This window comes from Medicago sativa, chromosome 4 (assembly GCF_051527215.1).
Source record: "Medicago sativa cultivar Bolivia chromosome 4, Bolivia_mono, whole genome shotgun sequence".
In the NCBI taxonomy this organism is placed as follows: domain Eukaryota; kingdom Viridiplantae; phylum Streptophyta; class Magnoliopsida; order Fabales; family Fabaceae; genus Medicago; species Medicago sativa.
The window spans coordinates 67,649,988-67,720,634 of record NC_140752.1 but is presented as its reverse complement, the minus strand read 5'-3'; the positions used below and the strand labels follow the sequence as shown (position 1 = coordinate 67,720,634).

General features: G+C 34.6%; 8 protein-coding genes and 1 non-coding gene across 14 annotated transcripts; 4 read left to right on the top strand and 5 right to left on the bottom strand.

The window, feature by feature from the left end:
- Positions 1-6,786: 6,786 nt before the first annotated feature.
- On the bottom strand, positions 6,787-7,835 carry LOC146931036 (uncharacterized). Its single transcript, XM_085702531.1, has 2 exons — positions 7,688-7,835; positions 6,787-7,441 (listed from the first exon to the last, which is right to left on the bottom strand). Exons 1-2 carry the CDS (start codon positions 7,799-7,801, stop codon positions 6,986-6,988), a joined length of 570 nt encoding a protein of 189 aa, XP_085558657.1. The 5' UTR covers positions 7,802-7,835; the 3' UTR covers positions 6,787-6,985.
- An 8,241-nt stretch (positions 7,836-16,076) lies between these two features.
- LOC146931035 (glycine-rich RNA-binding protein GRP1A-like) lies at positions 16,077-17,156 on the bottom strand. Its single transcript, XM_085702530.1, has 2 exons — positions 16,972-17,156; positions 16,077-16,639 (listed from the first exon to the last, which is right to left on the bottom strand). The coding sequence occupies exons 1-2, from the start codon at positions 17,077-17,079 to the stop codon at positions 16,256-16,258; spliced, it is 492 nt and encodes a 163-aa protein (XP_085558656.1). The 5' UTR covers positions 17,080-17,156; the 3' UTR covers positions 16,077-16,255.
- A 2,621-nt stretch (positions 17,157-19,777) lies between these two features.
- Positions 19,778-20,419, top strand: LOC146931034 (uncharacterized). The gene has a single exon (XM_085707630.1). The coding sequence runs from the start codon at positions 19,778-19,780 to the stop codon at positions 20,417-20,419; it is 642 nt and encodes a 213-aa protein (XP_085563756.1).
- A 7,434-nt stretch (positions 20,420-27,853) lies between these two features.
- TRNAQ-CUG (transfer RNA glutamine (anticodon CUG)) lies at positions 27,854-27,925 on the bottom strand. The gene has a single exon. It is a non-coding gene; the product is annotated as a tRNA-Gln (tRNA).
- Positions 27,926-28,063: 138 nt separating this feature from the next.
- EMB2219 (Mitochondrial transcription termination factor family protein) lies at positions 28,064-32,389 on the top strand. Of its 2 annotated transcripts, XR_015006584.1 has the most exons (7): positions 28,064-28,718; positions 29,418-29,826; positions 29,954-30,169; positions 30,357-30,464; positions 30,622-30,896; positions 31,011-31,598; positions 31,969-32,389. XR_015006584.1 is itself a non-coding variant. In XM_085702528.1 (6 exons), exons 1-6 carry the CDS (start codon positions 28,084-28,086, stop codon positions 31,219-31,221), a joined length of 1,854 nt encoding a protein of 617 aa, XP_085558654.1. In that variant the 5' UTR covers positions 28,064-28,083; the 3' UTR covers positions 31,222-31,942. The 2 variants fall into 2 exon arrangements, 1 of the variants encoding a protein (XP_085558654.1); XM_085702528.1 differs by lacking the exon at positions 31,969-32,389 and having other exon boundaries at positions 31,011-31,942.
- Positions 32,390-33,975: 1,586 nt separating this feature from the next.
- On the bottom strand, positions 33,976-41,935 carry LOC146931031 (phenylalanyl-tRNA synthetase, putative / phenylalanine-tRNA ligase). The gene is made up of 18 exons (XM_085702521.1): positions 41,657-41,935; positions 41,434-41,556; positions 40,523-40,615; positions 40,260-40,316; positions 39,313-39,368; positions 39,106-39,198; positions 38,920-39,010; positions 38,250-38,287; positions 38,109-38,147; positions 36,419-36,495; positions 36,257-36,341; positions 36,044-36,140; positions 35,653-35,749; positions 35,141-35,212; positions 34,935-35,001; positions 34,717-34,842; positions 34,478-34,532; positions 33,976-34,313 (listed from the first exon to the last, which is right to left on the bottom strand). The coding sequence occupies exons 1-18, from the start codon at positions 41,801-41,803 to the stop codon at positions 34,260-34,262; spliced, it is 1,467 nt and encodes a 488-aa protein (XP_085558647.1). The 5' UTR covers positions 41,804-41,935; the 3' UTR covers positions 33,976-34,259.
- A 538-nt stretch (positions 41,936-42,473) lies between these two features.
- On the top strand, positions 42,474-44,953 carry LOC146931030 (envelope glycoprotein). 2 transcript variants are annotated; one of them, XM_085702527.1, is made up of 3 exons: positions 42,474-42,673; positions 42,751-42,869; positions 44,703-44,953. In XM_085702527.1, the coding sequence occupies exons 1-3, from the start codon at positions 42,546-42,548 to the stop codon at positions 44,720-44,722; spliced, it is 267 nt and encodes an 88-aa protein (XP_085558653.1). In that variant the 5' UTR covers positions 42,474-42,545; the 3' UTR covers positions 44,723-44,953. The 2 variants fall into 2 exon arrangements, with proteins under 2 accessions (XP_085558653.1, XP_085558652.1); XM_085702526.1 differs by lacking the exon at positions 44,703-44,953 and adding an exon at positions 44,271-44,635 and having other exon boundaries at positions 42,475-42,673.
- A 2,327-nt stretch (positions 44,954-47,280) lies between these two features.
- LOC146931029 (uncharacterized protein At1g01500-like) lies at positions 47,281-50,370 on the top strand. Of its 4 annotated transcripts, none has more exons than XM_085702523.1 (3): positions 47,281-47,598; positions 48,367-49,134; positions 49,841-50,370. In XM_085702523.1, exons 2-3 carry the CDS (start codon positions 48,430-48,432, stop codon positions 50,066-50,068), a joined length of 933 nt encoding a protein of 310 aa, XP_085558649.1. In that variant the 5' UTR covers positions 47,281-47,598; positions 48,367-48,429; the 3' UTR covers positions 50,069-50,370. The 4 variants fall into 4 exon arrangements, with proteins under 4 accessions (XP_085558649.1, XP_085558648.1, XP_085558650.1 ...); XM_085702522.1 differs by having other exon boundaries at positions 47,281-47,696; XM_085702524.1 differs by lacking the exon at positions 47,281-47,598 and adding an exon at positions 47,737-47,991.
- Positions 50,371-52,896: 2,526 nt separating this feature from the next.
- On the bottom strand, positions 52,897-56,793 carry LOC146931028 (BTB/POZ domain-containing protein At1g63850-like). Its single transcript, XM_085702519.1, has 2 exons — positions 55,476-56,793; positions 52,897-53,447 (listed from the first exon to the last, which is right to left on the bottom strand). The coding sequence occupies exons 1-2, from the start codon at positions 56,673-56,675 to the stop codon at positions 53,163-53,165; spliced, it is 1,485 nt and encodes a 494-aa protein (XP_085558645.1). The 5' UTR covers positions 56,676-56,793; the 3' UTR covers positions 52,897-53,162.
- Positions 56,794-70,647: the final 13,854 nt, after the last annotated feature.

Sequence of the window (70,647 nt, the reverse complement as noted above, 5' to 3'; positions counted from 1 at the left end):
TTTGTAGGCACGGAAAAAACAATGGAGCAACATAACGACGCCCAGAATGAAGACATGTTGTGTGTGACAGTTAAAAAATGTGAATAATATGTTCATATGTGCCTAGAAGTCTAGTCTGGATTAAGATGCTACGATATAGTTTATCAAGATGTGATTATGTGATTATATATTTATGAGTCGTGAATGGGTGACCCTTGAAATGTGTTATACTATTTGCGAAGTGACTATGAATCTTGAGTACTCCCTCCACCCATTTTTATAAAGGAAAATGATAACATGTGCCCCAAGGGCATATGATAAGAAATTTAAAATAGAAACAATTGTCTTAAAAGTTGTGCATTCAACTTTTAAAAATCAAAATTTTGTTGTGCCCTAAGGGCACAAGATAACGAGACCCTTTTATAAAGAGTGCTGTTAATTTAACAACCAAAAACCAACAACTTTCTACACACCGTATATTTTTCAAACATACATATTTTTCAAACAAATTTATTATTCTAATAATTTTTTTAATACCCGTAATAATTGTAAAATGAGTTGAGATCCTCTTCATTTATAAATGATTTTATAGAAGGGAAATGATAAATGAACAACCTTATAAGTTGTCCACACCATATTTTACTACGGTTAAGGGTACAACATCAAATTTTTTAATCATTCTTAATAAACTTGAAATGTGTGTCAGCTTTAGTTGCTCAATGAAAAAGATATTGTGCGTAGAAAGTTGTTGGTTTTTGGTTGTTTAAAATAGGGTTAAATATGTTTTTAATCCTTACATTTTGTGCCCCTTTGAAGAATAGTCCCTACATTTCGCTAAATGTTTTTAAAATCCTCACATTTTATCTCCGTTATCAAAATTAGTCCATGCTGTTAATTATCTAACGGAATGCTGATGTGGCAGTTAGTGAGTCCCAATTAATTTAAGGTTAAATATGTTTTTGGTCCTTACATTTTGCGTGACTTTGAAAAATAGTCCTTGCATTTCAATAAATGTTTTTAAAATCTCTAAAATAATAAGGACTATTCTTCAATTGTTAAGAGAGAGTGAAAAAATGGTTGCTGGTAAACAAACAAGTGCTAGTTAAATATAGCATTCATAAATATCAAGAGGAAAGTTTATGTGATGTTGTACCAATGAAAACCGGCTACCTTTTACTTGGTAGACCATGGCAATTTGATAGGGAAGTCCACCATGATGGCTTCACTAACAAATTCAATTTTGTTCACAACACACAAAATTGTTCTTTCCCCTCTTAGTTTACAAGAAGTGTGCAAGAATCAAAAAGCTCTTAAACTTAAAAGTGGGCTAAAAAAAATGAGAAATGAGTAAAAAAAATTAAAAAGAGTGGAAGTGAAGAATTTCCCAAAGCTGGCGGAAAGCTAAACGAGGGAAAACAAAAGCCAATAGTCGTGAGAATAGGGGAGAGCTTGTTCTTAAGAAAAAACGTGGTCAAGAACTTTACTTGCTAGACAATTAATGTGTTCACCTTATTATAAATTTTCTTTGACTACTAATCCTATTGTTTTGTCTAGTTCTATTGATTGTTTCTTCTAGTAATTTGTGGATGTTGTTTCCTTCAACAAAAAATTTAGGGAAAATGGAGCATATTGTTTGGAATTGAATAATTTTGATCGCAAGGGTCAAGGAAGCCCTCATGGCATTCCATGCCTATAAAGACACTCCTTTTGGCTTCGTTCTTGTTTAAAATGCTCTATCTTCTATCTTGCAAACTATTTTCTCCACTTTGTTGGTTTTATGATTTCATTTGTTGAGAGGCTTAGCTTGTAATATTCTCATCGGTTACTTTTAAAATAGGGAAGTCCTTATTGATTTTAGTCATAAACAACTTATTTTGATGGATATTATCACGGAAGCATGCAAAGTTGTTAAGGACTCTAAAATGTTTGTAAAACCCGAGAAATTCTTGGAAATACTTACTCTGCTTATCGTTGTCGCAATTCTATTGTTGTTCATTCAAATTTATATTTTTTGGACTTTACGAAATTCATCTATTTGAAAGAGTGTTTTTTTTTTTAAAGAATGATAAATTAGTGGTGTGTATGATTGATATTTTTCTATTTTAACAATATAGATTAAATTTGAAAAAATCAGTTAAACCTTCTAAAACCTCTCAAAACCCTTCTCCAATACAATTATTTGAGTTTTTCAAATAAGGAGAGTTTTATATTACGAAGAAAAATGAACCCTCCAAATACCTCATTTTTCAATGTTATTTTTTTTTTATCCACTTGCTCCTTTTTTTTTCTTCCAAAACACTCCCCTCTCTTTCCCTCCGAACTCGTAAACAAACTTACTACATAGTGGAAACGTGTTTCAAGCTAATGGTATGTGTGATTTGTCATGTTTTACCTAACGGTATGATTTTAAACCTTTTCTTTTTCTACTTTTAGAGGCATTATTGACTCACTTAACACATGTATTGACCAAATTATTCATATGGCTTATTTCTCTAAATTCTCATTTGGTCCTGGTGTAAGTGACTTGACTTTATTTGATATTGGTGAAGATGAGTTTAAACAGGACGAGTTCTTCTAAAGAGGCGGGGAGTGGTGATTACTCCAAGCTCAAATACGGAAAATATTTGGGTAACTTTGAGATTTGGTGACTTTAGTGTATTTTAGATGAGAGTGATAGATGAATGATTAAAATAAATTATTTTGATGAGAAAGAATTATTGATTAGGAGAGAAGATAAAGACAAAGTTACCAAACACAAAGTCACATAAATGTAACTCCTTAAATACACGATTAGAGGATGTGATAATAAAAATTGTAGACTTTTATATTTTTTTAGTTGAATATTTTTGTAGTTTGGATAATTTTAGTTTTTTTAAGAAGTCCTATGTGTAATATGAGCTCATAGGTTAATTTAAGTAATATAGGAGGTGTGTTTAGCATTCAGCTTGCACACATAAATATATTTTTTAGACGGTCTTGTAGTTAGTTTTTTATGATAAAATTTTTACAAGTTTGATGTTTGCATGTGAGGTAGAGAATATCCTTCCTAAGATTCGTGGTCGAATCATGTGATTTTTTTAAAAATAAATTCAAATTAGTTCATTGAAATTGGTATTGAAGAAAATCAAACATAATATCGTAAGTGAACTACGTGAATTTTTTTAATGGGCCACTTGTGGCGATTTTGTTTTTTATCTTATCTTCCTCATGAAAGTAGCGATTATTCATCTCTATTTAATCTTCTAATATGATTCACTAAGTTTCAATTTCTCCTTTGTTTCTTGATTTGTGTTTTTAGGTTAGTTCTTGAAATATAAAAGTTTGAAAAGTTGAATTGAATCGAATCATGGAAAAGATTTTAATTCTTGAACCTTCATCCAGGGCCGTCTTCGACAATTCGGAGGCCCCGTTGTAATCTTGACGATTTTAATTTAAAAAGTATTGAAAAAAATTCAGCACCACTTAGAGTGACACACATGACTTTTACCTACAGACAATGTATAATTAACAGTAAAATAGTTGAATTCTAGGCTTTTACCTACGGAAAAATGACAATTAGTGACGGATTTTGTCCGTAGGTACAAGTTTTTTTTTCCTTTTTTTCCAAATTTTGAGGCCCCTTTAAGTTTGAGGCCCTATGCCACGGGCCTTGATGCTCTTGCACAGAGCCGGCCCTGCCTTCATCCTGGGTTCACATCATATAAGAGAGTATATTCAAGTCCTAGTTGTTACAACTCAATGATTTATAAGAGAGTATATTCACGTCCTAGTTGTTACAACTCAATGATTTGATTGTGAATTTGAATTTGGATCGCTACATGTTCCACCATGTATTAATTTACCATAAAAAAAAAAAAAACGAATGTGTTTAGTAGAGTATGTATTAGCCACTAACCCAACAATATAAACAATTATACAAATATCTCCAAAAAGGACATTGATTGGGAACCCGAATCTTATTCCCTGATGAAATAGTTCTGGGAATATTTCACTTGGATGCTTGATTTTTATTTCTAAGACAAAAAAAAATAAAAATAAATAAGGTCAACCATGACCTAATTTTGCTCAAGTTTGACGTAAATTAAAATATAATCGAGTTAATAATCACTTTGATCCCTGAATATGTAACAAATATCTATAAATAGTTTTTCATTTATCAAAATTCTAAAATAATATTTGATTGTACACTTCGTTAGTCAAAATAGTCTCTGACACTAAAATAGACCCTCAACACTGACATTAACTCTATTCACTCTATTCATACAGAGATTGGTATGACAGTAATTAAGTGTTAATGAGGATTAATTTGGACAATAAATATGATAATGTTAACGAAACATTTTAACATAAATGACTATTTTGACTAACATTGTACACAATCAAAGACTATTTAAAAATTTCAATACATCCGACTTCTTACATATTCAAATATTAAAATGACATTTTTTTTTGAAGGAAAATATTAAAATGACTATTACTCCCATATAATCCCACGTTGGACGGTCATCACACTTCAGCAGTTGAGCAACAATTTGTTATTGATCAATTTGTTATGTTTTTTTATAAAATCTTTTATTTTTTTGTACTCTATCAATTAATTTGAATATAAAAGGTTGTCATTTTCATCATTATCATTCTTTTTTCTCAAGATTTATCATTATCTTGGTCAAAGAAAATATTTATCATTATCCTTGGACATGTCATCTCATATCATCGTATTCTATCAAAAAAAAATATCATATGATAGTATATTTTTTTTGGTAGTGGTCGGGATTTGAACCCCAACCTTTACATATTTTATGCTTTTATTTTTAAATTTTTTTTTTTTGGTACAAAAGAGGGCCAAAGGCCCAAAAGAAAACTAAGAAGCTATCCGAACATTCCTAGGCATAGAAGCGCCAGAGATGTCATCAAAAAGAAGTCTACGAAGCTCACTGGATGGATTCTCCATTATGATACAATTAAAAGAGTCTAGAGAAAAGCTAAAGTTAGTCAACCAATCAGCACATCGATTACCCTCCCTCCAGGTATGACGAAATCAGACGCCAATCCAAAGCCAGGAGTTTTCGAATGTGTTGCACCAATATGGGAACTGAGCCACTAAACTTGCAGTTTTCTGTAACCATGTCAATCAAGATTTTAGAATCACTTTCAACAATGAGTTGCGGAATTTGCTCTCGCCAAGCCATCTCCAAACCAAGATACATGCCCCACATTTCAGCATGAAGTGCATCACAAACTCCAATCTTTCGAATGTAGCCTTTTAGCCATCTCCCTTCAGTGTCGCGAAAGAGGCCACCACAGCCTGAATATTCTCCAATTCCTTTGCAAGCACCATCACTATTGAGTTTAATCCAACCTTCAGGGGGTTTCTTCCAACCTATGTAGATTGTCTCCTTCATTGGAAAATTGCGATGAAGTTGTTGATTTGAACACAAATCTATCTTTTGAACGAAATTTTGGATCACCAAGACAGGGTTATTCGGTTGTTGAAAATTCTCTTCAAAAATAGCTTTGTTTCTCCATGTCCACATGAACCAACAAGTGGTCATGAAAGTTGTCTTCCAATTTGTACTATGACCACCAATACCCTGCTTACTGATGTTATCAAAAATCCAATTCCTGCAATCAAAAGTAAAGAAATCAGTCATAAAGTTAGACGGAACCAAACGGAGCCATACCTGAGTAGCGTAGACACAGTCACGAAGCACATAAATGGTAGTCTCATCATCTCTCCCACATCTAGTACAAATTGGAGATATACCCACTCCCCACTTGCTTCTCCGAAAGTTGGTAAGGATGCGCTCCTGAGCTGCCAACCAGATGAAAGTTTGTATACGGTATGGTCCTTTCCAATCCCATAAAGATTTCCAATTGCCCTCTGGAGCATGGATATCCCCATGTTGCAACCTATAAGCACTTTGGATAGTAAACCGGTGAGTATTAGTTCCCCACCCCCCCCCCCCCCCCCACCACCCCCCCTCCTATGGAATCAGGCCCGTCTGCATCGTTTGGGGCAGGTAAAGCAAGGACCTGATTCACAATAGTGTTTGGCAAATTATCCTGCAAAAAAATTAAATCCCAATTTCCTTCAGGAGTCACCGCATCCCTCACAGAAAAAGTGGTATCAATAAGGTTTTGGGAAGCTGGGGTTAGGAGCACGCCACCCTTAGGAACCCATTTATCCATCCATAAATTTGTCCGTCTACCATTTCCTATTTGCCAAAACACATGGCGTTGGAAATCATTCCAGATTCCCGCCAAAGCTTTCCACAAAGGAGAATGATAAGGCTGAGAGCTACAAGAAATCATGAGATCATTACTTCTGCCATACTTGCTAATAAGGACTTTACACCACAACTCATCTGGTTGCGAGGTCTAAATATAAATATTAAGTATGAATCGTAGTTCTAATACTTTAGAATAAATTTCTGACGGGGTAAAGTCATCTTTATCAAGATAAGAAAGATGATGTAGCCTTTTTATGTTCATTGTCTCAACCAACTAAGCTCACAAGAACATATGATAGTATATTAGAACCATATATAAATACACCACAAAAAATTATGAAATCTAACCATATACTAATAAAATATCTGGCCTCTTTTGTCTTTTGTAAAAAGAAAGCCAGCCTTTGGATATAACATTAGAATTATCATATTTTTGCATTATTTTTTTTTGTTTTTGTTGCCGAGAAGCAATTGCATATCAATTAAAATTCAACACAAAATTATTTTCATACCAATTTACCAATTTTTTTTAGAGGTCCAATTAAAAGTAAAACCATAACTAAACGAGGAAATAGAATTTGTTGAATCCAATTTTTCATTATCCTTTTCAATCAATCGTTTATACAAAACCAGATTCAGGACAAAAAAGACACTGCAAAACTAAACATAACAGAACAATACGATAGCCAAATCACTAAACTTCAACCAACTAAATCAAACTAAATCAACATGAGAACATTCATAATAATAAACCACCAAACTGAAGACCTAACTTTCTAATCCCTCCAGTTTCCACCGCTATCAGCACCACCACCGCGAGAGTAGCGATCACCGCCACCACCATAACCACGGTCACCACCTCCACCACCATATCCACGGTCCCTACCACCTCCACCATAACCACCACCACCTCCACCATATCCACGATCACCTCCTCCACCATATCCTCCACCACCACCACTTCTGCTGTATCCACCATCACGACGACCACCACCTCCTCCATATCCACCACCGCCACCTCCATAACCACCGCCTCCACCATATCCTCCACCACCGCCGCCGCCTCTACCTCCTCCACCACTGCCACGTGACTGAGCTTCATTCACAGTAATATTCCTGCCGTCAATATCCTGACCGTTCATCTCTTCAATTGCATCTCTCATCGATTTCTCATCAGCAAATGTCACAAATCCAAAACCTCTTGATCTTCCAGTTTCACGATCATTGATAACCTGAACAAAAATAACCTCAGATCTAAGAAAATTCACATGAAAAATAATTTCATAATTCCAAAACCGAATAGAAACCGATCGATCTTCTTCTTTTGGTAAAAAGATGAAGATGAACGTACCTATTGGTGTGAGTAACAAAAGAATCAAATGATATAGTAACAGAATCAGTAACAAACAGATCAAGTAACAGAGTAACAGAACAGATCACAGATCAGAATCGAAATCCGAATCAGAATCCGCACGGACCTTGGAATCAGTGATTTCACCAAACTTAGAGAAGGCTTGCTCCAGAGCTTGGCTATCGGTGGCCCAAGCAAGACCACCGACGAAGCACCGGTACTCAACATCAGAAGAACCCATCGAACTATTAGGGGAAAAAAAGATGAAGGAAGATATTTTGAGCAGTGAACTCAGAGGGGTGTTTATATAGGAGAAGAATTGTTAACCAGGGTTATGGATTGGGTTAAAACTAGGGCTACGTGGAATACTATACTGATTGAGTCTGATGTGTGGAGTCCACCGACATTGTTTTTTGTGCGCCGTTGGCCCATGCTAGGAATATTCCTTTAGATATTTTTTCTCAATAATTTTTTATTTTTTGACAAGTAGATACTCCCACCGTTTCAAAATGAGTGTCGCTTTAGCCAATTGCACACAGATTAAAGAATGAAATAAAGTAGTCAAATGTCATAGCAATTTTACCAAATTATCCTAATCAACTATTGGTTTGTTTTTCATTAAAGAAAAAATAATAGTACTTTGGAAGTAATGTAACATAATATTAATTGAAGGGTACAATTGAAAAGAAAAAGTTATTATTGCATTGGAAAGTGAAAGCGACATTCATTTTGAAACAAATTTTTTTTGACTAAAACGACACTTATTTTGAAACAGAGGTAGTATTATTTTCCTCTAACAATAAAAAGTAGATATCATTCTCAATCAATTTATACCAATTTCTTTAAAAGCAAATGTTCTTTTATTAATAATAAGAATTAATTCATTCTTCTATTAATAATAAGAATTTTGATACAATTGGTATGAATAAACGAAAATTAGCTAATAATATGACCGTCTTAATTAAGTGTGGACAACTCATTAGCAAAATGTGAGCTATGGATTCTAGCGCCGTCAAAATAGGTTAACTGGATTATTCGGGCCAATCCATGTCGGGTTCGGGCCTTTTCTAGTTGGATAAAAAGGTCCGAAGATAAACGGGTTTAAAAATGTTTATCCAAGTCCGACCCTTTGAGGGATATGAGTTTTTCGAGTAGACCTAGTTAATTAAAACTTTTATTTGTTTTAAAAAAATGCACTTAAAATTATGCATATTATAAATAATTTGGCGAGGCAAAAATTCAAATATACAAAAAAAAAATATTAGTATACTAAAATTAACGTAGATATAAATCTGAGTAAACTAAAGCAAAATTCAGAATATGAAATTTTTTTAAAGTAATAAAAAGTGGAAGAAAGCATCTATAATAAAACCCAGACAATTTGATTCAAGTAGCTTAAGCTCCACCAAAAGATGAATTGTTCAAGAGAACTTGAGTTTGATTCATGAGTGAAACAATTCTTGACCAAGCTTTATTTACCTCCCGATTGAATTTCTAATTATCAAGGGTATTTTTCCCTTAGAACCGGAGGGTTAAAATAATAAAAAAAAAAAAGGCTAAATTGAATAAAAATGATAGTTTAAAAGTTGTATTGGGAGTTGTAATGGATATGATGTTATCAATTTGAATAAATGAATATCATTCTTTTAAAAAAATGGTGTTTAAAAATGAAATGATAATTTGTTTTTTATGTCAAATCCAAAGCAACCCGACTCGACTATGAGTGAATTGGCATGAGTTGGATCAACGAGTTTGTGAAAAATATTTTTAAAAAGAATTTCAAAAAACAAATATAATTAAGTATTATAAGTTAGGAAATGTGGGGAGGTTTGTGATAAAAGAAGAATTTAAGTTGATTAGAGGCAGTCTAAAATCCTGGCATCAAAATCATACTCAAAATTTGAAAAGCATAATTCTTTATGTTAAAGACAACATTTCATCTCTAGATTTAAAAGATGAAGTAGAGGAGCTTCATTGTTTATTTGCAAATTTACACTCTTTGGCAAGAATCAATTATAGCATGTATTGACATAAAAAGAGAATGTGTTGGTTGAGAGAGGGATATGCTAATGACAAATTCTTTTATGGAGTTTTATTTCTAGACGTCGATCTAATGCTATTCACTCTATAAATGATAATGGTCATAAAGTGGAAAGGGTTCTAATGTCCGAGAAGCGGTGTTCAATCTTTCTGCATCTCGTTTTCAGTCAGGAAATCTTGATTGTCCAGGGGTAGAAAATATTAATATCAATTTTTTTAGTTTGGCTCAAGGAATTGATCTTATAAAACCTTTTAGTCTTAAGGAGGTGAAACAAGCCATTTCGCAATGCGACAATTACAAAACTTCAGGCCCTAATAGTGTTAATTTTGGTTTTATCAAGGAGTTTAGGGAAGGTTTTAAAAATTTATTTTATGCGCTTCATTTTAGAGTTTCATTGAAATGGTAAGTTGGTGAAATGTATCAACAACAATTTCATCTCCCTTATTCCCAAGGTTGATAGCCCTCGAAGACTATCACCTTTATCTCCCTTATGGATCCTTGTATAATGTGTTGGTTAAAGGGTTAGCTAGTCGATTACGAACAGTACTAGGACTTGTAATTTATGAGGAGCAATCAACCTTTGTTCGTTGTTGCAAAATTCTCGATGGTATGATAACGGGTAATGAGTTGGTGGATGACGCCCATAAGTTGAAAAAGGAATTAATTCTATTCAAAGTTGACTTTGAAAAGGCTTTCGACTCGGTGGATTGTAATTATTTGGATGTTGTTTTGTCAAAAATGAATTTCCCCATATTATGGAGGAAGTGGATAAAAGAAGTGTTCTAGTACAGCTACTGCACCAGTTCTTATAAATGACAGTTCGACTGCAAAATTCTCTTTTAAAAGATGGCTCCGCCAACGGGTCCTCTTTCCCCTTTTCTTTTTCTTATTGCGGCAAAAGGCCCCAATGTCATGATGCAAGTTACCGTAGTTGCAAAGCTTTTCGCTATTTACAAGGTGGGCATTGCTAATGGTGTTCTTATATCTCATCTTAAATCTATTGATGACACACTATTTACTGGCAAACAAAGTTGGGCAAATACAAGGTCTTTCAAAGCAATCCTTATTATTTTTGAGGAGATCTCAAACCTTAAAGTGTACTTCAATTAGAGTCAGTTAGTGGGTTAATGTTTCTACTTTTGTGTTAGATGAGGCTTCATCGGGCCTTAATTGCAAAATAAGAACATTCCCTTTCACTTATTTGGGTTTACCAATTGGTGGTGATTCTCACAGGATAAGATTTTGGCATCCCTTGGCGGGCAACATTAAGTCTATACTATCGGAACCGAAGAGCATAAATTTATATATGGGGGGTCGCTTGGATCTCCTGAAGTCTGTCATGTACACTCTACCTGTCTATTTTCTTTCCTTCTTCAAGGCATCTGCATGTATTATTTCTTCTATTGAATATATTTTTAATTGTTTTATGTGGGGGCAAGTGAGGATTTTAGGAAAATAGCTTGGATTAAATGGAACACTATTTTCATAAAAAAAGAGTATGGAGAATTAAGGGTTGAGAGAATTAGGGAATTTAATGTGGTTCTTTTTGGAAAATGGTGATGTAGTTGAGGGATGCGCTGTGGTATAGAGTTTTGGTAGAGCGTCATGGGCAGGTTGGAGGTAGGATCGATGTAGGGGGAGGGTAAACCCGGTTTGGTGGAAAAATCTATTTGGCATTAATGAAGGGATCAATTTAGGTATTGGAAATTGGTTCTTGGATAACTTAGGTTACCGCATCGGGGATATGTCGTCTATGTTATTTTGGTGGGACCCTTGTTTTGAGGGAATGGGTCTTGAATGATAGATTTAGTTGACTCTTTGATCTAACCGACAATAAAATGGTGTCAGTTTCTAGATGAATCAATTAGTTTGGGGGAAGGGTGGGAAGCGTGGAAGTGGCGTAGACATCTATTAGCTTGGGAAGAGGAGAAGGTTGATACGTGCAGAGCTTTGTTGCATAATATTGTGTTGTAGGTTGGTAAGGCACACAAATTGCAATAGAACATTTATTCACCTGAACGATATTCAGTGAGTTCAGCTTCTCACTATTTGAAATCTTTGGAAAATGTTTCAACTCAAAAATATTCCGACATCATTTAGCACAAGGCGGTTTCTTTAAAAGCTGATCTTTTTGCTTGGCATCTTCTTCAAAATTACATTTCTACTGCTGATAATCTGTTGCGACAGGGGTTACTTCAGAATCATCAACAACTTTGTGCGGGTGTTTATGGATCTAATGAGGACATCAATCATTTCTTTTTGCATAGTAAGTTTCGAATCGGTTATGATACGTTACAATTATGCCTTCTATATAAGCTAAGCAGTCAACTGAGTTCTTAACGAATTAGCTCCTTGGTAATGGCTCAATCTATAGATAGGGTTTCTGGACCACCTTCCCAAACACCTATCCCCCTGGGTATGGAGCCAGCGTCGATCGTATAGCATGCTGAAATTAGGGTCACCACTCCTAATTCAGCGGAAGGTACGCGACGTCAGTAGTTACGCCGCGACGACAGCTTTCAGTTTTGGCCCTAATCTTACTTTTATTACAGATCATTTACATCAATTCAGTCATTTAAAAGGAACATCACAGCACATTAGTTAGTTCTGCATTTTTTTTTGACTATCTTGCGGATTCATAGATTTGAAATCATAAATCGAATGTCATACCAAACAAGTTTGAATTTAAAAGGATTGAATTAATCATAACCTAACGAACAAATTCAAAATAAACTACAGTTTGAGTTGATATAGGTTATTACATGACAAATGACAGATGTGTGTTATTGGAACAACTATTTATCGGATGAATCATAGATTTAAAGAAAAGTCAATATTGACACAAAAACCAACACAATAGAGAGATAACGTAAAAACATAATGTGAGTTTTTTTTTGTGGTGTCCGAGGTTTGAACACCAGATCTTACATAATGTGAGTATTAGAATGAAAGTTGTCATAAAAATTGTCATAAATTAGTTGTACAAATATCATTTTTCAAAATAATATTGATAAAACCATTTTAATGCAACTTTTAAAAGAACTCTCTCGTTTTTGTTCAACAAAAGAGAGAGCCTTAAATGTTACCGAGTGCCCTCATGAACTTTTTAAGAACCTTAAATAATCACTTTTTATGTAAATGTACATATTCATTGCATTGAGTATCGAAATATTTAATTTTTATAAAAAATATTTTCTGCAATTAATATTCATAAAAGTGTTTTAAAGATACTCGTTACTAAGATCTTTTTCTTTCAAGATTCTTCTTTTATACTTCCTTCATTTCAAAATGAGTGTCGCTTTAGTCAATTGCACACATATTAAGGAATGAAATGAAATAATCATTAGACATAACACTTTTACTAAACTGTCCTTACTTTATAAGGAAAAGACAAATTGAAAGTTTCATTGAAAATTGTGTGAGAGAAAATTTGGAGTATTTATTGAGGGTAAAGTTGGAAGAAAAAAATTAAAAATGTAAAGTGATATACATTTTGAAACAAAATTTTTTGGCTAAAGTGACACTCATTTTGAAAAAGAAAGAATATACTTTTTTTTTCATTTTTTTCCTCTCTTTAAAATTGCTCGGGGAACCGTGATAAGCATATTTAGTGGTTGCTTATCACATGTCGGTTGTTTGGTTGGTCATAGAAGAAAAATATCTGAATCAATTATTTAAAATAATAAAATTGATATAGTTTTTATGTATACTTTTTTTTTTATGTATAAAATTCACACTAAATTCACCGATTGACATAAAATTGATATTAGTTTTTATGTATACTTTTTTTTTATCCTTATTTATTAATTTTGTTACATGTGCAGCAACTTAATCTAATTTTTTTCCGCTCATTTGCTTTATTAGGTTTGCAATTATTTAACCTAACAAATTTCATCTAAGAAAATGCATTGCACACCAATTTCATTCCTATCCTCTTGCCTTTTTTTTTTGAAGAAAATATCCTTATTTATTAATTTTGTTACATCTGCAGCAACTTAACCTATATTTTTTCCGCTCATTTGCTTTATTAGGTTTGCAATTATTTAACCTAACTAATTTCATCTAAAAAAATGCATTGCACACCAATTTCATTCCTATCCTCTTGTCTTTTTTTTTTGAAGAAAATATTTTTATTAATTTTGTTACGTCTGCAGCAACTTAACTTAATTTTTTCCCGCTCTTATCCTTATTTATTAATTTTGTTACGTCTGCAGCAACTTAACCTAATTTTTTCCCGCTCATTTGCTTTATTAGGTTTGCAATTATTTAACCTAACAAATTCCATCTAAAAAAATGCATTACACACCAATTTCATTCCTATCCGCTTGCCTTTTTTTTTGAAGAAAATATTTTCTACCGTATCAATGATCTTACGGGTTAAAAATTATTTATTGGTCTCTATTATAGTCGAGAAAACCCGTGCGACGCACGGGTCAAAAGTCTAGTATATATAAAATTCACACTAAACTCACCGATTGACATACTCAAATAGACTATTTTGCATCTTAAAATGTAAAAAATAGAAAATAAAAATAAAATTATAATAGATTATTATTATCATGAACACTAAAGCAGGCTCTAATTTCCTTAAAAAAAAAAAAAAACAGGCTCTAATTTTTTTTTTTGGTAGTAAGCCTCTATTTTTTTTAATGGGAAGCAGCCTCTTTTTTTTTTTTTTTGTTGATGACTTTTTTTGGTTTCGCTTTAGACCTCAATAAATGTTGTGCTGTCTATGACTTTTTTTTTGTTGATCACTTTGATCTTTAACTTATTTTACAAAGTTTAGTTTGTCCTCTTTACTTGGACACCGTCAATTTGGTCCCTTAGTTTATTTTAAAAATTGAATTTTATCACTTAACTTTAAAATTGGTCAATTTGATCAGTAACTAATATAAGTTAATGCAATTTTTAAAGTGCTCTACTTCTATCCCTTAGGAAAAAAAGTTTATGATAACAAATAAATTTGAAGCCTAATGTTTGTGGGTTTGGCCCCAGGATATTAAGAATGCATGTATTAAAAGGTCATGTCGCGACCATATGGTGAAGTATCTGTGTTTGTATAGCTTGTCTATAGCATCCTGGCCTGACGACTTTTGAATCTAAGGTTCTTAGAGGAATGTGGTTGAAGAAAACTTCCACGAATATTTACATGAGTGCATTGATTACAACTTTTTTTTGTAACCGTGTATTCTCCTCGGATCTAGTTATCAATGAGTTGTGAGTCACTGTAGTTCAAATGAATGTGTTTATTTTTTCCAACACATTCATGGTAATCTGGAAAAAGATGGTAAGGTTCTTCAATTCTTAAAAAAACAATTTTGTCTGAACTCTGAATTAGCCCTTCCTCTAAGAATGGGAAGGTTAACACAAAAAAATATGGTATACGAGTTTTTGTGACTTTAATATATTTTAGATGAGAGATAATGATATATAAAAAAAATAATTATTGGTTGAAAGAAAGATGGAGGCAAAGTCACAAAATCACCGAACTCGAAATCACCCAAGCGAAACATGGTTTAAATAGTTGGAAGTCTTGATAAAAAATGTATGGTTCATTTGGTTGGTAGTCTTGGAATGGATGATGTTACGGTTCTGGTTGAAAGTGTAAACAAGGATGTTAAAAAGTTCAAAAGGTTGGTAAAATTTGACATATCCTTGTGTTATGTTTATGTCAATTGAATGTTCAGGTTTGGATATTAAGGCATGATTCGACAATCTCCTTTCCTCCTGAGGTGTAGATTGAACATCACCGTAAGCAACACAACCCAGTTGAATCCAAAAAAAATTTGAGAGAAATGATATTTGTATTGTACAACTTTCTTTTATTCTCTCTTTTTTTTCTTCTTCTTCTCTCTATTGTATTTGACCAAAGGTTGTACCAACTCAAAAAAATTTGTACAACGCTGGACATCAAACGTCATAAGTTGTCCTTGTGCAGAAAGAAAGGAGGGTAGTAAATAGATTTGCCATTGTCCTTGAACTACATTCTCGTAAAAATGTAAATATTCATCAGAAATGTTACGTTTGCTTGCAGAATGCAGAATTAGGATATTGCCGATTGCAGAATTCAGAAATAGGATATTGCCGAATAAGATTGCTATGGATGCAGAAATCAGACTTTGGATATTCCAAAATCAATCGAATAATTTGAACAATAATTAATTAACCATCCATAAAAAAAAAATCGTAAAATTTGTCGAGTAAAAATACGTAAATAAATATGTAAGACTTGGTTAGAAGATTAGTCATGATACCACATCTTTTCTAAACTCCTTTCAGAATGTACAATTTCATGACTCAATTCATCAATTTTTAAATTAAAAAAAAAATCATTTTAGAATTAATTGTCGAGGATTTTTCTTTAATACTTTGATCGTTATACACAAAACACAGGTAATACTTTGGTTAAGTTTATTTTAACTAATTGGCAGGCAAAATTAAAAATAAGAAACGTACACTTAAAACACAGATAATATGGTGCAACTAATATCTCATTTTTTTCTTTCAATTGATCGTTATACACAATCAGATGCAGAGATACACCAATAAGAGACACATCAAAACGAAGCCATAACAGAACAGTGACAAAAACAGATTTTCAGAGCTAGATCCCAACATCTAGAATAACAATCATAAACGATAAACATCTAAAACCTAATAACCACCATCACCTCCTCCTCTGCTGTATCCACCACCACCATATCCTCCACCACCGCCTCCTCTGCTGTATCCACCACCTCCACCACGGCGGTCACCACCACCACCATATCCACCACCTCCTCCACCATATCCACCACCGCTTCCACCATATCCACGACGCTCTCCACCATATCCACCACCACCACCTCCATATCCACCGCCACCACGGCCTCCTCCGCCACCACCGCTACCACGGCTCTGAGCTTGGTTCACAGTGATGTTACGTCCATCCAAATCCTGACCGTTCATTGCTTCAATGGCATCGTTCATGGATTTCTCGTTAGCGAATGTCACAAATCCAAAACCTCTTGATCGTCCAGTTTCACGATCGTTAATGATCTGCACAAAAAATTAACAAACCAGATCAGAATAAAACCCAAAACATCAAAAGAAAAAAAAAATCAGATCCATAGATCTAGAACCGAATAGTAACCGATCGATCTTCAACTTTTGTTCAAAAGAAGAAGATGAACGTACCTATTGGTGTGAGTGAGTAATAAAAGAATCAAATCATACAGTAACAGAATCAGAATCACAGTAACAGTAACAAATAGATCAAGTAACAGAGTAACACAGAACAGATCGGAGATCACAGATCAGAAAGGTTTCCATAGAAATCCGAATCAAAATCGTGTCAGATCCGATCCGAAGCCTGCAAGCAACAAACGGACCTTGGAATCAACGATCTCGCCGTATTGAGAGAAGGCTTTCTCGAGAGCATCATTGTCGGTGGCCCATGCAAGACCTCCGACGAAGCATCGGTATTCAACATCAGCCATTGAAAAGAGCAAAGGGAAAAACTGAATTAGGGTTTGGGAGAGAGAGAGATTATAGAGGCAAAAGATTTGCTTGAGATATTTCTGAGACCACCTCAAGGGGTGTTTATATAGGTGAAGAGTGAGAGGAGCGTGTTAACTAGGGTTACTACCTAGGGTTAAACTTATGACGTTTTAGGCCCGTTGTGTAGAGTTAGCTTTACCCTACTTCATTATTATGGGTTATTGGGCCAGAGAGGATATTTATTCTCTCTCTACAGATATTTTCTAGAGATATTTTTCTATACTCTCACCAACAATTTTGTTCAACTTGACTACTACCGACAAATTTAATAAAAAGTCTATTTCATCCTCGGTCTTATACTCCCTCCGGTCCTAAATATAAGCAAATTTGACTTTTTACATTCATTCAATTAATGATGTATGTGATCCATAATATGAACCACATACATCATTAATTGAATGAACCTAAAAAGTGAAATTTGCTTATATTTAGGACCGGAGGGAGTACTCCCTCCGTCCGTATATCTAACCATCCATTTGACTTTATTTTTGTCCTTAAATTTAAATTCCTTTTCAAATTACTAGATCCATTTATTATTTTTTCCTAAACATACTCCTAATTAATACTATTAACTTGTTTTGAAATTTAAAAAGTCAAATTTAATACATATACAAACAAAGGACAATATGATAATATTAACACACAAAACAGACATAATAATTACATTGTCAGCTTTTCTTAAGAAATGTGAGAAAAGCAAAGGGAGACTACATTAAGGGACGGAGGGAGTATGAATATTTTTCTTTTAATGTATTTGATTTTTTTTTTTAAAGATAAAATGAAATTTATTTAAAACATAAAGAATCCTTGAAAGTACAAGGAATGTTAAGCTAGGAGACTTAAAAAGTAACATACAAAAGAAAAGTGTCCGTATATACGCCGAACACCCAAACAAACACTCATATATCAAATACAAATTTCTACAGGCAAACCAAAAACACCCTCCACTGAGGACCCTCGAAACCAATAAAAACTCAACACCAAACCAAGAAATCATCTCCAAAAACCAAATTTCAAACGTCTGCGCAATAGGAAAAACAAATCTTGTGCCAAACCGTTAAAAAACCTCTCCAAAATAACCATCAAACCTACCAAAAACTCATGTAACCGCACCTTAAACAAGCTGCAACATCTAACATCCATGTATTTGAAAACTTATCCGTGTATTTGATTTAAATTTTTATGTTTGATCCCATATTATTATAAATAAAAATTCGCTTTTTAAATACTTTGAGTAACTTTTGTTAAAAAAATAATATTTGAATAACTAATGTATCTAATATGTTATAAATCAAATACGTTAATTATTCAATTAATTTAAAAATTAAATTTTTATTTACAATAAAATAATAGTCGATGGGGTATTTTCTTGAAGTTTATTAGTTTTCTCACAGTGTATTCTTTTAAAGTAGTTTAATGACTAAATTCACATATTTTAAATGTTAAAAAGTGTAGAATTTGATGGTCGAACATTAACCCTTACAAGTAATGTCTTAGATATCAAGTGAGCTACACTTACAAGCTCTCAACATATATTTTACTATTTAAAGCTAAGAACTATGCGGTATCCGTCAAACAAAAAATATACGATAAAGGATCTCTTATCTGATCTTAAGCATAAGATCATAACAACATTGTTAAATCTCTTGTATCTCATTCACAGACGAAAAAAACACTTATTTATCCACAATTTTGTATATGAGGGCTTAAATGCACTCTTGACTCTTAAGTTTCATGATTGTTTTATCACAAAACAATCATGGAGGCCTAGGCTTCCGGAATCTTGAAGCTTTCAACCTTTCTATGCTCGGTAAGCAAAGTTGGAAACTCCTATCCGACTCATCCTCTCTATTCTCAAGGATCCTCAAAGCTAAATACTTTCCCCGAAGGTATTTTTTGGATGCCAATCTCGGCCACAATCCAAGTTATACATGGAGGAGTCTATGGAGTACGCAATCTTTACTTACCTTAGGACATAGATGGCAGATTGGAAACGATTCTCAAATTAATGTGTGGAATATGCCTTGGATTCGCAACTTGCCATCTCTTAAGCCTTCAACCCTGCCTCTGTTACACTATGAGGATCTTACGGTCAATTATTTACTGAATCCGGATGGGAACTCTTGGAACATCCCTTTAGTGCAATCATTGTTCAACCATTCAGACGCTGCATCAATTGTCTCTATGCCTTTATTCCCTCGGCTGCATTCTGATCAGCGCATCTGGAAGCTTACCACGGATGGCTCATACACTGTCAAATCGGCATACCGCATCTGTCTTGATCTTATAGCTGCTGCCGCTCCTGCTCAACTTTGATTCCCGCTGGAATTCTATTTGGAAATTGCAGATCCCACCGCGTGTTCGTGCCTTTCTTTGGCGCCTTGCACAACAATGTCTGCCAACTCGCTCTAATCTTCTTGCCCGCGGGATCCCTTGCGATGATACTTGCGTAACTTGTGAGCAATTGGCTGAATCACAAATACATGTTTTCTTTGTTTGTCCGAAAGCAATCAGTTGTTGGGAGCTGCTCGGGGTCGACATATCATCCGCGACCTCTTACTTACGGCTAATAATTGTGCTGCTATGTTTTTTGACTTACTTGACAGGTTACAACAGCCGCAGCAAACTCTAGTTGCAATGACCCTGTGGAGCTTGTGGAAAAGTCGTAATTCCAAACTCTGGGACGCCTCTGATACTGCCCCATCGTTCATCGTCACTCGAGCAAAGGACACCCTCAATGAATGGTGTTACATGCAGCAAGCAAAGGTACCAGTTCACCATGCAATCTCTGCTCACACTTGGATCAAATCTCCTGTAGGCAAGATTAAATGCAACGTAGATGCAGCCGCTTTTAACAACAATTCTGTTATGGGATTTGGTATGTGCTTTCGCGACTTTAAGGGAACTCTTTTGCTTGGAAAATCAGACTTTTACCACACAGCAGCCACAATCTTGGAGGCCGAGTCTATAGGCTTACTTGATGCTATTAAAGTGGCTATTTCAAATGGGATGAATGATGTACTGTTTGAAACAGATTCTAAAATTCTGTCTGATGCCATCAACTCTAATCTTACTCCAAGCAATGAATTTGGTGATCTTGTAATCCAATGTAGAAGTCTCTTACTTGATAGACCCGACTTTGCAGTGTCGTATATTAGGAGGCAAGCAAATGGTGTTGCTCATAGTATTGCTAGGGCATCACTATCTAATCCTAGCCCCCATATTTTTCATCATGTAATGCCTACTTTGTATTCCTTAATTTTGAATGAAATGAAGTAATTTTGCCTTTGCTAAAAAAAAATGATTGTTTTATTTTGAAACCACATTATTATCTTCTTGTGAAATGATAATAGCAATTGAAAACTCATGCACGCAAGTTGATGAGCTGATTTTGAAGCTCGATCACAACATCCCCAATCAGATTTTGACAAAAAAAACTACTTACGATGTTTTTTTAACACGTGTGTGATCGTGAAAAACAAAATAAAAAATTTTATAAATTGATTTTAGAAAAACAAAAATAATCGGGTCTTTGTCACTGCTGCTTCGCCAGCACCAGTTTGGGACTCCCAAAAGTTCAATAACTTAAAAATAGTTTTTTTAACACGTGTGTGATCGTGAAAAACAAAATAAAATTTTTTATAAATTGATTTTAGAAAAACAAAAATAATCGGGTCTTTGTCACTGCTGCTTCACCAGCACCAGATTGGGACTAACAAAAGTTCAATAACTGAAAAAAATAGTTCAACGTAAGGCGCCATCGTGGTTATCTTCAAAACCACAAAGCACATATAAAATGAGTAACGAAAAATACACTGATTTAAAGTGAGAATGCTCTAGTATCATAACCTTACTAAAAAAGAGTAACTAAGCAACAATTGCCGCTTGCATCCTTTCCTTCTTTGTCTGCCCATGCTCAATTTGTATTGTTAAAGAACTTCAATTATATATTGCTTTTTCTCCTTAATACTGAAAATAATGTCTCTTGGAATTCTTTGTTCTTTTCCTTGCTCTGCCCATGTTTCTTCTCTATGTTGGAACAAATGGATCAAAGGAAGAAATCCTTTCAATAAGTGAGTGGACCGCATATGGTTTCTACAACTATATGTTTGGTTGTATTTCCCATACCTTATCCTAGAAAAAGTTTAACCACAATGCCCTCTTTTTTGATCGCGTCTTATGTGGCGTTTATTCGTGTGCTTTATAACATATGTGGAAATATTAGACTGGCATCATCACCTCTTCTTGTCACCACGCCCAATCGATTGCCCCCTTATTGTCGAGCAGACAATCACCATCTTGGATTCTTTAGACATCGTCTTCCTTTACTTTCTTCTTTGACATCATACGCCGTTCATGGAAATTGGGCAAACATCCTAGTTGCCCGTGACATACTTTATGAGATGAAATCAAAATGTCGTAACAACAAAACCTCTCTTGATGCATATAACCCTCGTCGCGTAGCTCAACAATTCATCTTTTTTCAAGAAAACACATTCCTTATGAACTCTACTTCTAATGGGCTGAACAAACCAATGTTAGGTCAAGAAGAGGTTAACCAAGTATCTCAATTATGTTAGGTCAAGAAGAGGTTAACCAAGTATCTCAATGCAATTGGTAACTATTGAAATATAGTAGTTATACTCATTTTAGAGTTAGTTAAGGGTACTAGAGTTGTCACTATATAAGTCACAAGTTGACTCTTTTGTAACACTCTTTTTCACTTTTGTATCTCTTCAACTATTATCAATACAATAATATTCTAAGCTTTTTCTCTCCTCTTTCATGGATGCCATGTTTCGCAACATGGTATCAGAGCAAATATGGTATCCACCTTGAACAATTTTTTCGTTGCATTTTCTTGAGAAAATTCAATTTTCTCGTTCTATTTTCCTTTTCTTCCTCGCTCTGATTTTCCCTTTCCTGTTTCATTTTCTTATTTTTTTCCTTCTTTCATTTCTCGTGAAATCATCTAATCTTTTGTGTCTCGATTTCTTGATTTAGTTAGTTATAAATTCCAGGATTCACGATTCGATTCTTATTCCTTGATTTGGATTCGAATCCTTGTTTCTGATTCGGTCTATGATTTTCGTTCACTTGATCGGAATCGTCATATTTTGTTTCCGATCTCGATTTCGATTATAATTCCATGTTCGAATCCTTTATCGATCGAGATTTCCGGTTTCTGAATCTTTCGATTTCTTGTTGCGTCTTCTTTGTTCTTGCGATGTTCGATTTTGTTCGCAATTTCGTTCGAATTTGTTCTTACATTTTTCCCCAGTTTCTAGGGTTCAATTCGAATTATCATCCTTTTTTGATTCATGATTCTGAGTCACTTCTCAAATTTTGGTTAAACAAATTTGAATTACTTCTGTAATTTGAAGATTCCCCATTTTGCTCGGAGTTTGGTGCTTTTTGCTTCAGATTCGTTTGTGTGTTGTGTTGGTGCAGAACACGTTGCAGATTCTTGTTGCGGTAATCTTCTTGTCTACTTCAATCATTCAATCTTCTGAGTCTATCATCTGCCTTGGGTTGTTGTTCTCTACACATATGGTTTGTTTTGTGGTGTGAGGCAATATTGTGTTCTCAAGGTGTTTGTGGAAAGTTTTCACTGAAGCAATTTGGTTTTTGGTTGCTTCTAGTTCAATTTGATTTTATCATCATGATTTTTGCTACTATGATCAATGTTGCTTGTTCTGTTTATGGAAGCACAAAGAATGAATTTTATGGTAGTACTCTGTGGAGTCTTGATGACTGGTTTTGGAGGTATTTTATTGATTCTTTTGGGCATTTACATATTACATTCTTCCTCGGCGCTAGGTTTTCTCCTGCTGATTTGTAAGTACTTGTCATTCCATGCTTCTACTGTTGCATTGATTTCTCAATTGGACTGTGTCTACGATGCTCTATGAGAGGTACTTTTTTTTTACATATGGATTGTCAATCATGGATTTGGTGATTTATCCATTCCACTGAGTTGGTGTATGCTATGGGAATCCTCATATCTCATCCACATCTTTGGAACTTTGAAGACATCCACATTAGAATGGAAGTTGATACTTGTTGTTGGCTCATTCCCTCATTCCTTACTCAGTATTTTGATGGGTTGTGATCCTTGGTGCTCTAAATCTTCATGAGCAGATTGTTACATGATAAGTTTTCTCTGGTTTGTGAAATTGCCTTTGCTTCTGATTGATATTTGGTGAGGTTTCTGGTCCCACCTCAGTTTTAGAAGATGGTATATATGACCTGTTGTTTGAAGACACAGAAATTGGATATTAGTATGATAGCAGTGTTAAGCCCACTGTTTGGTGATTCTTTGGCTTTGTTATTGTTGGATGTGCCCTGTCTTATGCAGGTTGCATTTGCTTGATTCCTTTATTGTCTAGCTGGTTTTTTGATGTGCTATCCACCTTGAGCACAATCTGAGTATTGATTCTTCACTCTATAGCCATCAACCATGCTCTCTTGCTTACTCTCTGATGTTAATTGTTGAGTCCTCTGATGTGCTAACTACCTTTTAGCACAACTTGAGTATTGTGCATCACTTTGTAGCCATCAAGACCTTTTAACATTCATTTTTTCTTCTCTTTGCTTACTTTCTGATGTTAATTGTTGAGTCCTCTGATGTGCTAACTACCTTTTAGCACAACTTGAGTATTGTGCATCACTTTGTAGTTATCAAGACCTTTTAACATTTCTTTTCTTCTTTTCTTTGGCTTCTACCCATGGTAGTTAAGCATTTTGCCCTTTGTTGGCCTTATTGATGTTAGCTTTTGTTGAGTGGTTAAGTCTTGAGTTGTGGCTTCTGCTTAATGGTTAAGCATTTCTCTCTATATGGTTTTCTTTTATTGTTTTTCTGCCAGACTTTGGACATTGTTTGGATCTGGTTTTGTGGTGCATTTCTTACTCCTATACTATGTTGGATTGGAGGAGTTATATGGACAAGGTTTTCTACTGATGTTAGCTTTTGGTTGTTTGTGAGTGCTATGTTTATCTTGTCTGCACCATTGATACCTTCCTGTTATGGAGTGGCTGTTAATACTTGCTGGAAGTTTGTTTCTCTCCTATGCATTTGAAGTGTTATTGAGGTTATCCATATGCTGGAAAGTTGTTTTGGTTAGTAGCTGGTCTGCAGGTTCCTTGTATGAAGATTGAAGAGCAAATTCTGTTTGAAAGCTTTCTCTTATGGTTTGAAGCTTTGTATTGGTCACATTTTTTTTTTCCTGTTTGGTGTTAACTTTGTAATTCAAACTCAAGCTAAGAATTCTCTTACCTTGAGTTTGAGGGAGGCTGTTGAAATATAGTAGTTATACTCATTTTAGAGTTAGTTAAGGGTACTAGAGTAATCACTATATAAGTCACAAGTTGACTCTTTTGTAACACTCTTTTTCACTTTTGTATATCTTCAACTATTATCAATACAATAATATTCTAAACTTTTTCTCTCCACTTTCATAGATTCCATGTTTCTCAACAATAACAACTTTAAAACTTATTAATGGAATTATTTAATAATTCCCCCAAGAGGGAAGATACCTACCTCAACTAGTGATTTGAATCAATGCACATTGGATATGTAGGTTCTCAATTTTCAAAATATAGGATTTTTAAATTCAAATTCAAATTTTTAGAAAGTGGAAATGACTGTATTTTTAGTAAGGTTTTGTCAATTGCTTATCGAATTGAGGAAGGCTCTAATAGTAATAAAGTTTATTCAATATGAAGTGAGTGATATGTTTGTATCTTGATAATATAGAATTCGGCTAAAAAAATAAGTAAAGTCTAATAGAAAATTGTTCATTTGTCTTTCATACATTACCTAATCATTATTAATCATAAGGGAATATTCGATGGATACCATACAATCAATGTTAGGTTTGAGCCTACCACAGGGGAATGAGCCAAAACCTATAAATAAGACGCTATTCGAGTATACATTAACTTTTCAAATACTAATGTACTACATGCAAATAGGGAACCATTGATTTTAAGGTAGCAGAGATCAGACCAGCTCGAATGTGCTTTAAACAAAAACAAGGCTAGGGGCCATATCATGTGAGAATGAATGGAATGACTGGTAGCCATCAAATTAAAAAGAATAATCAAGATTAAATGATGATTAAGTGGGTCATGTGAGAAGCATGCTTAACCGATGCAATTCTTCTTCCTCTCACATTCCACCACCATTTCCGCCGACCTTAACCTTCCACAATCAAGGGGTCACTGCTGCCAACTTCCCTAGCCCCCAATTCAAACTGATCAGTATCCCAAATTTTGTTTCTTCCTTTCCATTTTTCTCCTTTCTCTTTATTTATTTTATTTTATTTTACCCCTTCTTTCCTCATTGACGACTCTACCACACCTATTATGTATATCACAACCGCCTCACCAACGAAGAGAACTCTGACTGACGCACCAACCAGTGCCGCTACAACACATTTTGAGGCCTAAAGCGGACTATAACATGAGGATTTTTTAATGAGTAATCAATAAAAATTCATAGGTTTTATAAAAAAATATTACAATTAAAACTAAAAATAAATTATTGCATTATATAAGTGGAAGAAGCATTGTAAGTGCAACACTAGCGAAAAATGTGCGCATTGTAAAGTTGTATGGGGAAGTGTTGAACCCATATTGTAAGCATTATAAAGCTCGTGTCTACCATCTTTGCTTCATGACCAAGTTGTATAATTGTTGTATAATTCATTTGTTGTGTGGCCTTTATTCGTTTGTCCACACACACACACAAACACACAATTTTTTCTATTGTGAGGCCTTTATTCTAAGTCTGAAATTCAGGGGCTAAAGCAAGGGCTTGGATCGCCTTACCCTTAGACCAGCTCTGACACCTACCATGAACGATGATTTCCACTGTCACTATTACAAATTGCAATTGATTATCCTTTTCTCCATCATTTAACAGTTATGGCATGAACTTAAATTCCCTTAACACATTACAATTCTTTATGGCGTCCATGGATAGTTATAATTAAAGGTATGAACTTTGTGTATCCATGTCTTCTATCAAAGATTATATGCATTTTCTTTACCCAAGTTTCATTTAAACTAAATTTTCTAATGGCTGGCTAAACTTACTGTTGCACAAAACTAATTAATGTAAGGGTGAATGTAACGACGGGAGAGAGAGCGATGGATAGACAAAGAGATAGATATGGCGGTGAGAAGATATAGCGGCGGCTCCGGCAACCATGTTGTTTTGATAATGTAAGAGGAAAAGATGTAACCGAAAAGAGAAGACATAAAGTGCATGCGACTAACTTTGAGACCATTTAATCTCATACGTAAATTTAAATCCATAGCAAAAAATCATTCAAATAATTCTCAAATATAAACATCATTCTCACTTGATATGTTCCCAACAAGGTCAACTATTTAAAAATATATATAAAACTAAACACACATAAGTCTTTTTTTTTTTTTTAACTAGAGAAACTTAAGCCTTTAAAGGCTCAATTTTTTTATATATGTTCTCTTGAGTAGAAGTAATTCTTTTTTTTGTCAAGTAGCATGGTGGCTAGAATTCACCTTTTTTTAAGGTGAATAGGTGGGGTGTTCGGGGTTCGAACCCCAACCCCTACATATAATAATGCATGTCCCTGCTAATTGAACTATGCTCACATGGACCGAGTAGAAGTAATTCAATTCGAGATGTGTTAGATTCTAAATATAAATATTTTTCATATTTAAATTACACTCCCCTCCCCTCAAAGATGCTTGAATTACACTTCCCTCCCCTCTCTTATGTTAAAATATACACTTCCCTCCCCTCTTATTCAAAACATATTAGAAAATATTTCAATCTCCTCCCTTAAGAGAAGCATGAATTACATTCCTCTCCCCTCTTATGTTAAAATCTACACTTTACTCTCTCAATATTTTTTTTTATTTCTAATAATCTAGCAAAATAATAATAATCTAACACACTTCGAAAACAAATAGTATTGCGGGTCTATTTTAATATAACCAAAATTTGAATACATATTTTTTCGCTATTTTTTTCACAATTTCATTAATATATAGTTTTAAACCCTATTATAAAATATGAAACAACTCAAAATAAAATTTAAATATGTGAAAAATTACTAAAGACAATAAAATATGGTTATTTAAAGTTAATTTTATACTCTAAATTATAAAGTTAATAGCAAAATATTTAAATTTAATTATCATTGACATTTAAACTATAAAGAAATGAATTTATTTTTCTAAAATGGTGATTCAAAGTTAGTATATATCATAAAAAATATTTATGTTAAAATAGATTAAATTGTAGTGCATATTTAATTATTATGGGAGGGGGTTGTAATTCAAGCATCTTATAGTGGAGGGGAGTATAACTTTTATTTTTCAAGCGAGGGGAGTGTATATTTTAACATAAGAGGGGATGGAAGTGTAATTCAAGCATCTTTGAGGGGAGGGGAGTGTAATTTACTTTATTTAAAATTCAAAAATCAGTTCATCATGTATTCATGTTGGAGAAGTGTAACCTATTCCGCTTGAACAAACTTATGGTAAAAAGCTCAATTTCTTTAGAAATAGATGGGATGATAGACTTTTGCATATACACTAAAATGAAAGTTATTCACATAAAAAAAGAGAGATTAAAATGCAACTTCGGAGACACAGAGCCATAAATAAACAAGAAAAAGAAGAATCATAAAATAAAATGAAGAGAAAAAATTTCTAAGGTCCCACCGAGAATTGAACTCGGGTTACCAGATTCAGAGTCTGATGTCCTAACCGCTAGACCATGGGACCTCACTTGTTGATACAAACTCAGTATTAAATTACTTAAACACTTACCCCACATTCAATTCCTCAGCTTCTTCAAACATAACCAGAACAAAACGAATAGTGCGTGCAACCATAAACTCTCTTATCCATTTGTTAATTCCCAACCATCAACAACACAAAAAATGCTTCTTTCATATCAAAAACACACTCTTTACCTTCCTCATTCTTCTATCCACACCCTCAAAAACCCAAAACTCACCACCATCGTCAACTGCCAAAACCCAAACGAACAACACCAAAACCAACCAATTCCCAGAAGACACAATGCAAAATCAACATCATTTCTCATTCACCACCTTACACAAAAAAACACGAACACCAATCCTTCACCAACTTCACTACAAGACCCAACACCTCACGAAGAAAAAATTAAACTTTTAGAACTTTCCTTAGTAAGAAAAAGAACCCCACAGTTTCCAGGTTCAATTTACGCTCAATCTCCAAGTGATCCTGATGTGGGTTCTTCACTTCCTCCATTGAGTACCCTTTTTCGGTGTGATGATGAAGAAGAGGGAATGATTATGGAAGCTATTGAGATTCGTAGGAAGGTTACTGAAGAGGTTTTTAAAGAAGCAATGCGGAAGGGTAAATTTGGAATTACTTATACTGGTAATTTGGTTGATAGGTTGGGTGGTTTTATTGATTATGTTATGATTGAAGCTGCTAATTTGAAAAGATTGCCGGAATATTCAAATTCGACTTTTAATTTAAGGGCTAAAACTGTTATTGAAGATTCTCAAGTTGTGCCACTTATCAGGTATTATGGTTATGAATTGAGATTAGTGTTGGTTATGAGTTGTTAGTTTTTTATCTATGAAGCATTGACACCCATTGACACATTGACATCGGTAGTAATTTGAGAAAAAGAATTATTTGAATGTAACCAGGTGTGTGTTGTGTCGGACACCAGACACATCTTTGATTAGAGTTGTCGGTGTTAAAAAGGTTTTTATTGTTTTGAAGTTGTTTGTAAGCTGTTTGATTTATTGTTCATGTGAAACAAAACCAACTTACTTGTTGTGTTGTGTGTATTGTTGGAAATGGATTGCCATAGCCAATAATGAGGCATTCACTCATTCGGCACATATGTGGTCATTGGAATGAAATCTGGTGGGCCAAATTTTCAGTGCATATTTTGATTTAGAGAAATGCTACGAACATTCTCTAGCACTCACTCTTTTATTGAGTGAAATCATGTGTGTCTCGTCACTTCATGTGGGATTCATTTCGAAAGTGTGGGACCCACATGTGTTTCACCGAATAAGAGAGTGAGTGCTAGAGAAAGTGTTTATAACACTTTTCTTTGATTTATTTTTTAAATAAACAGTACAAGCTTGAAATATGAATCGTCCGATTTCGAGAAAGTGTTCACTCACGCTTTTATTTTGATTTGCGTATTGTTGTTAGGTTTTTTTAAGTTTTTGTATTTTGATTGTGCATTTCTTCAATTCTCTAGATGGTTGAAGCATAATTCTCTATCGTATCCTCAGATAGCTAAGCTCATTTTGATGTCAAGAGGGAAACTTGAGTCTATAAGGAACCGTGTTGAGTGGTTGAAGTCGGTGTTCGTTAAGGGAGAGTTTATTGGGGATGCAATGTTAAAAAGTGGAGATAATGTTTTGCTGCGGAGTGACGGGGAGTTGGATGAGATTGTTGATTATTTAGAGTTTAATGGAGTCAGGAGGGAATGGATGGGTTATGTTGTGAGTCGGTGTCCGAAGTTGTTATCTTACAGCTTGGAAGAAGTGAAGGTTCGTGTGCAGTTCTATCTGGATATGGGTTTAGATGCGAAGGATTTTGGCACCATGGTTTTTGATTTTCCTAAAGCTCTCGGTCACTATACTTTGGAAGAAATGAGCCGAAAGGTACATTAATTTTTGACAAACTTTATAGGGTTAACGTCATATTGTAATATATCCTTGTTGTCTTCTCTCATACTTCAATAGTTTCTGATATACAAACAAAGTATGATGCAACAATTGTAAATTTCAGGTTGATTACTTGAAAGAATTTGGGCTTGAAAGTAAGGATGTTGGTAAGTTGCTTGCATTTCGGCCACAATTGATGGCGTGCAGCATTGAAGAACAATGGAAACCTCTTGTTAAGTATCTGTACTATTATGGGATTACCCGAGATGGGATGAGGAGAATGCTTACAATTAAACCAATGGTCTTTTGTGTTGACTTGGAGATGACTATTGTGCCAAAGGTATGTAAATTTTTTTATTTTTTTTCTCTTCTAAGTTGACACTTGCATTTTTTTTTTATTTTTATAATGACACTTGCATTGTTTAATATTGATGTCTAGTAGATTCATAAATAAAATTTCCAATGGTTTCTGTTATGTTTCCTGATGATAAAATACTGACAATTTTGTTACATATTTTATCATGAAGGTAAAGTTTTTTCAGGACCTAGGGGTTCGAAATGACGGGATTGCCAACATGCTTGTAAAATTTCCCACTCTACTCACTTATAGCCTTTACAAGAAGATTAGGCCTGTGGTATGTCTTTTTTCTTTGCCGCTACAAAATTTGTTACCATTAAGTAATTTTTCTGAAGCATCACCACCACAAAGTTTATCACTCTGATTACATTTATAAACTGTCTGATCAAGAGGCCTCAATTAACTAATCTGCTGAGTTTGCTTGTTGTATATAGGTCATATTCTTGATGACCAAGGCTGGAGTCACTGAAGAAAATATTCCAAAGGTTATAGCTCTTGGACCTGAGCTCTTGGGATGCAGCATAGTACATAAGCTTGAAGGAAATGTAAAGTATTATTTGTCTCTCGGCATACGTCTTCGGCAACTGGGTGAAATGATTGCTGATTTCCCAATGCTGCTCAGATACAATATAGACGTTCTTCGTCCTAAGTATACTTATTTGCGCAAAACCATGGTCCGAACTTTGCACGATGTCATTGAGTTTCCCAGGTATCAATGATATTTAGACCATAGATACACAATTTTTAAAAATCTTGTTTGCTTGATGTTTTTCATTCCATTGCATATTCAACTTTAAATATGCAATTCTCTTGCTGTTATCAGGTTTTTCAGCTATTCCCTCGAGGGTCGAATTATTCCAAGACACAAGGTTCTGGTGGAGAATCAGATTAATGTCAAGCTAAAATGCATGTTAGCTTGCACAGATGAAGAATTTAACAACATGGTCAAGAATATGATTAGAAAACGCCATAAACTTCAATCTACTGTCATGAAAGAGGATACTAAGCATCCCCAATCTACAGCCCAGACGTAAAAAGAAAAACCGATGGCTCTGTGGAAAACAGAAAGTGATTGACTTTTCAAGAAGTAAAACCGCATATTAATCTTACTGTATTAACTTCATTGGTCAGACAAGTAATTGTCATGAAATCATAACTGTTCTTCTCCAAGGCGGGTGTTAAATGACTCTGTAACAGCTGATTTAGTGCAGCAGAAACTCAGTTGAGGAAAAGGAGATCCTCTGTCCTATTAAACAAAAATGAAACTTGCAATTTATCATCCGCTGGGTCACTTGTGAAGATACAATTGCTAAAGAGTGTGCTTGGAAACATGCCACTGTGGAATGTGCCAATGAATAGAATTGCGGAGACCTGACCCGTGTACTTCTTGCACTGTCTAAGATGGTTTAAGGTATCTGCTCATAACACACTTTAAATGCACATGTTGTAGTTGTAGTGTTGCACTAATTTCTATCGTGGTTATTTTTGTCAAAGTACCCCTTTTATTAAGGGCTTGTTGGATTGGCTTATTTGCCCAATCACTTGTGAGAGCTTATGGAAAGTGGAAACAACTTATGGCATGTCTATATGCTCTTTACTATTGTTAATGAAAACAACATATAGTTTATACGAGAACAATTTGAATTTATTTTATCATTTGTTAAAGCACTTATATGATAAGCAATTATGCTATAAGTGTTCAATTAAGTAGTGTATCTAAGCAGAACTTAATTCATTGCTTGTGTTTTCTCGTGATCTTTACGACTTTTTTCCCCTGATAGGAATTGTGGAAGACTTGACTCTTGTGCTATTCAGTAATCTCTATCCGACATATCATCGCTGTTAACGTTCTTACCTTGAGCCGTCTATCCCGGCTGAGTATCAGCAGATTCAAACTATCTCCTGAAAGATCAACGCTCAAATTTATCTATCTTGCTCAGCATTTCTGTGAACAGCAATATGTTCCAAGCTGCAAGATATCATTCTCAAGGCATCACAAATCTACGCTGACCTAAGATAATTTGCAAGATATATATAGTTTAATTCTAATCATTTTAATCCATAAATAACATGGCTATCTCTTATTAAGTTTTTTTAATTAGTTACGAATTATTCCAATGTATGTAATATATTTTGGGGCAAATTACACTCACCTCACCTAAGTTTTACTTCAAACACACAAACACCCCCTCTATTTTGTAACACGGCTATCAATTAACAAAATGCACTGTCCTCTAACCTTACCTTGAAGCACGGCACATTGAAACGCAGCATGTAAAATGAAAGATACAAAAAAGAGGTTGTAATTCACGATTTCATGCTACCAACAGATAAAAATCTCAAAACATGAAAACATGACCAGGAAATAAACTCTTGACAAACTAATATCAATATAAAATTTGGAAAATGTTTCTCAGATAGTAAATTGGTTAAAAACAAATTTGCATAAGCAGCAATCCCAATTGACAAAAATAAAAGATGAAATTGAGACTTTCATGGCTAAAGATGAAATTAAAAGCAAATCCGTTTGACCCTCCAATGGTGATGATCTTCAGCACTGAAACTATCCATCAGTACAAAAAAAAAATGAGACTTTTATGGCTAGGATCTAGGAAGGGGAATCCCAATTGCAAATCCTGATAGAGGGTTCAAAAGGGTTACTACATTACCAAAAATTTGGATGAAAAGTATAGTACAAAAGATGAGAATTAGAGCTAAATTTGATTAATGATGGAGAAATTACTCTTCAAAAGAAGAGGAGAAATTAGAGGTGGAGAAAAGGCTGTAGAGATTGTTTAGGGTTTTTCCTAACAACAAATTCACGCCGTTAATTTGGGGGAGGTAAGTGTGTTTGGCAAACTAGAAGGGCATAAGTGACATTTTAATTGAACTCATGGGAGTTAACTGCAATTTGCCCAATATTTTATTTTGGAAGCCACATTAGTTATATATAGCTTTAGAAGGTTCGATTAGTTTATACCAATATTACATTGGTCTAAGTGGAGCTAGACTTAGATCTCTTAAATAATGTCTCCGGTTTGAGTTTAAAGATAAAAAATATGTTTGTTATTAGGGCAAACCCTATTAAAGGTGACTACTAAGTTTAATCATCAACAAAGCTGGTAGAAACTTTGTATCAATAACATGGTTATGAAAAATATATCTGAGTTTTTATTGAAGGCTTCATATGCTTGTTATGACAAACAAAGAACCATGTAGAAGGAAGATGGCTAATGTGAGCTTTTATCCTAGGTGCAAACAGCATGAAGAATCACTGCTACATGTGTGTAGAGATTGCAAGCTACCACATAGCATATGGCCTAGAATTTAAACACCCAATTCAAGCTCTTTCTTCAATGAGACGAATTGGTTTGGACGGTGATAACAGGTGCAACGATGGGTCGTATTGGAACCTTCTTTTGGCATAATGTTCGATAAATTATGGTTTGCCAGAAATCCTTTATTATCTCTCAACAGGAAATCAAATAACACTCTATTTCGGCAAAAGCTGCAAGCATAGTTCATATATTAGAGTTGACAAATGGACTCCAGTGATGAGAAACAAACTAAATCATCCACAATAAGCTGGAGCAAGTTGCAGCCTGGTTTCGCTGCCATGAGCTGCGACAGAAAACTTCTTTCATCAAACAGCGTATGGAAAATAGAAGATGCACAGTAGTTTCATACAAAAAGATGATATATTCTCGTTATGGGGATTGTGTTAGGCTTGTCTACTTATTTTATGGGAATAGATAACGACTATGGAACCAAGTCCAAGCACCAGTTCATGGAGAAAAATTATATCACCACTGTTATAAAGGGATTGTTCAATAGGTAAAAGGTTAAAACGCAGCTGATAATGTGTTACTTTTCACTATCATAATTTGTTCAAACCAACAGAAATTGCAAAGGGGAAACTTTCCCATGTCAAATATTTCTCTACCAAATGAAAAATGCTATTACCACAATCAAAATTCTTCGTACAGAAATCGAACTAATCCACATGTATTGCTTGATATTGGAGACAAATAAGTATGAACGACAACAAATATATCAGACATAATGGACCACTTCATTCAATTCCAAGTCGACATATTGAATTTTTCTTAATAAGTCCAAGATCCACCTGCAAAAAAACATGGAAAATACATGGTTTAGGATACTATATTACTATCACTTTGCAAAGTAAAAACGAGAACCCATCAATCAAGTTTTACACCCTTAAAAAGACAACAAAAAAAAAACCCAAATAAACAGTGATTTATTCAGCTAAAAATCCCATAACAATACCTTGTGGCCGAAGAGATCTCTGATGTTATCTATCCCATACATTATCATTGTTGGCCTGTTTTTAGGAAAAATAACAAGTTAACATAAACTCAAGTGACATACATCGACATGTTGTATCGTAGTTCCCCGATACATTCACTAAATTTGTTTAGAAAATTATTTAAGAATTTAAATTTTATAAATTAATTCATTTTACTGTTGGCAATGATTATATGGCGTTCTCGGTGTTTTGCTCTCACCTTTCAAGAGAAAGTCCCCATGCAATAACTTGGACATCTTCAGGAAGTCCCATCGGCCGCAACATTTCAGGTCTGAACATGCCAGAGTTTCCTACTTCTACCCATTTTTTGAAGCCTTCATGATAACTGTTATACGAGCATGTGATTAACATGTAATCTCTTGGGATATCAATTATCAAGATAACAACAAGCCAAATAATCATTACAGGGAGTCTCACCTGAAAATCTCCATGCTAGGTTCTGTGTATGGATTGTAAGCAGGTTTGAATTTCAGCTTGGTCATGCCTGAACTCAACAAAGAAATTTTCATCAAAAGATTAGTAACAGAATAAATGTACTACTAAAACTTGTCTTCAATAATCATTTAACCTACATTCAACATTTAACTCATACAAAGTTTTTTGTTGTAAGAGAGCATCATTACCTAAGCGTGAGAAGAAATCATGTAGAACTCCTATTAAGTCACAGAGAGTGAGTCCTCGATCACATACAAGGCCTGAATTGAAATGGAAAATCACGGGCATCAAAAAAATTAGTTATTAGATTAATCCCCCAGTGCATTGAACCATAAAAGTAAAAAGGGCAACCCGGTGCACTAGAGCTCCCGCATATGCAGGGTCCGGGAAGGGGTCCCACCATTTGGTGTATTGTACGCAGCCTTACCCTATTTTACACAAGAGGCTGTTTCCAGGACTTGAACCCGTGACCTTTCAGTCACATGACAACAACTTTACCAGTTGCGCCAAGGTTACCCCTCATTGAACCAAAAAAGTGACGCGGCAAAAATATATTTGAGTAATCCCCCACCTCCTCTATAGTATGATGTGGAAAAAAAAATCATAATTGGACCATCGAAGGTGGATCGTTTTCGTTTGTAAAAAGGTGAACGGTTTAAGAAATAAAACATTGAGCCCAGTAACCTAATAGCTCACGTACCTTCTATCTGATGGAACTCAGCAAGATGTGTACGGTCCACTGCTTCATTTCGGAATACACGATCTATAGAGAAATATTTTTTTGGAGAAAATGGTTTCTGCAAAATTATAATGGCACACAGAAAAAATGATGCAAGCATTAATGAGGAGCAAGAACTTAGAAAGTATAATCTATTATCCCTGTGGATGCAAGGAAAAGGCAAAGCCAGAATACAGAAGTACTTTGTAAAATAGCTATGATCTACCTTTAAAATTATAAACATATAACTTAAAAATTTCAGTCTAAAATCTGAAAGAAAAATGAAGATAATAGGATGCTCAATGGCCCCAAACACAACACAATCATACACATTCACAAAAACATGACACAACAAATTCAGACACATACAAACCTGTGCCAGCTGGTAAAGCATCCGGGAAGAAACAGCAGTTGTGTGGGTCCGCAGAAGGTTTTTATTTGCTTCCTCTCTTTTCCAGTCATATGCATATCTACCAAGGAATAAATTGTAAGGTTACTCTCAGAAAGCAATTTGAAACTTATCTGTCTATGAATTATCAATAAATAGCCTCGTAAGAAAATGTATTGAGGGTGCTCAAGCTCATACCCCCTAGACTCATATCCACCAGATTCATGAATTTGCTTCACCCGCTGAACATAATCTTCAGGCAGTTTCTTTGTTGTTGAAGGAGCTGCATATGTGTGACATGTACTCAAGATGGGAGCAAAGAAGATTCAAGTAGCATTGAAGAATCAATGATTTACTAACCTTCCAAAAAGAATGTGTCATGTGAATCACGAGCAGGATGTTGTTGGGGCTGGAACAAGGAATCAAAATTCCAGAAACTGCCATTTAAAGCATTAAGATGTAAAGTTTACAATTAGAACAGACATGTGACAAAGTACGTAATCTGTTAAATTTCAATATTTTTTAAGATAAAATCCAGCCCCAAATAACATAAATAAGCAAGAAGCAATGAATCATGGAGATTAACAGTATGATTCATGTAATTCATATAACAGTTACTTTAAAACACGATGTTCTTCTGATGCATTTATAACAGTCACTACTGAAGGAACCTTTCGAAGAACACGGGCGTTCTCAATCAAATATTAAAAATATAAAAATTGCTTCATTGTCACTTTGCCATCATTCAAATAAAAGATTTTGGAAATTCCATAACCTCATCCTATACCCGCTGAAACACAGATTGAAGTATACCGATTCAGTGCACCAAGATTTTGGATTCGGCTTTTATAATTTAGGGCTGCAAGCCTGCAACTACCAAACAACAACAACAACAACAACAACCAAGCCTTATCCCACTAAGTGGGGTCGGCTACATGGATCAAATGACGCCATAGTGTTCTATCAAAAACCATATTTGGATCCAACTCATTGACCTCTAAATCTTTTCGAATGGTTTCTCTAATGGTTTTCTTAGGTCTTCCTCTACCTCTTTTAACCTGACTCTCCTCCATTTGATCTATTCTTCTTACAACGGCATCTACAGGTCTTCTCTCTACATGTCCAAACCATCTAAGCCTATTTTCTACCAACTTTTCTACTATAGGTGCTACCCCCACTCTCTCTCTAATGGTGTCATTTCTAATCCTATCATGTCTAGTCTTACCACTCATCCAACGCAACATCCTCATCTCCGCTACGCTTACTTTACTCTCGTGCTGACTCTTAACCGCCCAACACTCCGTACCATACAACATTGCCGGTCTAACTGCTGTCCGATAGAACTTTCCTTTCAGCTTAAGTGGTACTTTCTTATCGCACAAAACACCTGAGGCTCTTCTCCATTTCAACCACCCAGCTTGAATACGATGATGTACATCAGCTTCTATTTCTCCGTCCTTTTGTACTATGGACCCAAGATATCTAAACCGTGTAACTTGGGGTATGATATGATCTCCAACTTTCACCTCCAAGGTAGACCCACTTCTCCTTTTGCTGAAGTTACATTTCATATACTCCGTCTTGCTTCTACTCAGGCGGAAGCCATATTAAAAAATTTGGGATTCATTTGACTATCAGTTCTACTAAGGATTTATTAAAGGTCAGGCTGTAATAACTTCCAAACATTTTATTTTTCCACTGCTTGCTTGAAAGCCTCCTTAAAAAGTGCCGAGTTTGATTTATTTATTGGGGGGCAGGAGGAGGGTTACAAAGCTTTACATTGGAACTTTGAAAGTTTTTTTTTCTTCCATTATTATTCTTTACATCTAATACATTATATTAAATTTATTGTTTTTTATACATTTTGTGTGTACATCATAGATTAGGAAAGCCACTAGGATTGGACTAGTGGTGAGGGGTTTGGATGGTTTATATGAGATCAAAGGTTCAAACATCATTACCACTATTGTACACCAAAAAAAGAAACACACACACACACACACAGACAAACACTAGAAAGGTATCAACACGGAAACAAAACCACCATTACCTGCTTTCAACATAATTATTTGTGGGCATCTCCTCAAACCTGCAGCATTAGATAACCATTACAAAATGTCAATCTCAAAGGTGAAAATAATTGATTACCGCAATAGACATCAAGCTTCCACAGGACAAATATAAGACTCACCCCATACAGTGGAAAATCTGTTTTATTTGAGCCCGTACCTAAAAATGGAAAAATGTCCAGATCTATTAAATACACAATGATCAAATATGTTCGGGATAAAAGCATAATCTCACTGTCATTTATCACCATAATTTATTAAATATGTTTTATTTGATGTTCACTTTTTTGGTAAGGTCAACTGAATTGATCAAATGACATGATCTCACTGTCAGAACACAAATTTTTGAAACAACAGTTAAACCATAAGTTCACATCATACAAATTTGAAAAAGTTTTATGTAGGTTGTTTTGTTCGCGAATGTGAAGATTGGAAACAAAGCATGACATATGTTGATGTATTTTTTTATGATACAGGCATCACCATAATTAAAATCATAATATATTTATACATATAGCATAGACCACATATAGAAACTACCAAAAAAACGCATAATTTCCTAAACATATTGGACAGTATACATATAGGATAGACCACATATCGTATATGCTTTATTGATGTAAATCAAAAGTATGATAAATGCATTCCGTATCAAGCTACAAGCTTAAATATGTATAAACCGACGATGCTTTTGCTTATGTTTTCCAGAATATGAATTTTCCTATTGTCCGTAAAGTTCCCGTAAATTGGGGAAAGGAGGAAGAAGGGTGAACAAGGGAAATATCTTCTTGCCTTTAACAGTGGATGAAGACTGCCACCTTCAAGAGGCTGACCTTTAGCAGTGTAGTTGTACTCTTTGAACTCTATTTCTTTCCACTCCCCACTGCAACAAAGTAATACAGTATAGTCAGAGTTCGTAAGATATGATGCAAATCCGCCATCCCCAATCTACATTCAGTTTAAGGAAAAAAAAATTACCTCTGAAAGTTATCTCGAGTTAAATCAGTGACAACCTTCTTTCTTTTTGGAGCATAGTTAGGACCCTTTTTCACCGAGTAACCCTTCCATGTCCTAGATTATAAAATATTAATTAAGAATTTCAATAATAAAACAGCAGTCAAGTCACTACACATATTCATAATATCAACAAAACTCTGAAGAACAATCAAATGAAATGGTTATTACTGTGGAACAATAAGCTTTCTAGCTTTGAGTGCTTTGATATCATCTGAACCAATGCCCTGCATTTGCAATATGTGGTAAAATTTCTAATGAGATATGCAGAACTCACAGGAAAAACTGATAAAAAATGCGATGAGTAAGTCATAACATTTGTTTCCATATAATTAACATAAGGAGGAAACAAAAATGTCAACACGAAAATTTCCCCAAGCAAATAGAGGCAAACATAAATTTGTTTCCATCACCACTCACCCATGAAATAGAGTGCAGTCCATGCACACCTCATAAGTCATAACTAAAGAGAATGGAAGGTCTCAAATATATCCTTCCAACTTCCTATACCTATCTCACATATTTAGTTGAATCTGACGCTCCACACAAAACTTGTCACTTTCTCCAACGTAATACAATAAACCAAAGAGTACAGACCTGACCTATATGCTTATCTCTAAAACATGGATTTCAAAGAAGGTTGATAATTTGATAAAAGAACGAGACTACACTGCCGTCAGCCACAATCAACAAGTGCATGTTACCAAATGGGTGTGTGTATCAACAACTCTGAAGTATAAGAATGGAAGTGACCTAGCAATTTCCTACCGCATATAGGGATGAAATGACAGATTAATATCAGATTCCAAACAAGCATGAATAGAAACCATCAAGTCTCCTCTTCAACGTTGAATGGAAACCAGGTAAAAAGGGTGATTGACTGAAATAAATACAAAATATTTCACATTGCCACTATCTATTATTATCTGATTTCGAAATTGACAAAGTTGACTATATCTCAGCATGTAACCCCCTCAATTTTAATAGAACATTAGCATTGACAACCCCCTTCCCAAGGAAAGAAAAAAAAACTTCCAGCTCTTTCTACCGTTACCCTCTCAAGTTTCAACACAATTATGAAATTCACTAACAAAAGTATTCAAGCTAGCAGTACACACCTGTCCCTGTTGTATTTGAAGAAGCAGATTTTTGACTCTATCTTCCACATCTTGGACCTTCAACCAGAAATTGGTTTATGATAAGTATCTCACTAACCATGAAGTAATTCTCATCTCAAAGAACAAACTAAACTGAACATCAAGATACAACTTTAATATTTATTTTGACAACACAAGATACTGTACAATTATATTGTTGCCTTACATGCAAATGTGCATCAAATAAAATCCCAAAAGTAGTAGATTTAGAATCATTAACATACCTTCCTAGATATGAGTTGCTTTCCCATTTCCACCCATTTATTCTTAGCAGCCTGTGCACAAGCTATCTTGAAGACTGAAGGACCCAGCTTTTTCTGCAACCATAAAAAACAATTAGATTCAATTTCACCTATGAAGCACACAAACACGTACACCAGATACAATACTAACTGTAACACAACACAACAACAACCAAGCCTTATCCCACTAAGTGGTGCCAACTACATGAATCAAACGACACCATAGTGTTCTTTCAAAAACCATGTCTTTCGCCAACTCATTTTTTTTTTCTTTCTTAAAGGTAAACTAGCCCACCTAAATTGGCACCGGGGAAAATCAAACCTGAGATCTTGTGGAGGAACACACTCCAAAGTCGTAAGCCAACACCACCAGAACAACCCAAGTGGGTTCCGCCAACTCATTAATCTCTAGATCCTTCATAACAGTTTCTCTTGTAGTTTTTCTAGGTCTTCCCCTACCTCTAATGATTTGAATCCCCTCCATCTGATCCAATCTCCTTACTACAGAATCCACAATGCTTCTCTCTAAGTGCCCAAACCACCCAAGTCTATTTTCTACCATCTTTTCCACTATATGTGCTACCACAATACTGACTCTAACACACAAACACCGTTATTAACTTGAGAAAATTAAAGTGACTAATTGTAAGTGTTGTCAATTGCAAATCACAAAAGATATTCGACTCTTTCCACTATAACCACTATTTCACAATATTTTGTACTACTAAATAATGTATTGCGGAGCAATAGCATTTTATTCCAATTCTGTTATGCAATAGCGCTATAGGGCTGCTCTAGCCGCTACTTAACCGAACACATACATTTAATCTGAAGCTTCAATAGTAGAAAAGGGGCGTAAATTACATAATAATTAAAAAAAAAAAAAAAACTACCTGAAGTTCATCTCTGGAGATACCTTCGGGCGGAATAGCCAAAATTAGTTGAAATTCAGGGGATCCCAAAGTAGCATAAGTGTTTCCTTCATCAGTTAACACCCATGTCTCCCTCTTAATATCCTATATCCACGTCGTAACAAACCAAATTTGTCACAAACGATTTACATTTTATTACATAAAATGTCAATTTAATTTTGGATATATGAAAAAAGTTACTTACCACAGCATCGACGTATCTGAAACCATGAAGACTCTTGATGACATTGACGATTTCGTTGTGGTCAATGCCACGTTCAGCTGCAAATTCACCTGAATCTTTAATCTCATCGTTGTTTTGCAGGTAACCAAGAACTGCTTCTTCTGCCATTCTCAAACCTAAGAACCGCCGCACAATAGAACGGCGACGGCGAACAGAAATGTGAAGATAGGTGGAAAGTTCTGCGTGTGAACGTTTTTCTTCACGAGCGGATACTCCTAACTAAAACCCAAACGAAACAGTAGCGACACGGTGGTGAATAAAATGCTTATATTTGGTTTGGGGCAGCCCATAGTATTGTGATTACTTTTTGAACACCCCCCACAGTTAGTTACGTACCTTCTTTAAAAAAAAAAAAATTAGTTGGTTACATATCTATAGTGAAAAGTCACATTTACTCTTGACTTATCAAGAGTCAAGAGTAAATGTGATTTATTTTCTATTTAAATAGTATTATCCTAGTCTTTTTTTATTTGGCACGTAACCGATGACTCCTATTTCCTTAAAAAAAACGAATGACTCCTATTTGTGCTCGTGAATAGTAGTAAAGATCCCTAGTCTTTTCTTATTTATTGTTTGATATGTTTTCATCCCTACTCATTTATCTACCTTTTCGAAAACATCCTTAGTTTAGTACTCTTTTCGTTATAAAATATAAACAAAAGTGAGTTAAAAAAAAAATTACTCACTTTTACTTATATTTTGCAACGGAAGGACCGATGGAGTAAGTCGTAATGTTAGATATTGGGCTTTTAAAAAAAAAACGATAAAATGGGTCAGCCCATAGTTGAGTTTAGGGTTCAAGCTAGGATCTAGCGGTGTTTGCTGTTCGAATCAGTAACCTTCTTCGGCAATGGCTTCTTCCTTCTGTAAATCAGCGGCAAGAGTGGCTTCCACTTCCTTCGCGAATCGTTCTAGAACCTTCGCTCAAAAACCTTCCATTCCGCTTCTGTTTTCTTCTCAAGCTCCTCGTGTTTCAAGGTAGAACAACGCATTTTTCAGCTGTGATCATGGAAATGAATTTTGAACTGGTGTTAATAACGTGTTTATTTTTGAAGGATTTTATCGGTTGTTGGAAGTGTTGAATCATTGATGCCTCTTCATACTGCCATTGCTGATGCTAGACTCACTTCTAATATAGCTTCCAATTCCACTTGCTGGAGCATGCTTTCACAAGGTACTGATTCTTATTAGGTTCTTTTTTATTCATTGTGACTACATTTTTTTTTAATTGTTAATTTTTCATGCATTTACATGTGTATGATATATAAGGTTTATGGACTTGAATCATTAGTTTACATAATTTAAAGATTATGTATTGTTATGGCTGTTTCAGTAATTGATTGTCTAGGTTTTGCAATTATTGTTGATGATTAAGTTGAATTCCCTTGAAAACTTTTTCTATATATGGTGCACTTTATTTTCTGAGTGATTATATAAGCTGTTTTAGAAGTTATTGATTAGAGATTAGAGATGAGAGGGGTAGTCTTTGATTTGGTTGAATATGCATCAGACGAGGATGAGCTTCATTAGATAGACATGAATATATGATGAGTTAAAGGAATGTGTAGAATTAAGATAAAGAGGTGAAACTTAGAAAACTCACCTCAGTTCTGCTCTTCTTCTTAAGCTGTTGGATTTTCAAAATCCATTATTTTGGTTAGTGCTGATAATTTCTAATTAGTCTTTCCACCACAAAATCTATTCCATCTCGAAACTAATTTCTAGCCGCGGATAATATTGCTTCATTGGCATTCATTAGCATTCTTACAGGGTGTTTAGTACCTATAAAACTTTGAGATTGCCATCTTTGTTATGAAAATTCAAGTAATTCAAATTTGATTCTTGAACGTGAAAGTTTCTATTGCTTTGCTGCTTCAAAGTGTGTGTCTGTACTAATTGGTGTCCAAAAGTGACAACTCAATAAAAATGGATGTGGATTGCTATGTACCTAGAGCCAACTAGACTGCTTCATGAATCCCTCAATGGTATTATCCTTTGTTTGGAGAGATTTGGGAGTTTACCCAAATCCTAAAAGTTTATATGGGAGACAATATGAGAAAATTTCAATCTTTTTCAACAAGGTTGTTTTGGGATTGGATGTAAGCAATCTGGTAGACAAATAGTGTTACATGTGTGTACTTAACATTCTACATTAGCATTTCTGTTATCTTGCATTAAGACCAGCTTGATGAATGGGTTATTTGTTACTTTGAGGACCAACATGTATAAACGCACTTTTTCAAACACCAAATGCAACAGAAGTTGCCAGTCAGAGAACCAAATTGTATAGCAACCTTAATTTAAAACATAATATGGGACACACTGGAATAAGGAGTCTTGTCATTCTGAATCCTACATTCCAATTATTTGTTGACGTTGATCATTATAAAATGTAGGGAGTCAATAATCTAGGTTATTTTATTTACTGGTGTGAACACTGAAAATACTAAGGTACCGAATTCCTCTATTGCAGTAATATAATATCGCTTTCAGATGGGCAACCGATATGGTAATTAGTAATTACCTTTTTCTTCTTTATGCTCATCCTGATATCTTCTTTTACTTTGTTGTATAGGACTTGAAAAAACATTGTGACAGGCTTGCTGGATCTATTCAAGATGAATGAGGAATGAAAAAGAGAAAAAAAATGAAAAACTGTTTTTTTCTTTTCTGTCTCACCCTTGGAGGAAAAATAACTTCACAGTTGAAATTTTGGTCACTGTATTGTGCGCCAACTGTAAACTTGTATGATTCATTTCCTTATTTTCTTGAAAGAATATGACCAACTTGCTTGATAATCACCCTCAAATTTTCAGTCCTGAAGTCTAAGTTCTAACAAGTCAATTCTATTGTCATATAGATTAACTTAAGTTCTAGTAAATCTTAAGTTCCTTGTTGGTGTTTATAATTGATGGAAAGATTAATTTTTGAGTTCTTATACTTAATTCCTCCAGATTTAACTTCCTCTTGCTGATTGTAATCCATATTTTTCGTTGGTTTGTACTAGACTTTGCAGTTCCCCGGTGACAAAGACTAAAGAATTCCATAATTTCAATCCTTGCTGGGTTGCATTATAGAGTTAATGTTGGTTAACATGTTAAAATTGGCCTATTTTCCTTATGGCTGTCACATTACATTATTTGGATTCCCATCATTCAGTATCACAGACTCATCTAAATACTATTGTTGCTCTTAGTAATTTAAACCTCTCATCAATTTTCTGAACATTGTGAAATAAGAAAATTCATTATTCTCAAATTTATGATTCGCCTTTCAGTTTCACCTCTTAGTCTTTTGAATTCTGGATAATTATATGCTTGAAAACAATGCCTAGTAGGAACCTTGTTTAACCCCGGATGTCATAAGTTACTCAGAGGCATGGTAGACAAACTCTCGATCTGGACCGTAGAATCGTACGGTTCCACGATCTTGCCTGACCTCTTCGTGCTCATAGGTGGCCGGAATCGGAAAATGGTAAGAACGGCTTGGATCGCCGCGCAAAGCCGTGGACGCGGTGGTAACGTAGATCCAGCCGAGTTAGGTTGGAAACCCAGAAAACCGGGTTCGCGGGTCGTTTTGCGACCCGACTAGTGTTTCGTTTTCCAAAAATACGGGTATACCGGGTCGGGTTCGTGACCCGGTTAGCCAAAAAAAGTATTTTTCCAATCAGAAAGTCAGAAAAAACGTTTTTCACCCTCTTAATCTCTTAAACGGGTTCAAATCCTATCATTAAACCCATTGATTATTGAATATCTTCCCAATACAGCCACTATCAATAATTAGGGAAATTTTCCAATAAACCCATAAATCATGGAACCTTACCAATGCAATTTCCATATTCATAGCACCCAACTTCCTCTCTTACGTTCCTTATTTAATCAGTCTTCTACCAATTACTTCTGCAGACAACAATCCTTCATTCTTACTTTCAAAAAAAAAAAAAATTATGTTGCTTGAGTTTTATTTAAAGTTTTTTTTTTCTATCAAGTTATGTTGCTTCATATGAGTATGTATGAATTTATATGCACTATATATGAATTTTTAAATTTGGTAGGATCTTACGATCCGTGTTACGATCCCCCGATTCACGATCTCATGGGTCCTTCCCGATCTTACTTAGGATCTCGAGTTTGTCTACCATGCTCAGAGGAACTTTTGTGAAAAATAAAGATATCTATTTGGCATATTTGGTTATGAGTAGTGCTGGTAATGTATTATCTTATTGATTGAAATGTAAATGATCCACACTAATTTACTCGTAATTTTTGTATGACTTTTAATGAAAAGTTGAGGATGTGTTGAAAAACGTAGGATAGAAAGTGTGATGTTAGTCTTGACCTAAAAAAAAAAAAAAAGTGTGCTGTTAGTATTTCTCCTCTGTTTAGTTTCATTTTTACTTTGATAATATATCAATTCATTAGTCAGATTTCAATACATTGTCGGGACAACATCAAGCCTTCTGCTAGCTTGATGGGTGCGATGCACCAATGATTTGTTTGGCTCAAATTTGAGAACTAGTTTTCAAATAATCATCATCAATGATTTTTTTTTTTGTTTGGAAAGTAACAAACTCATCATCTCGTCAGTGGTTTTAATACAAGGAATGCTATAATTTGTTTTTTTTTTTACTAACTAGCATAAAACCGAGATACTTTTCCTAACGAATGAGCAACTCGATTGACTTGTCTCTCTATAAAATCAACCCTCCAGCTGTGTTTAACATTAATATAGTCTCTACTCTATTAATCCTGGTTCAAACTCATTTATAGCCGCCGTCAGTCTCAAAACCACATACTCCAGTCACATATTGTCCTCCTACTCTATAAAACTATCACTTTAGCTTCCTTTGTTAATGGAATCTTAGATGCCCAACAAGTCTTTGCTGCTAATGACCCTCCTTCTTCTACTCTAATCCATAAGCTTGCTCCATATTTTCCTTCAGGTTCAAAGATAGCTGCATCAATTGTACTACATGACAAGTACCGTTGTGTTGGTTTTCTCAGATTTTATTATGATATTGATAATAAAGTAATATAAAACGAGACAATAAATGCGAAATTTATATATAACCTACTAAATGCAAAGTTTTGGATATATAATATAATGTCTTTACCAACTGAGTTATACTCACAAGAGACAAGACACTAATAGCATGTTTGTTTTAGCGGTGGATTTTTCATTTCAGCGGTGGAAAACCACGTCGGAGGAGAAGCTTGCTTTTGCAGCCTCTTTAAATCACATTGAAAAATTCCTCGGGACGTGCAAATGATGCTCCAACCGTGAATCCAAACACATGCTAAATCTATATTTTACTTTGACATTTTTTTTTTGAGGGAACGACAAATATATTTAAACATATTTTAAAAATATTTTAATATTTTCAAAGATTTAAGATATTTTGATTAAAACAATTATAAATTAAAAACTTAGGACATTCCTACATTTTTTTTTAATGAAACAGATAGGACAGAGTGTGTCATCATTAATTAGTTAATAAATAAAATTAAATAAAAAAGTCACACATATTTATTTTCTTTGACAAAAAAGTCACACATATATGATGCACATCTTTTGGTATGAATTCCAATCTTGCAAGTAATCGATCCCCTTATACAGCAAACAGAAAACCCCAACATAACATTTCAGTTTTCAATTCAACCAACAATTTCACACTCTCCTTTTCTTCCTCTAATTAATTCACACACAAAACTTTCCTCTCTTTTTCTTTCTCGTGGATAAGATCTTAAGAATAATATCAGATTCAAAGGGACCCACATCTTCCATTAAATTAAACAATATCCATCCACATCTTCTCTTACCACCTCAACATAACCGATAACAACCTATGTTTTGATTCATCCCAAGATTGCAAGATTTGTTCTTTAAGCTTCAATAGATTCTGGGTGTGTGTCAAAAAGCATCATTTTGTTTACTTTTATTGTTGTTTCCACATAACAATAATCAAAATTTGATTTTTAATTTTGGCACAAGATATTTTGTGGTGAGTGCTTATAAATAATGTATTTTCATTTGAATTTTGCATTAGTTAATGGATGTGTTAGTGACGGTTTTTGTCGTATTGTTAATCACGCTGTTTGCATGTGTCGTGTTTCGCCGGCTGTTTTTTTTGTCTAAATCTATAGATTAGAAAGCAGATTCATTTTCTTTGCAAATTGATGTGAATTTCTTTTCAATGAAAATAAATTTTATTTATCAGATTTAGCCACCGAATAGTTGATATGTTATGTTGGAGGAGTTTCTAGATTCATCTTATCCTCTTTTTGTCTGTTTTTCAGGTCTGGAAATTGTTTCATTTTCTACTCATAACTTTATTATTCTTTTTAAATTTCCTTTAATTCTTATATTTCTTTGCGTTGCAAATTCATCTTGAATTTTGTTTTGCTTTATTGAATTGAATCCTGTATTATTTTTATCTGATTGAGTAAGGTTAGTTTAGTTTCTATCTCTTCAAAAGTATACGTGAGCTTTACTTAGTTTCTTAATTTTTTCTTATTTATGTGTTATTCTTTTTACTTTGTTTTATTCACAGATTTATTTGTGCTTTTATGTTGGTGGAATTATTTTCTTTTGTTAGATTTAATTTAATCCTTTTCAACCTTTTTGATTTTCTTATGTAAATTGAGCTGAATTAGTTAACTTTGTTGTTGCAGTGGATTAGTGTTGCAATTGAAATGAATGAATTTGAATGAGAAAGAAAGTAGAACTGTCTCGCGATGGAGAATTCGTATAAGGTTAATGGAAATGGACCAAGTGAAAATGGATACTCTATTGCTAGGCACACGCACTCATATCAACCCTCGATAAAGGGTTCGTTACCGTGGTTAGACATAAGGGTGTTTTATGTAAGGGTTTGCAAGTGTGAGCTTGATAATTCCACTCCTGAGATTCTCACACTTAATCATGTTCCTTTAAATCCTGATACCCTTCTTGAAGTTAATGGTGTTCGGAGTAGTTTATATTCTGATGGGATTCCAACCCTTCTCAAAAGGGATAGGGTGGATAGAAAATCGGAAGAAGTTACGTTTGTAAGCACTGATAGTATAAGGATGAGTGGTAGTGTGAAGTTTGAGGTGTTTGATAAAGATAAGCTTCTTCTGTTTGGTACCTTAGAATTATGTAACAGCAATGGTGTTGTTAGAGAATCAAATTCTAATGGACAAAGTTGGAGCATGAAGTGTGAGTCGAATATAATTCCAGGCACAAAGTTCTTTAAGGAGAAGCAATTGTTGTTGCCGGACTCTACTCTTCCAACAATTGAGGTCTATATTGCCGGGTCCTTCTCTGGCACTCCGATCATCTTAACGAAGACCTTGCATCTTAGTTCTCAAAAAAGACATACAAGGAAGCCGGCGTTGAATGCAATTCCAGAGAATGATGCAAATGAAAATGGGAAAGGTCCTTCTGCGCTTGCTTTGCAGGTAATTAGTGCTCGTTGAATCATGCCTTTTCATGTGCTTATTTAAATTATCCTCTTTAACTATGTCAGTGCATCATCCTTGTTAACTTGTTGCTTGAATTTCCATGTGTGACTCCGTGTTGTCAAATTGCGGCACTATAGCGCTATGCCCTTTAGGGATTTGAACAAATCGCCACTGTTCTGCGATACACTATTCAATACAAAGTGTTCTTAAATAGTGGCGCTATGGCATTGTACTTTAGTGGAACTTGATCAAACTGTTATTTTCTGTGATATGCGATTGACAATACAGGTCTAGCGTTGCTTTAATTGGCTCAACGTAATTTTATGGAGTCGTTTGAATATGACATGGTTTGACTGATATGAGCATTTGTATCTGACTGATGTCACAACCTAGTAGGAGATGGAACATAATAAAACTATGATATAACTGTAAATTATCTTGGCTCTTTTTCTGAGGTTTCATTTTCTACTTAACTTTTCTTGCTCAATTCTGTATTGTGTTTGAGAAATAGCTATCCTCCGGCTCGAGAGCACATGCAGGCTGCAAATTAACGTCACACACTCCTGACGAGTGATGAAAATAGTTTCCTTGACAAGATTTTAAAAATTTATATTTATGACCAAACCAAATGGAAATCTTATGAAGAATCCATTTTCCCAACAAATTATAGATAATTCCTTATTATTTTATGTAAATGCTGCAGGCTCCAGATTACATGTATGACAAACATGATGATGAGGATTATCACGGCCTATACACAAGAACAGCATACGCTGACGGCGAAGATGGGGAACTTTCATGGTTTAACGCCGGTGTTAGGGTTGGTGTTGGTATTGGACTTAGTGTTTGTCTTGGAATCGGCATTGGAGTTGGCATACTCGTTAAATCATACCAAGGTGCCACCGGCCAATTCAGAAGACGGCTATTCTAAGTTACTTAAGCTCTCTTCTTTTTGTCTATTATCTCCCTCTTGATCCAAAAACAGCTAACCTTAGTTCGGCCATCTTTATCTTGGCCCAAAGACAACATGTTAATGTCTTGTTCATCGAGTGCAAAAGATATATATTATATAGTTTTGGCTTGTTTACTGTATGTAATATAGTTTATTTTTTGTGACATTATTTACTAGTAATGATGTTGAGTGAAGCATGAAGAAGTTTTTGATTATATTCCCCTACTTATTGAGGTGGTAATAAATGATTTAAGGGGGCTTGGTCTTGATTCTTACAGTAATCACAAGGTACCATTAGTCTCTCCACCATGATTTTCTCAGTTTCTTTGCCTTTTCTCAGACAAAAAATGTTTCATTTACACCATGATCAACATTTATAAAGTAAGGGGTCCCGTAATAATTTATCTCAGTTACTATGGCTTTGTCAGACAAAAATGTATCATTTATTACATCATCTTTTATTTTCTTAAACTTGCACTCATAACTTTACACCTTAAGAAGAAAAAGGAAAAGGAGATTTTTTTTTGAATAAAAAAGGAAAAGGAGATTTGATCATCCATGTGTGGTGTTTGGGATATATATGGTTAAAAGAAGAAAGGGTTGTGGAAAAAAGCAGGGTTCTTTTTCACTTTCACCTGCATTTGGGGTGGGGGGTGGCGTGTATCCACAAGTACAATCTTAAAAAAGATGGAAAGAAAATAAATTGATTTTTGCATTTTCTTCTTGACAAGTTGAGATGAATTTTTATTTTTTGGAGTAAAAGTTAAGATGGATGTATGGATACATGATCAGACGTTTTAAAATGGGTTCTTTTCCCTTAAACTTCAATTTGATCAAATAAACTACAATTTGTTATCATTTTTATAGTGTCTTCAAATATAAATCAGTTAGATTTGAATTTCAGTTTAGCTGACAATTAAATTTGACACAATCATCCAAACACCGCTCCCACCACAATTATGTACTTATTTTTTGTTTTGGTGGTGGCCTTGTATATATTATGCATTGTCTCTATCAACTGAGTTAAGCTTACGACGACAATTATGTACTTGTGTGTAAGAGGTCTATGATTCGATCTCTCCGACTATTATTATTTTAAAACAAAATAATAAACTAATTATCAACTTATCTTTATTTAATTTTTTTTTGAAATATACGACCCTTTATTAAAAAAAACTGTTTCAGGTAACATTTGCCTTTCATTTTCGTTATTCGATAATGGTGTAAGAATAGTGGATATTTTTTCCACGCTTGAGCTTGATTTAAGTAGAGTGACCAATCTTCACAAAATAAACATGTTGATTGGCTATGCAGATACAAACGTCCCACCTTACCTCCTAATTGAATTTGAATACACCCTGTTTTTTGTAACAAACTTTTTCATTTTGGGTGGTCACTGGTCAACAATCTCAACTTTTCAAAAATGTATTTTTTTGACGATATTAAATAGTCTAAAAGTTAACTATTGTAAGGCAAAATGATTAGAAGCTAACTTCCGAAAGTGGAGGTGTATGTTAGAAACAACAGGAAGTGCTAATGGTTGACAAGGTTTCAAACTTAAGTACTAGAATTTTAAAGTTTAGGAAATTTTACCCTATACCCCGACACATGTACTTTCACCCCTACAAATCTTTTAAAATTCCATTTTTGCCCTCTTTGTTATTTAACCTTTTACACATTAATTTTACACCTCACTTTCAACATTTGTCATTTAGGATGAGTTCACCCCCATATGATATTCTTGTATGTACGATTTATTCCTTCTATAATACCGTTTCGAAAATTTTCTGAAACCTCCTGTAATACGTTTCCCATATGTTTTTGGAAAACTCATCATTACTTTCCTGAAATTTGGTACCGGAAAGTTTTGCATATCCCTTCCGAAAATTGTCAAACGAAACCTTGTAGTAATATAGTGTTCCGGTGTACATTTTCTTTAAAGTTATTTTTTAATTCCTTCCTATCAATGATTTATTCATAGAAAAGGTGTAAATGTCAAAGTGTTTTTTTTGAGGAAAAATGTCAAAGTGTTTTGTTTGTGCGTAAACTAGTAAATGTATAATAGAATTAAAAAAAATTGAGTAAAAAAAGTAGAACTTAAAAAAAAAAACGTGATTGAACTGGAATTCTGCACCAATTCCAAGAAGAATCAACCTTTTGGTTTTGCACGCGTTTTTCGGGATATTTACCGGAAGGTTTTGATGAACACAATTCGGTGAACGATTCCGGGAACAAGATTTAGGACTGAACGCTTTCGTGAAACGCCTATGTGAATAGGTTTCCGGCAACCATTCCCGGACAACATCATTCCACCAAATCGACGTTTCCACAAAAACTATTTCGGTAAACCTTGAAAACCCAAATCTCAAACCTCGACCAATGATTCGATAAACAATAAAGAGAACAAACACAGGTAAAATTTTCAAGAGAAAGACCAAGGAAACGTTTTCGGCAAATATTACTTACTGATTTTTGGGAGCGTTTTTCCAATCAGGAGGATTTAGGCGTTTATCAAGGTGTTAGTTTTTTTTTTTTCCAGAAAATGGTGGGGTGAATGGGTAAAGGGTAAATTTGGTAGTTTGTGTCAAATGTTGGGGTCAAGGTATAAATGTAGGGGTGTGGGGTATAACTTCCTAAAGTTTAATCATGTTTAGAACATGTGAACAATCCAAACCATTAAAATCTATAAACTTAATTCATTATAAAAACAAAATGCTCTTCATTTCACATTGTGAACTTGATAAATTTGAAACCTTTCGGTGGAATGAACTATTCATAAAATGTCAAAAGTTTAAATCGAGAAATGATTTATCCTTGAGAGAACCAAAGCTTGTATTTTCATTTTGACCTAAAACTTGCTAAGCACCATGTCAACATCCGAGAAATACATGCAACTAAAATATTGCATTCCAAGGAACTTAGTAGCCACACCGACAAGGCGCAACCACTGACCACAGGATAAGGTCCGAGTATCTTGATTACAGTTATCTGTACAATGTTAAACTTCAACTTTCTGAACACAGTATATACAATCTGCACAGTATGACAAGCCAGCCAACAAAGGTCCAGGAGATCACACATCTGATTGATCACAGAGAGAATCTAGTTTGAAGGGATGAGCTGCACGCCGGAACCAGGTGTTGAACGCTGTCACCAAATGAGGACAATCTTCAACATTTCGGGTCGAAAAACTGAGGCACTTCTGCAGCAATGCTTGAGCATCTGACATGGGCAGAGTGGAGATGATTCGCAGAAATGTTTCTTCCAGCTCTAGATATAACGATTTGTTGCTAGCGGGTGAAAAGTCTTTGCAAACAACCAAAACAGGAAGCCAGTCTTCCACGAGTTTCCTTCTCACCTGAATTGAGTAGAGAAGAATTTGTCTAAGCACTTCAACATTGTCTAAAGCATGAATACTTGGTACTATGGTGCTGATGAATATGCACCCGTTAAAATGAAACAAATAAAATGTATGGCTGGATAAAATTGCGTCAAATTGAAAATAGTCATCTTAGGAAATTTAACAAGACACTGCCGAATGGCATGCAATTAACATGATAAAAAATATATCAAATATCAAATGAAAGGAAACATCGAAATTAGGCAAAGTACAAATTCGACTGCTTTGGGTTGCAACCAAGTTAAACGAAAAAAACTCTTGATGCACTTCATATCAAATGAAGTAATATTGCTTAAATAGATCTCGTCTGAGATCACTCAAAAGTTAAAACAACCAGGCCATAGGCGCTTTGGTATTTTTTAAGGCACCCAGGAAAACAGTCAATATTCATTCTATTTTGCATTAATTTGCTATTTATTTAATTAATATAGTCAGCAAAAGATTCATAATAAAAACAGTGATGCTAATTATTAAGAAGCAAATATATACCGGAAAACACTAACGCTGTCTTGTCTTTTTAATAAAGGTTGGTCAAATAGTCCAATCCGTATTTGACGGAAACATGGGAGTATGGGTGAAAAAATAACCAACCACAAAACTTTCATATACTTTTGCGATGCTTTATGTCATAACAAAGAGCACTCCCCATGAAAAAAAAAAAAAGATTAAATGCCTAAATTGTTTAAGTCAAAGACAATTTGTAAAACAAGGTTTCACATAATCATATTTGAATGTTTTGAAACATCAATAATTTTCTCAGCTTGACTAGAAAGCATATTGGGAAAAAATGATGAAAGACTTCAAATGTGAGTTTGGCGGAAGTGAACATGATTACAAAAAAATAAACTTATTATAAACCAAAATTGCATTAAATCTTGAGCAAGTTGTTAGTTTTGTATTAAGTTTTGTACATCCATAGTTTTTAAGAAAAACATTTAAACAAAAATCATTTCATCTTGGTGCAAAGACGAAACAATTTTTGCAAAAATCAATCATAATCATTTTTCTAAACACGCATCCAATCAGCAGCGGAGCTTCTCAAAGACAAAAGGGGGGCCATGTCATCTCTAAAAAAATAGTTTTAAGGGGACATCTCCAAACTTTTGATATATATATATATATATACATACTACTATGCGATATGCAAATCACATTGTGCACCTCGTCGCAGGGGATAAGAGTAGTTGTTACACTATTAAGCGCGCGGGTTCGAAACTTGGGTATGTATTTTTTGTATCTCCGTTAATCTTTCTTGATCAAGATAACAAAATAAAGGCTCAAAATGGAATATATCGGACTCGAACCCGGTATCTCTCATTAAAATAAAGAGACCAAAACATTGCGTCTACATTAATTACTTATCAATATATGTACAAATAAATAAATTATATGTATATTTTTTGCCCCCTCAAAAAAATGACGTCAAGCGCCGCCACCGATTAATCAATTGCATTAATCAGATCAATGTAACCTTTGAAGTTTCAAACAAAAAAGACCAAAAAGGGAAAAATTAACTAATTCTCAACAATTAAAACTAATAAGCTAAGACCACATTGCAATTAGGAAGTTAGAGGTGCTGAACTAAACCCTTATTGAAGGGTTTCAGACCTAGTTGCCATTAGTTTAACATACACCATAAAAGAGCTTCTCAACTGAAATATCTATCAAGCTCTTGGCCTACACAAAATCCCTTATAAGTTTATTGGTACTTAAATATAACTTAAACGAGAAACTTATCAAATTCTTTCTTAATATGGCATTCGAAATCCACATTCACCATGCAAAGACACACACTAGATAGTAATTTGGTAACACCGACACTTCAAATTGAACGTGTGTCTGGTATTTGACACCACGACTCGACATCCACCCATGTAATTACATTCGATCACTACCATTTTCATAAAATGTCTAAATGTCCATGCTTCATATATACTACAATAGCATACTGTGGCAAAAAAGGAAAGGTTAACAGGTAGATGTTACCTGAGTAGAAGCTACAATGGTGCCAGCACAAACAGCATGAGCAAGCTTAGAAGTACACCTAAGAATAACAGCAGGAAGACCGGGAACGATATTCCTCCACGCATCATCCCTAAACGCCTTCTTCAAATCACCCGTAAAAGCTTCTTGCTCGCTCCATTCTCGCACGGCTGCATCTGCAACCCTAAGCTCGATCATCCTCTCCACAAGCCACAACAAATGCTTCCCAACAGTAGAAGCCTTATGCAAATTCACCCTCTGCATTGCTTCAGTTTCATTTTCATTATGATCCCCTCTAACAACCGGACTCGAATAATCCTCCAATGATTGCTTCACCGTTTTCAAACTCCCCCTAAACGCTTTCTCCAAAACCCTCTTCACTGTTTCCCTTGAAGATACATCCCTTAATATCTTCCCTACAAACGCTTTCACGAATGCAGTGTTCCCGTAATTGTTCATCGCCGATGAAATTAAACCTTCCAGCATTTCTTCACAAGCATTTTCTCCTACAGGTGAAACCCTAGCTAGGAGTTCCTTTGATTCTTCTTCGCTTAGAAATGGAATTAGGTTCACGACTCTGTTTTCTTCTTCCTCCGTCCACGGCACCGCTTCGAGGTAACGCACACACCACCGGACACAGTCTTCGAAAAGCAATTCAAGCGCCACCGGAAGCAGATCAAGCGCGGTGGAAGCGTTTTCCACCGCGTTTGTGAAATCGTTTGTGTAAAGAAGCTCAAGGACGGTGAGATGATTCTGGATTGAACCTGGAGAAGGTGGAACACCGAGATTGAGACGGAAGAGTTCGTGATCGGTGATTTGCTCCGGTGAAGATTGAGGATGGACGTTGTTGATCCATCGGTCGGATAAGAGAGCGGAGAAGTACTTCGCGCGGCGGAGGATGTCGGAGTGGAGGTAGACATGGAGGTCAGAGATTGGCGCGGAGTCGACGGAGATGGAGGAGGGAAATTCCGGCGGGGTGATGGTGTCGGTGAAGAGACGGAGGATGACGTCTGCGGTGGAGGAATCGTTGAATAAGAAGGTGGAGCTGTCGCCGGCGGTGGTGGTCGGAGAGCGACGGTGGTGGTTTTGGTTTATGTCGAAGAATGATGAGTTGGCGATTGCGGCGGTGGAGGAAATGCGAGTGGTGGTGGTGACGGTGGTGGTGCGTTGTCTCTTTCTAAGAATGCCGGCGGTGGGAATCATTTCTGGGGAAATGGGAAGGAAATTTGAGGGAAATGAATGGAATTGGAAGGGAAGGAAATGGAGAAGATTTTTGTGTGTTTTGGGAGAGATGAAATTAGATCAATGGGGGATATGATGTAACTGTTTCTTTCGTTTATGTAATTAAATCCTTTTTTGAGCTATGTGGATAAGGTCGAACTATGAAATATATCTATATTCCACCTTGTCAAAGAAAATGAAATATCCTCTCAAAAAAAAAAAAAATGAAATATATCCTAAAAATATAAAAATAAAAATAAGTATGAAATATAATTGCAACGGGAATGAAAAGGAACACAAAGAAAACAGTAGAGGAAAATGTGATCAAATAATGTGAAGGAAAACAAAATTAGAAGAAAAGTAAAACAAAGTGAGAAATAAGAAAGAAGAAGCAATCTAGTTTCGCCATCGGCCCTCGGCGCTCCATAACTTCGCCGCCATCTTAGCTCAGTCGGTCCCAACCAAACGATGAATGCGACATTTTCTACAACTTGTTATGTATCTTTGATCTTTTCCTTTATTTCTTTCTTGGGTATTTGCCTTTGTGGCGCCGCACAATTTCCTGCGTTCAAGTCAGCGTTGGTGTGACTGACATAATCAACAATTCATCTTCCCCACCACGCTACGAGAGAGGGACAAGTACTTGGACATGCGACTCTATGGTAAAGTTTTTCAAACGAAATTATTGAGATATCCACGTGGTGTAACTCAAGCACTTGATCTATCACAAAGTTTACAATTAAAGTCATCGTGAAACTCCCGTCAAAAGGTTGGAGGGACTGATACTCACCTAACTATTATTGAGTGTTATTTTTTTCGATGTTATATTTTTTTTTTTTTTTTAGATAATTTCTTTTCTTATTTTTGTTAATTTGCTTCTGATCTCATCAATCAGATTAATCCTTGAAGAATAAACCCATCGATTTGGTTTCTCTCAATTTTTCTAGGTTTACTCTTAGACATTAGTGCTGTTGTCCCACAATTTACAAGTTCGTTCAATTCATTCCTTATTTGTTTCTTATACTTCATGTTTGTTGAGAAGTGGAAATAGTTAAGTTGTTAATAGGTCTGTTTGGATATGTGCTCATCAACATGTTCTTTCTGGCTCTCACAAAAAATGTCTACCACATTTTGATTTATTCCTCACTCAAGACTGGAAGAATATAACTAAATATTAGCATCTAATTATCCTGAGGTGTCTAATCTTTAATGATGGTATATTTCTTTGGTATAGTTTTCAATTTTTTAGCTACGCTAATTTTATAACTTGCTTACATATTTTGTTTTTTTTTATCGCATCATGTTTTGGTTTTTTTTTGAAGAATGCATCATGTTTTGTTTGTCAATTGAATATCCCGTTGGTTTTTTTTTTATTTAGTTTCTTTTTTGATTGGCCAAAGGAAACTGAGCAACCACATCCATGCCACCCATATGGGTGGTATAAATGGGTCTCACATAATACATTATATTACTTTACACTTCCCAATTATTTAAACCACTCAACTACATTTTTTAAATATCCATACCACTCCTCCCTCCAAAACTCTAAAATAAGTCTCACTTATCTTACAATATACTATTAATTAAAAGAAATAAAACTCAAAAGTATTACAAAATCTGTACAAAATCTGACAATTACAGGAAAATGAACGTAGTAATGCATTGCTACCATGGATAGTTTAACTACTCAATTCCAAAGCCAATTATCCATGATATTATGACACGAGAGCATTGGTTAGTTGGATACCACCCATATGGACAGGCGATGTCTATGCTCTAATAGTAGCTGCTTGTATCTTTCTTCTTTCTTCTTCAAAAAAAGTAACTGCTTGTATCTAGCCTCCGTTACTAACGATACAGAGTTAGGTTGTGGTGGGGGGATCTCCAAGTTTATTTTCCACATGTTCGTTCCATCTCTTTTTATGTTCATTTCCTCAATTACAAGTTCAAAGAAATCTAAAGTGGGATGGTTATGGGTGAAGAGTTATGCTTATGGATTAAAACAACGAGTGTTTTGAATATCTTTTACTGGTTGTAGATTTGAAATACATGCAAGTATGGTATTGATTGAAATATAAATTTTCCATGTTAAAGAAATGAGAAATGCTATTATTAGTGAAAAATATGTTAGCGAAAGTTTCACGACACATGTGAAATGTTTTTATTGCATGATTATTGTTGACCCCGCTTGTTATCCACCCACCACACCCATGTATTCCGCTAGCAATAAATTTGGTCAAAGTTTTTTTTTTGAGTAAACCCTCATTAGGGTTCCTGAAAGTTCACCTCGCTATCAGCCACATCCTTGGATCAATTAAACAAACCAAAAACTCCCCCAATGTATGTTCCGTTAGTCAAATGCATCCAAATCGTTAACTGGACGTTAAGTGTGATTGGAGAGGGACCTGAATGAATGTAATATCCCTCCATCTTCTGGAAAAAATTAACAAGTTCATACCCTCCATCTCAAAACATTCCAAAAGACAAAAATAAGTTCTTTTCAATCATTATCTCTGCTCTATCAACCATCAAGTCTGTTATCTCTTAATTATCGGCTTAATAATTGTTCTCTATTCTTTTGCAGGAAACAAATGCCTAAACTTGGGTAATAACACACCTCCCTACATGCAACAGGTTGCATGAAGAAGTGAGCAAAATCTAAAACGTCATTGAGGGTATTGAAGTCAATGTAAGCTCTAGAGAATGATGATGACGACGATGGATGGTTGTGGCTGAATGAAAGAAAGAAAGAGAGTAAGAAAATTGAATTGACTTAAATTGAGCAACAAGAAGAATAGAATTAGTAAAAGTATGTACCTGGTGATTTTGGGAGGATGGAAAGAGAGCCAATTGTAACGACCAGCGAAGGAAGAGTCAATTAAGGGCATAAGAGAGTCTTGTGTAATTGTTGGAGGCAAGTGCCGAATCACCACCTTCATACGATCCGACATCACCCTACTTCGATTCAACTCAATTATTGGATTGGATCACATCTCTGCTGCTTCTCAATTTCGATGGAAACATTCAATCAGAAATTATAAATAAATTAAATTGAAATTGTGTGCCCTAATTTCACCCAACTTGCCGTAACCACTACAGGAGAGGAACAAGAGTGCTGTTTGTATTTTGAGCATGAACAAGAGGAAATTGAAGATTTTTTATTTTTATAATGGTTTTGGGTTGTTGGATTATGGATTTTGAATTGATGATGAAGAAGAAGATAAAGGGGTAAATCAATTTTGAATTTTGATTTTGAATATGATCATTACTGGGCATAGGTGTTGGTGAGCATGAGTTCATGAGTAGTGTTGGAGAAGATGAAGGAATTGAGGGCATTGAAGAAGATTGAAGAAGATGAAGGCAGAAACATGATTGTTGTCATTTTGGTCCCTCGTCTATGAGTATAACGGACACATCAGCACAGTTAACACCAAGTTAACGTTTTGGATGCATTTGACTAACGGAACAGACATTGGAGGAGATTTTGGTTCGTTTAATTGATCCAGGGATGTGGCTGATAGCGAGGTGCACTTTCAGGGACTCAAATGAGGGTTTACTCAGTTTTTTTGGATGCTTTCGCAAAGCTTTTTTTTTGACAAAAATAAAATGATATTCATTCATTCAAAGTGAGAGATTACATCATTCAACACCGCTAAAAAGGTAAAGGATGAATTTGCGAACAAACTCACAACATCCAAGTTAATAGCATATAACGGCATAATGCCTACAAAAATGTATGATAAAATTAGAGTGATCGGAATATCCATGGCCTCCGGATCTGCAACGTTAACGTTCAAATCTTTGATTGAATAATCGATCTTTCAAGATGAATGAAATGAACACCGCAAGAAGACGGGAAATCAAACAGCGTCGCACAAGACGACGAACAACAAACCACTGCACTTAGATGATGAAATCACAAAGAAAAACCTAGATCTATGTGAAAATCACTTATTTAGATTGAAATAGAGAGAAAAGATGAAGATGGGTGATTTCAGGTCAAAAATTGACCCCAAACCACCCCTCAACGAAAAAACTGGAAGAGAAAACTAGGGCCGGCTTGTTGGAAAGGGAGGGGAAGAGAAAACCTAAGTATCAACAGATATGTTTTTTTTTCCATATGTTAATCGAGGAATGTTGGGATATAATATAAATATACTAAAGAGCATTAATTTGGTTCAAAGTTTTTTTTTTCTTTTTTGAGCAAAGGAAAAACTAGGCCATTTTATTAATAATTAAAGGATACAAATAAAAAGGTACATGATACAAAATATTAGGGCTAGAGTGAGATAAGGATGCTCTAGTTATAGAGTGTGTAACCTTATTTGTTTGCCTCTTAACATAACTGACAGTAAAATGATTGTGAGATGACAACAGATCCTGACATCTACTAATTATATCTCCAACTTCATTATGGGGAACTTTTAAAGAATTTACCGCGTCTGCAACAAGCTTGTTGTTTGACTTAAATATAATAGATGAAAATCCACGAGCAATGTCCCCGTGAGCTTAGCTCAATTGGTAGGGACATTGCATAATATATGCAGGGGCCGGGGTTCGAACCCCGGAAACCCACTTATATTGTGATCAAGAATTTATAGTGTTATTCAGAAGGATCTGATAGTTGGATACTGTAATGGACAATCTCACACGAAGTGTGGGGACTGGAGTAGCCGACTTTGCTGAATCAGGATAAATCTCTTGTACTATTTTCTCTCTCTTATTATTTGCATTACACTACACACACTGTCACAATTATTATAATTATTATTAATTTATCCAAAACATTCTGATCCTAATTAAACACAACCAAATTAATCCAGAGTTCTCTGGTCCTAAATCAATTTTAAGGTTATCATATAGCTGCATCCAGAACATTTTGGTCCTTGATAAAACAATTGTTTAATAAACAAGGCATCTCATATCTCATGCTAAATTAATCTATAATACTATTTTATCATTATGTTCATATTATAACTGCTTAAACACTTAACTTTGTTTAATCCAGAATGTTCTGGATTATAAAAGCTGCTTATAAACTTTGTTTAATCCAAAATATTCTGGTACTTGATATATCAGTTGCTTTATATCAAAAATATATAATCTTACATTTGTCTAACCTTTACCAAGAAATTTCTTGAGTATATAAACTTGTTAAAGTTTTAGGATTAAATTTTAAAAGGGTCACAATTCAAACCCCTTTCTTACAACGTTTATTGCTACTTCATGTAACACTATTGTGTTTCTTATCTAAAGGTCAATGGTTTGATTCTTTATTAGGCCAAAAAAATGTGAAATATAAAACTTTTTTAGGGCCTCACAAAGAATTAAAGGATGTGGCAATGGAAGCTATTCATTGCTAATTCACTCACAAAACTTATTATGATCAATTTTGTGATGGGACTTGCAACAGAAATTGAGCAACGGCTTCATTTGTCACAAATTTCGTTGCTAAACTTAATTATTTTGATTTCGCCGCAAAATCCGTCACAATTTGTGAGGGAATTTGTCCCGTACCTAAACTATAACAAGTTCTTTTTCAAAGTAATCTCATAAGTTTATTTAGTAATATGTTCTTCAAAATAATTACCTGCATAAGTAGGCTGTTAATCATTTTTTAGTTGAAAAAACAAAATATTCTAACAACTTCAACCTAGTATCATCAATTCAACTTCTTGTTTTTAATCAGACATTGAGACCATGAAATCTACTTGTGCCCTCAATTGTTAGTAAATTTATATTGTAGTGATAGTTCATAAAGAACTGCTACTAATAACTTACAACCATATGAATTCCCCTCCACCTCCACCGACATATTCCCCACCATACCGTGAAAAGTCCTCTTACAATTTTCACATCTTAGAGTATAGTCGTACTTGCCTAGTCTAACTGGGTGAGAGAGAACATACCAAGCTTCACAAACTCGCATAAGAGCTTCGTCGACAAATGGAAACATGTTCTTATTTGGTCAAGTGGTCGGCGGACAAGGGTATTGAACTGCTACCGGACAAGGTCACAGTTTTCAACTTCTGATTGTTCGAGTTTGAGGATGGAGTAGTGGTCTGGCTGGCTTCGAGTGGGACCCAATCGGAATGAAGCGGCTTCGAGCACGTCGACAGCCGCAAGCATGTGATCCAGCTGTTTCAATGAAGAAACCATATTTATTGCATCAACAACTTTGTTGAATTTCTGGAAGGAGAAACCATAGTTATTGCATCAACAACTTTATTGAATTTATGGAAATTGGTGTTCAATGGCATAGGACCAATACGCTAATAATATTGTGAGTTTAAATCAGGTTCAATAACTAATGTTTGGTGGGGTTGTATGAGAGTTCTAGTAACTCTTGTATAGGAATAAAGGTGTTTGAAATTGAGTTATGTTATTCTGGTGCAGTGAAATTGAAAAAGTGTGTCTCCACCAAATATTTGCACGTGTATCTTGGATGAGTGAATAGAAGACCAGTCTTCTTGAAATGAATGGGTAATTTCTCCACAAGAATCAGCAAAATTTGAAATATGAAATTTTGTTTTATTTTTAAAATTTGGACGGGAAAGGTATCACCAATAATGACGATATTAATGACCATTTTGCAATTATCCTCTTACCATCGAGGCGACACCTGTTGGACATAAAATATAAAAATTTATAAATTATTTGATCTTGTTTATTTGTAACAAAATTGTTTTTTTTCCTTCTAATAACACACATGGAGGGGGAAATGTGGTAATCAGGTTTAGACCCAAAATTTTGAATAAAATATTTTCACGGTCAAACAACTAGGTTGTAACAACGAGACCAAATGAACCTATGAAATAATTTTAATATGTAATGTTAAATATAATATTTTTTTGACAAAATGCTAGATCTAACATTTAAGAAAACCAAATACATATATACTTTTAATGGTATATGATATTAGTTATTGATTTTGTCTTGAATGGAATAAAACTATAAAAGAGATTTTAGAAATAATTATATTAAAACGGAATGAACCAAAATTTAGTCATTAATTTTTTAGTCAAAAAAGTTATTCAATTTATTTAGTGGAAAAACACTACATATGCACTAAAGCTAATAAAAGTCTAGATTTGTGAAGAAAGAAAATGTAATAACTGCCAAGGGTTTCAAAAATAGAACAAAGGGTTCTAACACCCGAATAGCCACAATTATTCATCAATGTCACGTTCAACAACAAATGCAATTATAATCATTCTTGATGTTCGTCTAAATCACTTGTATAAAAAATAGTGTTCAATTGTCTATCCATATGATAAGGTTTATGAAGAAAAAAACATGGAGTAGTTTCTCAAATATAAATAACATATACTTCCACCTTTTAGGCAAGATAAAAAAAATTGCATAAAAATAATCCTATTAGATTATTACAAGAAAAATTTGCACAAATGGAGTTATTCTATTAAAACAACAAGGTAAATAAGCACATATGGAATGATCACACCAAAGTGACAACAAGGAAAATAAGTACATATACACATACCAAGTATCACGGATAATAACGTGTTTAGCTTGTATACATGTTTTATGCAAAACTCAAATGATCATGATATATTCACTATCCCATACAAACAGGGAGTCAAATTATCTCATACTAATAGAGAACCAAAATCATCTCATACCAATGGCAAAACAAATCATAACATACCAATGTAAAAACAAAATCATGTTATTTTTGTGATTTTTGTTGTTGTTGTGATGCTTAATATGTGTATGTCTGCAATAATATGTATTTATGCTACTATGGTTAGCATGTGAATACCATTTAAAATGCCTAAGTGTTCCCGATTTTTCATTAAGTTACTAGTAGTTATGTTTATGACCATGCAACTTCTTGTTTTGACCTCCAAGTACTATTAATTCACTAACTACGAAATTAAAGTATGATATAATTATAATCGTGTATATGAGAACTATGTACTTTTGAATTATAAGACGTGAGTTGTATGAACTGTGAACCGTATATCTACGAGGTATGATAAGTGTATATGAAATCCTAAACATGATTTATACACTATGTTAATATGAATTGTGTTGAATGATAATTATCTAAATATGATTCATTTAAGTCTCTATTTCTTAGATTATTACCTACAAATTAGGATTTATGGCCTTAGATTAAGTCCAAAAAGGTAGAGTTTGGGTCAATTAAATTTAAGCACATTAGGTGTTATATTTTTTAGATTCCACTTGTGTTTCAAATGTATAGGTTTAGCTTGATGAAGCTTGGTGCCACGACAGTGCAACAAATTAAGTGGATATAAAAGAAATCAAAGGTTCTCATTCTACTTGCATCCATGTTAACGAGATACATGAGACAGAAATACAAGCAAATTTGGATATAAAGATTTTGATGGATACAATTGGTATACATATAAGAATAAATGGCTTGTGAAAAAAGGATTGGACGTGTTGCCTTGAGTCCATGTCATTTTACTAGGATAATACAAAAAAACATGCCTTATGTTTTTGAGCTTTTTTCATGGATAAAGACAATTAGGTTTTGCCCAATTTCTCATGTAAGGAGGCAGAGTGACTATTAAAGAAAGGCTTAATGATGTGTTTCGTTCTTGCAATTAGACGTCATTTAAAAATTTGTCCTTGTAATCGCTAATCCTGGCAATTTACCCTCCCAAACTTTAATCACTTAAAATTTCGTCCCTTGACCAAGTTAATCACTGCCACGTCCCTAATTAGCTGACATGGCACTGCTAATTGATCAATACGCACGCGAAACGACCAAAATGTCCTGAGTTGTTCCAGTTAAAAAGGAAAGGACCAAATTACCCTCCTTCATCTTCATCATTCTCTGCGACATTATCTTCCCATGATAAATCCAAACAAGAACACCAAACCCACAAATTCATCAAACACCAAACCGAAATACTAGAAGATGAAGCAAAATTTGAACTTTCACCAATATTTCTTATACATTTGGATCTGCTGAGCATGGATTCGAGTTTAGGGTTTCAATTTTCGAATTTGTGTTTTCGATCTGGCGGCGAGGGGATCGTCACCGATGGATTTAACAGCGTTTGTTTTTGTTGTTATTGTCGACGACGAAGGTACGGCGAGTGTGCCAGAAATCAGACGGAAAGGGATGGTCGGTGGTTTCCGCCGCCAAAGGTTGTTGGGGACACAAACGACGACGTTTCAGTGGAGCAGTCATTTACGAATCCGCATGTTTAACACCCTCGTTCTTCCTGTGTTGTTGAAACTAAAACACCTTTCTTCCAATATGTGTTTGACAAAATTTGAGACTATTTAAGAAAATTGGGGGTGAAGAGATTATAAGAAATATGATGTGGAATGAGATGCTACATTACCATCCTGAAGCTGCTAATGCCAATGCGTTTTGCGCCACATTGTTTGCCTTTAGGAGTAGTTCTATTTTTCAATAGAGAAGCTGCAGAAGTACTTACATCCATGTTTGTTGGTGGTTGGGTATTGAATTTTCAATTCCATAGAATTGTTACACTTCATTTTATAGTTTTGTTCTTTTAGTCGACAATTTGGCCTCTAATTGGAATTCTGTTATTTGATGTATATGAAAGCTTAGAAATATGAAGAATATGGTGGCAGTGGTAGGAGAAATATGAAATATGAAAGCTTAGAGAAGTGGAAAGGATAAAGAAGAAGAAGAAGAAGATTATGAATCTGGAATGAAGAGGATAAAGAAGGTATGTGAGGGAACAAGAAGAACGAGAGGGGTATGCTGGTCTTTTCGCAATTGTCTGATGAGTTTAGGGGTATTTTCGTCAATCCACGGTAACTTGACCAATTAGCAGTGCCACGTCAGCTAATTAGATGACGTGGCAGTGATTAAGTTGGTCAAGGGACGAATTTTTAACTGATTAAACAATGCAAGGGTAAATCGCCAGGATTAACGATTACAAGGACGAATTTTTAAATGGCGCCTAATTGCAAGGACTAAACACATCATTAAGCCTTAAAGAAATTATAGCGTTTTCATTCTTCTAAGGATGGCAAAAAAATCTGCACTCGCGGATATTAGGTTTTCGGTATCGAGTCTCTCTAAAATTTTAGTCTTGGTAAAATCTTGAGTTTATTTATATTTAATTATTAGGGACTCCCAAGCACACAAATTCTCTATAAGTATAAAATTAAGGGCTTGTTATTCAACAGTATAACATGACTTATATATCGGTGTCAATCAATATCAATATCCATTGAATCCTGCTATTCATCTAGATTGACACAAATTTGCTTTTTTACCTCATTTCACCATTCATTAAAAAAGAAAAATGGTTTCTATATTCTATAGATATTACTTCGCTATCATATGTAATAGTGATGTATATTTTGCAATATTTACTTTATTTAATAATTTTAATTGGGTTGTCCGGGACTCGAACCCGGAACTAATCGGATGAAGTAGAAAATTCATTCTTTAATCAAATAAAACAATAAAAAATTCCTCCCCAAGCCGTGCATGCATTTTTCATTGCACACGGCTATCCCTATGTATACATCTAAACCCGAGTTACTTCTCCAGAAGAAGAATCTTGAAACTCAACTCATGGACAGGAGAACTTGAAGAGTCAACTTGTTGTTGAAAATGTTAAGAAAAAACCTAATATTATACAATATTATTATGTGACACTTCAATTCTCCTCTATATATACATGTGAATATCTCAAAATTCATGGGTTATTTGCTTAACGTACATCCACATGGATTTGGAGAGAAAACATATATCATATTTATCTAACAGGACCGACACATTTATATCACTATCTGCGTTCACGGATATCCATTTACATCGCTACACTTTTTCCACAAATGATTTGGCTTCACCTCTCTATACCATTTTCTCCCAAAATATCTACTTCATAATTTTGCTATGTGAAGGTCGTCAAGAGATGTCATATCAACTGGATCTAAGCATTTGAAAATTGTTCCTCTCCATTGCTATTCAAATTCCACCTATGATCAATATAAGAAAATTGCTTTTTTGACAATGAATACTTCCAATTGACACAAGTAAATGACGCTTTTACCCCCTGCGGTAGTTAACTACCGCTGGTTAAAGCGCCGACAGTTAACTACCGCTGGCTTCCAGCGGCTGTTAACTGCCGTTGAGTTCTGCGATTAAACAACACCAGAACCCTCATTTCTTCATTTTCCAGAAACACAAACACATCCAACTCTCTTCCAAATTTCTCCAAACTTCAATTGCACGAATTTGAGCCCAATTTCTTCAATTAGATTACAAGTAAGTTCTCTTCTTCTTATTTACATGCAATGTAGTTTGTTTAGGGTGTTAGTTTTGATAATTTTGAGCAAAATGTTAGTTTTAGGTAGTTTTAGGTTAGGTTAGAAAATTGAAAATTATGCATGATTTAGACTGTTTGATGGATTGTTTATGTTGTAATTGTTGTTTAGAGACAATGTAGGTATAATGTAGCCCTTTAGATGTTCAAGTAACACTACTTATGCTCCTAATTTAGAATGCACATAAGGTGTTTGATAATAAAATGCATAAGTGAGGAAATCTTGATTTTTTTGTGTAATTTTTTTTTTTCAAATATGTTTAATTTTATAATGTATATATTTTGTAATTATTATAAGCTTGGATTTTGACATTTTTTGGCAAGTTTAAGTATGACATAATGTGGTATGTTATATAAAGTTTGATGAATGTGTTATATTAAATTTTATGAATGCCTAAGTTTCATTTCTGATATGTTACATGTTACTTGCTATGTTCAATGCCTTAAATGTTTTAAATACATTGTATGAATGCCTATGTTCGCCTATGTTCAATGTCTTAAGTAAATGCTTATATACATTGTATTCTTAAATACATTGTCAACTTATTTTTGTTTTTTAAAATTTGTTTTGTACATATATGGCTAGGGATACTGATGAGCAGCAGCAGGTTATTAGAGAGGATAGGATGCAGAGAGGTAAAGAGGTGAGTACAACTAGTGCTTGGAGAGAAAAGAGGGCTGAAGACCCGTATGTCCCTAAGACTCGCAGGCACTGGGACCCGAGGATGCATGGAGAGGGCTCACAGTCACAGGCACATGTGGATTACTCCTCCCAGGTGGTTGATCCGACACCAGCGCATGATTATGCGGATGAGGGTTTTGTTGGATATGATCGGATGCAAGAGGAGAGCATGTTTTTTCAGCCGCCGCCGCAGGACGAGGCAGAGGATGAGGGGGGTGCCACAAGATGTTATGGAGGATTATCTTGAGGCAGATAATCCTGTTCCTGAGGGTGAGGGTGAGCCTGAGGCGGCGACTCAGCCACGACGTCGTCGTGCTCAGTTGATACCACCGTATCCTGCTGGAGAGCCTCCCTTTCCTGGAGGACCTGAGACCACGTCACTATTGTCCGACTACGCGAGACACGTGGTGAACCCTCTTTGGGTGAACCATAATAATGTAAGTGTTTAAATTGTTTAAAATACTTTAAATGTTTTGAAGTGATTATTTAAAATATTATGTAGCGTAAGTGTTTGAATTATTAAATATAATGTAGCGTAAGTGTTTTAGTTATTTAAAATAATGTAGCGTAAATATTTTATTTATTTAAAATAATGTAGCGTAAGTGTTTTAGTTATTTAAAATAATGTAGCGTAAGTGTTTTAGTTATTTAAAATAATGTAGCGTAAGTGTTTTAGTTATTTAAAATAATGTAGCGTAAGTGTTTTAGTTATTTAAAATAATGTAGCGTAAGTGTTTTATTTATTTAAAATAATGTAGCGTAAGTGTTTTAGTTATTTAAAATAATGTAGCGTAAGTGATTTAATTTATTAAATATAATGTAGCGTAAGTGTTTTAGTTATTTAAAATAATGTAGCGTAAGTGATTTAATTTATTAAATATAATGTAGCGTAAGTGTTTGAATCATTTAAAATAGTGACAATGTCTTATTTAATTTGAATTTCAGATGTGGCAGTATGAAGTGCGTTATAAGAGCATAAACGCAGGAAAAAGGTTGAAGTCATGGGGAGGGATGACCTTAGCCTACCTCTACGATTATCTGGATGATTCTGTTATCTTGAATAACAGAACGATGGCTGGCTCTACGACTCTTTTTATGGTAATATTTATCTTAATTTCTTTATGAATTTTTTATAAATTTTATTATCATGTTAGACTATTTTATAATGTTTTAGATTTATTGAATATTTAACTCGAATAATTATTTTTGTGTATTATTTATTTTGTTGCAGGTATGGATTTTGGAGCATTTGCTAGGTCCTTGATGACAGTCAGTCATTCACTATTTTTAGAGTCTTTTTAGTTAAGTTTTAATTTTATTTTTATTAGTTTAGTATTTAATTTAGATTCAATTTGAATAAAGTATTGTTTTTTGGTTTTTTTGAGTCAAGCAAGGAAATGATTGAAATTAGTGGGTTATTATCATGATTATTGGTTATATGATTAAACAAGAGCAAAACAAGAAGTGCAAAAAGCATTGGCTTTAAGATTTATTTTGATGGGCCAATAGAACATAAGCATTGGCTTACGTTGACCAAGAGAAAAAGATAGTGTAACATGCTGAAAAGAAACTAGGTTACATATAGGGGTGTTCAAAACCGAACCAACCCAAAAGTAAAACCGCAAATCGAACCAATCCAAACCGAAAACCGCAAAAACTGCATTTGATTCAGATGAGTTTGGATCATTTTTTTGCTAAACCGCACGGTTTGGTTTGGTTTGCGGTTTTCATTTCATCAACCAAACTAAACCGAACCGAACCGCAACAATTAACTCATGCCTAACCAATATCCCAACCAGCCCAAATTACCCTCTCTCACTTGTCTCAGTCCAGCTCAATAATAAGTAACACAACACAACTTCATCGTAGTGAACATTATAAATCATTGTTAATTGATTTGTGTTGTTTTTTGGAACAAGTAATTGATTCATTTATTTACATGTGATTGTATTGACTGATC

Excerpts from the sequence above, each read along its gene's own strand:
- LOC146931034 (XM_085707630.1), top strand. The coding sequence starts at position 19,778 with ATGACCCTGTGGAGCTTGTGGAAAAGTCGTAATTCCAAACTCTGGGAC.
- LOC146931035 (XM_085702530.1), bottom strand. The coding sequence starts at position 17,079 with ATGGCTGATGTTGAATACCGATGCTTCGTCGGAGGTCTTGCATGGGCC. Across the intron at positions 16,640-16,971 it reads GCGAGATCGTTGATTCCAAG|ATCATTAACGATCGTGAAAC; the intron begins GTCCGTTTGTTG and ends TTTTTTGTGCAG.
- EMB2219 (XM_085702528.1), top strand. The coding sequence starts at position 28,084 with ATGCTTCTTTCATATCAAAAACACACTCTTTACCTTCCTCATTCTTCT. Across the intron at positions 29,827-29,953 it reads TGGAAGAAATGAGCCGAAAG|GTTGATTACTTGAAAGAATT; the intron begins GTACATTAATTT and ends TGTAAATTTCAG. Across the intron at positions 30,897-31,010 it reads GATGTCATTGAGTTTCCCAG|GTTTTTCAGCTATTCCCTCG; the intron begins GTATCAATGATA and ends TGCTGTTATCAG.
- LOC146931030 (XM_085702527.1), top strand. The coding sequence starts at position 42,546 with ATGGCTTCTTCCTTCTGTAAATCAGCGGCAAGAGTGGCTTCCACTTCC. Across the intron at positions 42,674-42,750 it reads CAAGCTCCTCGTGTTTCAAG|GATTTTATCGGTTGTTGGAA; the intron begins GTAGAACAACGC and ends TTATTTTTGAAG. Across the intron at positions 42,870-44,702 it reads CTGGAGCATGCTTTCACAAG|ACTTTGCAGTTCCCCGGTGA; the intron begins GTACTGATTCTT and ends GGTTTGTACTAG.
- LOC146931031 (XM_085702521.1), bottom strand. The coding sequence starts at position 41,803 with ATGGCAGAAGAAGCAGTTCTTGGTTACCTGCAAAACAACGATGAGATT. Across the intron at positions 39,369-40,259 it reads TTCAAATACAACAGGGACAG|GGCATTGGTTCAGATGATAT; the intron begins GTGTGTACTGCT and ends TTGCAAATGCAG. Across the intron at positions 35,213-35,652 it reads TGAGTTCCATCAGATAGAAG|GCCTTGTATGTGATCGAGGA; the intron begins GTACGTGAGCTA and ends ATTTCAATTCAG.
- LOC146931036 (XM_085702531.1), bottom strand. The coding sequence starts at position 7,801 with ATGGGTTCTTCTGATGTTGAGTACCGGTGCTTCGTCGGTGGTCTTGCT. Across the intron at positions 7,442-7,687 it reads GTGAAATCACTGATTCCAAG|GTTATCAATGATCGTGAAAC; the intron begins GTCCGTGCGGAT and ends ATTTTTGTTCAG.
- LOC146931028 (XM_085702519.1), bottom strand. The coding sequence starts at position 56,675 with ATGATTCCCACCGCCGGCATTCTTAGAAAGAGACAACGCACCACCACC. Across the intron at positions 53,448-55,475 it reads CCATTGTAGCTTCTACTCAG|GTGAGAAGGAAACTCGTGGA; the intron begins GTAACATCTACC and ends TACTCAATTCAG.
- LOC146931029 (XM_085702523.1), top strand. The coding sequence starts at position 48,430 with ATGGAGAATTCGTATAAGGTTAATGGAAATGGACCAAGTGAAAATGGA. Across the intron at positions 49,135-49,840 it reads CTTCTGCGCTTGCTTTGCAG|GCTCCAGATTACATGTATGA; the intron begins GTAATTAGTGCT and ends TAAATGCTGCAG.